The sequence below is a fragment of the Chenopodium album genome, chromosome 19 (genome assembly GCF_948465745.1).
Source record: "Chenopodium album chromosome 19, dcCheAlbu1.1, whole genome shotgun sequence".
NCBI lineage: Eukaryota > Viridiplantae > Streptophyta > Magnoliopsida > Caryophyllales > Amaranthaceae > Chenopodium > Chenopodium album.
In genome coordinates this window covers 32,382,446-32,446,763 of record NC_137852.1, presented here as the reverse complement: position 1 = coordinate 32,446,763, position 64,318 = coordinate 32,382,446, and the positions used below count along the sequence as shown (strand labels likewise).

General features: G+C 42.5%; 3 non-coding genes across 3 annotated transcripts; all 3 read left to right on the top strand.

The window, feature by feature from the left end:
- Positions 1-17,618: 17,618 nt before the first annotated feature.
- Positions 17,619-17,724, top strand: LOC145596259 (small nucleolar RNA R71). Its single transcript, XR_014103117.1, has one exon. It is a non-coding gene; the product is annotated as a small nucleolar RNA R71 (small nucleolar RNA).
- Positions 17,725-45,153: 27,429 nt separating this feature from the next.
- On the top strand, positions 45,154-45,259 carry LOC145596279 (small nucleolar RNA R71). Its single transcript, XR_014103133.1, has one exon. It is a non-coding gene; the product is annotated as a small nucleolar RNA R71 (small nucleolar RNA).
- Positions 45,260-55,051: 9,792 nt separating this feature from the next.
- On the top strand, positions 55,052-55,157 carry LOC145596277 (small nucleolar RNA R71). Its single transcript, XR_014103132.1, has one exon. It is a non-coding gene; the product is annotated as a small nucleolar RNA R71 (small nucleolar RNA).
- Positions 55,158-64,318: the final 9,161 nt, after the last annotated feature.

The window sequence follows — 64,318 nt, the reverse complement described above, 5'->3', positions numbered from 1 at the left end:
CGCCTGGGGGTGTGGCAACTCACCCCAAATTCATGGGTAAACATCCTGGGGTATGTGGCCGCCTGCAAGATGCAAAATGTTGAACCTGGCTTTGAGGCGTTTGCTTCCATGCATTATTTGAGCAAAGCCCCTTTGTTAGCTGGCCCCGGCTGGTACAACCTTACAAGCAATAAGGGGTACATGATGACACTTGGGAAGGAATCCAAGTGGAAGGACTGGAGGAACAAGTTTTACATTATCACCTCCCTAGATACCAGCCGGAACGCCAAGTTCAACTCTTAGAACCAGAACCCCTATCTCCTTGGCCAAAAGGCCCTACTGTCGCCTGTCACTGAAGAAGGATGGGATCAAATTCTTGATCCTGGTTTGTTTAAGGAGGAAGTATAGGCGGTAGAGGGGGGTTCTGAAAAGGAAATCAAATTCAACAGATACATCCCCTAGTATGAATGGCTCAAGGACCCGACCTATTTGGCCGCCTGTGACCTGAGCTTAGAAAAAGGAAGAGGTGGGTAGACGGATGGGGGTCATATCATGCATACTTTACTTTTTGCAAGAAAATTTTTAATGTTGTTTTCTCACCACCCATCCGGCTCTTTTGCAGAAGAAGCAATGTCTCAGCTCCCTCCCAACAAGAAACCAAGCGGATCCGCCTCCGCCTACCGCCTACCGCCAAATGATGAAAAAGAAAAGTCAGCTCTTCAAGCGGGAGCAGCTTGAACATGTAAGTCTTCGCTCTCTTCATCCGGCCTTTATTCATTGACTTTAATCATAATTTTCACTACCTTTGCGAATTTTTTGTACAGGAGGGCTCAGTGAATCCTCCTGTGGTCCTTGGGGTTAATCTCAAACCTCCCAAGCGGACTGCAGAGGAGGCGGCTCCGACGCCTGCTAAACGCTCTCGGAAGACGGTGGCTCACAAGCCATCCGCCAGCAACTCCGAGTCTCACCCCTCCACAGGCGGCAAATCGCCGGCTGCTCTTTCTGCTCTCAAGGAGGCGTCCGAATACAAGGCTTTAAAGGATTCGTCATCTGCTGGAGCAGGCACCCCTGACAGGCGCCGAGGCAAGCAGGTCCACGACCTGGTTGTCATTTCAGGTACTTGACTTTTCTCTTTTTTTTTTTAGCTAAGTATAGCTTGTCATGCGGCCTTATCATGCGGCCTTATGCTTTGCCTGACATATGTTAAGTAACACCCAAAATTATTCGAACCTTTAACCGGATGTATGTTTAGTAACAACCAAAGTTATTCGAATTCTTGACTGGATGTATGTTAAGTAACAACCAGTCTTATTCTTTTATTTCATGCCGGATGTATGTTAAGTAACACCCAAAATTATTCGAACCTTTAGCCGGATGTATGTTAAATAACACCCAACTTGATTCTTGATATACAGAAGCCCCCTCCCAAGCTCCAGACCTTAGAGAAATTGCTAAGGAGATGCTCCGTCGAGGAGTCACTGCTGAGCAACGGGACTCCATTCGGGGAGTTGGCAGCATGAACCTTGATGGCATCCTTGCTCTTCTCGCTGAGGTAAAGACTTAAAATATTTCAACTTAAAGTTTCATTTGGACCGTCTGTTTTGCTAACGGCCCTTTTCTTTTGTCCGGATGCAGGCTATGCTGCGAATGTATGGCCTTAAAAAGCCATTCGACGAGAAGACCAAGGAGGTAAGAGCTGCCAACCTTCAGGCCGCCTCCAATCTTAACAGAGTGTAATATGATATTAACAAGAATGAGTTGCTAACTCGAGATATCCTGTATTCTCAGGCGGCTGCCAACTTGCAGGTTAAGAAGGATTTGGAGGCGGCTCAGCAGAGGGTGGTGGAGCTCAAGGGGGAGCTGAAGGCGACCAAGGTGGAGCTTGGCAAGTTACAAGACATCGACAGAGACACTTCCAGTCTCCATCGTCAGGTCGAGAACTTGAAGAGAAAACTTGCCAACCAGGAGGAGCAGCTCAGGTCCAAGTTTGAGGAGCGCGCCGAGGATGAAAAGCGCCGGCTCATTGAGGAGAATGAGGCCGACAGTGTCACTCGAATGAAGATGGCATGGAAGGCTCTCTTTCCTAAGAACGATTACTCCATTTGGGAGTATCGTTATGAGCAGGCGACCAACGCCTTGGACCAGGAGCAGGCGGAGTAGGAGGAGCCCTTGGCGGAGGAGTAGGCGGAGAAGGGAGCCTTGGAGGGGGAGCACCAGGATCTGTCCGAAGATCAAACTGTCAATCATCCCGCCAACGAGCAGGAAGGGGCAGATGATAATGTAGAGCAGTTGGCCCCTGGTGCTAATTAAGCTAATTCTGAATTTTCTCTGCGGCCGTATGGCCATGTTAATGCATTTTCGGCCTGTGTGCCGAGTATCCTTGTTTCTTTACTAACCGTGGGGTCGGGTTACTTAACAATTTTTTTTTATTTTATCTCTCCGGCTGTTAAGCCGTTCAAACAATATTTTGGCTGACCATGGGGTCAGGTTTTTAAGTAATGATGAATCGTCCGGCCATTAGGTCGGTTGTTGTTTATACTTTGCGTTTAAATGTTACATATTTTGCATTTGAATTTGGGCTTGATAGGTATGGCATTCCGGATGTATATGACGTACCGGATGCTTTGCCCCTGGACGGCTGTGTGCTTGGGTTTACAAGTTGGTTGATTGACTGGAAATTGGTGATACCAAAAAGAAAGGTATGAGTAATTTCTAGGTCAATCAATCACTAAGGTGATTGCCCCAAGCCAAGCACACAGTCAACCATACGATCAGACGGTGCTGAATGCAGGCGGTCTTTCGACCTTGATGTAATGGTTGAATGACTAATCATGCTACGAATATTACAAGTTGATGGGCGCGGAAACGGTAGGTCGTTGGGCTACCTCCCCACCAAATCAAACAATATTTATAACTCAACAAACCCCTATGGAAGTGTAGTGGTAAGTCGAGGTCGAACCCAAAGGAATGAAAATTGAATGTATATTGCCTAATGTCAAGCTACTCCGAAGTCAAATGCGGGGTTTATGGTAAGAACTAGAGCTAGAGCTAATCGATGCAATGAACTTGTATAAAATCAATATAAAAGACACTAGGGGGATGGATCCACATGTAATTGCAATGGAGAATGGTAATTTGGGGGGTCAAACCAACTAAGTCAAGTGATATGAAGGAAGATCAAACATGTATCCAAAAGAGCATACCAAGAAATTTCTCCTAGAGGTCTAACTAGCGCCAACTACGCTAAACTCTAACTAGGAAACGTCATAAGATACCTCAATCGAGAAATTGCAAGTTACTAATCAATGGTCCGTATCATAGCAAGCTTACAATGCAATCTAGTGCACCAATTAAAGATGGCCAAGCTTCAATCAATCACACACATGCACATGAATCATCAACCAAGTTTAATCATATCATCAACTCCATTAATTATCCCCAAATTACTTTAATCCATCACTCATACATGCTTCACCATTACCCTAGCTAATAAACTACTCACTAGCCATTGAAATTAAGATCAAAACTACACTAATCATCAAATTCATCATCAACATATTAGAAATCAAAGGTCAAATCAACAATCAATCAAACTTCAATCAACAACCAATCAAACATCAACAAACTTCAATCAATCAACAATAATATGAAAAACAAATGAAATCAACTAAAAACAAACTTATATTGAAATCAAAGATGAAAGATCCTTACAAACTTTGATCAAAAGATCAATTACAATGGAGAATTCTTAAACAATTAACCAAAAACCATGAGTTTCTCTCTCTTCAACCCTTGAGTTTCTCTCTCTAAAATTCTAATAAAAAACTATGCTCTAATTTGCTTAATGAATTCTTAATGAAAAAACTTAGCCAAAAATAGAAGGAAATAACTATATATACAAAGAGGAGGTCGGTTTTGACGCCCAAAAATAGACCCACGCCGGTGCGGTCGCACGTAGGAGAGAGAGTGGCGCGCACGGGAAACACACCCAGCTGAGTGCGCTCGCACGGCCGCACTCGACACATGTGCGGCCGCACACCCCCCGTGTGCGCCCGCACCAAACTGGGTAAACTCCCTCTCTTCTCTTCGTTCTAACTCATGGGGTGCACACACCCTTGATGATGGTGATGGAGGATAAGGTAGGCAGCAACTTTCCTTAGAATTCTTGAAGAACATAAGCCATGAAAAGTGTACAACCAAGGTCTTGAAGCTTGCTCCTTGGATGCCCCTTGACTTGAAATTCTTTGCACAAGCATAAGGCATGAACAACAATGAAAAACCATAGAGAGAAATCTCGGGAATTCTTGGACAATCAATCACAACCTACAAACAAAGGAGAAAAAGCAAATAAAAGGGAAAAATAACAAGTAAACTAGAAAATGCACAAAATAGAGAAACTAACAGCATAAAATGAAGAAATTAAGAATAAAACTAAGGAAAACTAAAGAAAAGAGTAATAAAATAAAATGAAATGAAATTCATCCAAAAAGAGATCAAATGAGTGCCATAAATGTCACTCATCAAATTCCCCCAAGCTAAACTTTTGCTCGTCCTCGAGCAAAACAAAGCAAGAAAGATCAAGGATGAAAAATTTATTGAAAATGAAAAAGAAAGACTCAAGATAAGAATATACACTAAGATTCACTGTCGTAGGAATCACGGTTGCTTTTAGCTACAACAAGCCCTTTAAACTCCAAAGTCGCTTATGAGGACGAGTGAGGTCTCGTAAGGGTGTCCTAAGAGTTTGACCCATAACTCTCCACCAAACATCAATGAGGCAAACCTGACAAGGGAATAAACGTGTCGTCAAAAGTCTTTCCCTAGATCAAATATAATTTATACAACCTAAACAAACCTAATACGAGTATAAGGCAAGCATAGGGGTCGAACCACAGAGAACGATTAAACACTACCAAATGCTATCAACAATTAAGCTAGTCCGGAATAAGGGAAGGTAAACTAAAGGTCTAAACAAACTAAAACTAGAGATAAAACATTAAGGGAAATGGTTTAGGTATAGCATTCACTTGAACATAAACAAAAGCATAGAAGTTGAATTAATTATGAACTAAACATGCTCAAATATCGAAATAAAAGATCCAATCTAGCCGCCTTCCGGGGTCAATTGGCTTCTCCTAACATAGCCTCTATGTTTCCACATTAGAACCATATACTAGGAGGTACTATTAAATAACAATCGATACTAATGAACCTTAACTAAGTCAACTTCCGTTCCTTGTTAGCAAAGCTTCACCTTTAATCAACTAACAACATGCATTTTGCAAGTAGATTAAAGAATATCAAGCATATAAAGACTTTAATCACAAATAAATCAACTCTAAACCTAGAACATGCTCAAGATCCAACTACACCACAACCATCCCCTCAATGGGGAAATTACTCACTAATCATGATAATAACAAGATTAATCAACAAATAATCAAGAATCAACATGATCAACAAGCAATGAAGGAAAATCAAAATAAGCAAATAAAACTAAATACAAAAACAAAGAAAGAGAGTAAGAGATTGCTCATTAATTAAAGATGAAGATTTGCAAAGATTCAATCAAGCTCCTTCTTCAATATCCAAGTTCATCAATGGAAAAACCCTCACTTTCTCTCTCTAAACTACTCTAATTCTAATCTAAACCTAGAGAGAGAAGCTCCCCTAAAACTAAATTAGAGAGTAGAATAATGGATAATAATGTTCTCCTCCTAATTACCCCCAAAAATGGGTATTTATATAACTTCATAAAACTAGGAAAAATAGAAAAATAAAAGAAGAAAATAAATAAAGAAAGAAAAGGAAATAAAAAGAAAATAAAAGAGAAAAGAAAATAAGAAAAGGAAAAGGAAAAGAAAATAAAAATAAAAGAAAAATAAATAAAAATAAAACCCACCAATTCCCCCAAAAATCACGAACCATCATCAGACCCTCCTTCCTTCTCTTCGGCTCCCTGATTTCCATTCATCACCATCACCACCATTCAACCGCCATTCACCATCATCAATCATCACCGTCGATCAGCTTCAATCAATCAAGGCCGTTAAATTTTCATTAAAACTCGCGTGAGAAGCTCGTGATTAACCCATAATTGCGCGCCCGCACAGACATCGCGCAGAGGTCGCGCAAATGCTACTGCCTCCAATCTGTTTTAAACTCCAATTTGTGCGCCTTCTGACAGAGCTGCGCGACCGCGGAGGTCTGGGTAGCTTGGGGAATGCAATTGTTGCGGATTTGCGCTGCTGATTGGAGGTGGTGCGTGGTTGCTGCTGTAATTGGGGTTGTTGATGGATTGGTGGCTGTGAGTGGCAGAAGTTATTGTTGTGGCTGGTGGTGTGTGTGTGGTGTTGCGGGGTGTTGCTGGTGATTTGTGAGTGGAAAGCAGGGAGCAGGGCAGTGTAGTGGAGCTGGTGGTGTTGCGTGGTGTTGTTGGGATTGGTGGTGGCTGGTTGAAACAGGGGAGGTGCGAATTGGTGGAGGTTGTAATTGATGTGCTGTTGTGTGGGTGAGGGGGCAGGGGAAGTGAGGTGAAGAGTGTGTGGTGAAGGTTAGTGAAGGGTGTGGTGACGGTTAAGCTGGCAGCAGGGGTTGGCTAAGCAAAGGAGGGTTAGGGGCAGCAGCTTTGGGGCTTAGAAGCTTGTAAATCGTGCTTGGACCTCGAACACGAATGTGACTTTGAAACTCGGAACACACTTGAGCTTTGAACCTTAATACGATTGCAAACCTACACACAAAGAAAACCGAGGAGAGGATCGGGACATGAAATAAAATAAATAAAATAGAAATAAATAAATAAATAAATAAAAAGAAAATAGAAAAAGGACGAAACAAAATAAAACCAAGACAAATAAAATAAAAAAAAATAAAATAGAGATAAATAAAATAAAATAGGAAAATAGACTAAAACCTATAAAATAAAGAAAATAAACTAAAACACTCCAAAATTACCAAAATAAACTAGAGACTTTATTAAAGAGAAAACAAGAGAATAAAAGGAAAAAATAAGGGAAAATAAACACGAAAATAACCTAAATACTACCCCTACGAGTGACATAAATATCACTTATCAAAACCATAAAAATAAAAGAAAAGAAAATGAAAACAAAATCTTTGCGAAATGAACTCACATAAAGACTATAATGCAAATGAATGAAAATCTTTCTCAAGTAGTTAAGGTATGCACTTTTAGAGATATCTAAGGTTGATTGAAACATAGGGTATACTAGGCATAGGAACTAGACATCACAATCCACGTTCATCCCAAACAATCTTACCGCGTTCTCCCTACTAGTCTCAAATCTCCCCTTAGTGAGTATCCCAATGATTCCTTGAAGGAACCGAAAAAGAGAATTTTTAGGCTACTCGACACTCTCGACTATGCATCCCCTTTCCTTAGGCAATGACCCATGATTCCCTCCCCCGAATAGTGACTCAACTATCTAGGTCGAAAGGTCTTTCCCCAAGGTTGTAACGTAAGGCATAAAGGGTGAAGGTAGGCTAAAAATTTAAAATTTGGTGATTTTCCTAAAAAGTGAAGCAAAAGGGTGATCAATCCTTAACACCACAATCAAGAAATTACCAAACAAAAACAACACCCCCAAGCTTACTTGAAGCTATACTCACAAAGAAATATATACAAAAAGCGTACACGCTTCTCCCCCAAGCTAAAATGAAGCATTGTCCTCAATGCTTAGAAGGAGAAAAGAATACATCAAAATATTTTTGAATTTTTCACCTTTTCAGTTTTTTGTTTTTTTTTTTTTTATTATTTGAATATGCAATGTCCTTGCCTTTTACTTAAATCGAACGGCTTTTTCTATTATGCAACTTATTAGTCCATGCCTTTTATAAAGTAGGACGGCTTTTTCTCAAATATTTGCCGTTATTCACAAAGAAAATGATATCACAATCTTGCATTCATAAAAACCAAAACTTCAACTCATCTACCACAAACTCCATCAAAAATGATCATTTTGCTTCACAAAAACCAAGAATAGAAAGAAAATGAAACAAAAGGTCAAATAACTAAAGATGTGGCTTGAAAAGAAGGTATAAGGCTCAAATGGTTGCAAGAAGGCAAATGTAAACCCAAAAATAAAGAAAATAACAAAATATCACAAAAATGAAAAATACCACCCGGAAAAATGTGCCTTTGTCCTTCCGAGATAGTTCGATCTCGGGTTTAAGAATCATACATCAAGCTTTATTAGATTAGGTTTGCATAGTCAAGGATCCACGCCGTTCATACAAAGAATGTTGAAGGCTAGAAAATTAAGTAACCTCACGAGGATGTAGCAAAAACTCACTAATGGTGTCAAATTGACTATAGGGAGCAACTACCAAGCATGCCACAAACAAGTAGAATCCGACTTCATGATCCTCCTAGTTCAAACCAACTACCCTAGCATACACCTATCCTAGAGTCAACCAAACATAGTCTCAAACCGTGCATACCTTTACAACCTAGGAAGAAAATCATGCAAAAGACAAGTCCAATGTACAAAGTTCAATTCAAAAGAAAAATGAAAAATAAGGCCTCAAAATCATACCACAAATAAAAAGAAAAATAAAAGAAAATAAAAGAAAAGGAAAAGAAAAGAAAATAAAAGAAAAGAAATGGAGACATAGAAAAGGAAAATAGGAGAAATAATATGAAATGGATTAGAAAGCAAGTTAAACACATAAGAATCCCAATCGACAAACAAGTGATCGATCGACATCATCGTCATCGATCCCAAACACATTACGTGTTAACAAGCATCCATCCTCGAACCATTCAACTTCCCCTAAACTATTCCTAATCTATGTAATCATGATAAATAAAGAGAAAAATAAGAAAGATCTCACCGGGCTCCAAGCTTAGCAAAAATTAACGAAGCAAGTAGAAACCACCCCGTTTCATTCCATATCCAAAAGCTTCTTCAAGAAACCAAGTGAGAAAAAGAAATATAAAAGAAACTATAAACAAAGAAAATGGTTAGTAACTTCAAAACAAAGAAAAGAAAACAACAAATAAAAGGAAACTAAAATAAGCAAAAAGTATATACAACTAAGGGAAATAAAAGCTAAACTAATCAAAGAATAAAAAGAATAAAAGAAAGGAAACTAAGAAAGCAAGAAAGACTAAACTAACTAAAGAACTAAACTAAACTACAAGATTTGGATTAAAGGGATTTGGATCAAAGGGTTTTGGATTAAAGGGATTTGGATCAAAGGGTTTTGGATTAAAGGGATTTGGATATTAGGGATCAACCACAACAACAACATCACAAGAAAAGCATCATCACAAACAACAAGTATCCAAACAAATCGGGCAAGCATACTAGCTACAAGGAAAGTATCCTAGAGATCAAGAAAAAGAGGAATCAAACAAGAGGAACAAAAATAAGCATGCAAACAACTAAGGTATGTACACAACAACAAATATTGGTCACCGAGCTTAGCATTAGTTCCCCCAAGCTAGATAACGGATGACCCTTAGCAGAAGAAGATCAACATCCCAAACAATACAAAACAAGCATAAAAAATATAAGGGATGGAGGCAAAAAGCACAAAAAGCACAAAAAGCACAAGGGAATTAATGACTACTACCATCACCACCACCACTACCACTACCGCTAGGCCCGGCCCCATTGGGGTCAATGTTGCCAGCGGGGTCATCGAAGGGATGAGGGTAAGGCTCCCATCCTCCGGTGTAACCATCGGGCCACCTATAATGCCCCTTGAAATGATCTTGTTGCCAAGGAGCAAGAGGGGTGAAGTTATCGGGCAAGGTTAGTTCGTAAGGGTGGTTTTCATGGACATGGGGGTAGTTAGGATCACCCTTATAGTCACATCCACCCGGAGCCTTGTAATCATAGTTACCGTGCTCATCCGGGTAGAAGCGACGCTTGGTATCGGGGTCGGAAGGACCCGACCAATAAGGATGCCCGTATGAAGGTTGAGGACCTTGTTGGGGCGGGAAGTACGGATAGTTAACCGGGGGAACAATGTTCCCGCGGTCAACTTCCGCATCATAGATTTGTTGTTGTTGTGCAAACATACCTTGTTGCATTTCTTGGATACCTCTCAATTGTTCATAGATAGCCCCAAAATCTTGATCATATATGCCGTCTAAATGGATTTTCAATCCACTCATTTGCTCACTAAGAGCCCTCATGTCGGCATTTTGATAAGCATGTTACCCTTCTTGTTGTTGTTCTTGAGGAACTTGTTGTTGTGGAATTTGTTGTTGTTGTTGTTGTTGGGCTCCTTGGAGCTCTTCATCATCATCCTCATCATCCTCATCGGAGTCGAAGTTGGGATGCCGAAAAGACCTAGGGTGATAAGTGATATTTATGTCACTCCTAGGGGTAGTGTTTAGGTTATTTTCGTGTTTATTTTTCCCTTGTTTTACCTTTTATTCTCTTGTTTTCTCTTTAATAAAGCTTCTAGTTTAATTTGGTAATTTTGGAGTGTTTTAGTTTATTTTCTTTATTTTATTAGTTTTAGTTTATTTTCGTATTTTACTTTATTTTATTTGCTTGCGTAGTTTTAATTATTTTTAGTTTAGTTTTATGTCTCTTATTTTCTATTTCATTTCATTTTATTTTATTTATTCCTATTTTATTTATTTTATTTTATTTGTCTTGGTTTTATTTTATCTCGTCCTTTTTCTATTTTCATTTTTATTTATTTCTATTTTATTTATTTTATTTTATGTCCCGATTCTCCCTTATGTTTATTTGGTTGTGTAGGATCGTGCTCGAAGGTTGGAGGTTCGAGGCAAATGCACAAGCTGCTGCTCTTCCCTAATTCTGCCGCCAGATTATCCGTCACCACCCCACACCTTAACCTCCACCACACCAGCCCAACGCCACAAACCAATTTGCTCCAACTCTCCTCCCCTGCTCCCACCACGCAAAACATCAACAACACCAACCCGCAACTCCAACCATACCAAAACCAACCACCAGTTCATTCACCCAGCAGCCACCCCGCAACCATCAACAACACCAACAGCAGCAAGCACGACTCCACTCACAATACCACCATTAACATCAGCCACACACACCAACTCTCCTCACCTCCCCTGCTGCTCCAGCAGCACCGCAACACACACCACAGCAACAATAAACACAACACCACCGCAACCAAAACGCACCTCCCCTGCTGCCACCCTCACAACCCACAGCAATTTTAGCCCCCTGCAGCCACACCTAGCAGCGCAACCAATCACAGCAACACCACCAAAATCAGAGCAGCCCGCACCTCTTCCCTGCAATTCCCAGCCACCGTAAACCACAATTCACCAGCTGAACCACCGTCAGCCGCCAAAACCACCGCCCACAAAGCCCGCATAGCAGCCCGCAAATTCACCTCTCAATTTCGACTCAATTCGCATACCCTTCAGAGTAGACGCTCACTTAACAGAAGCGGCCGCTCCTTTTCATTCATTTTCACCCAATTCAAAACAGAGGCCTTGAGCGTCCGCTTTGTTGATTATGAGCGGCCGCTCCGAGTTTCGCGTGTGAGATTGTACGGATTAATGAATTTGAGCGGCTGCGATTCCTTCCATTAATCCAAAGGCTGAGAATTCGGTGATGCTAGATAATGATGATGTTGATGAACGGTGGTGAGGGTGGCTAAAGATGCGTGATGTCTGATGATGGAAGCAGAGTAGCCACGAAATGAAGGGGGATGAGGGTCTGATGTTTTTGGGAGAATTGTGGGTTTATTTTATTTCTTTTTCTTTTATTTTCTTTGTTCTTTTTATTTTCCTTTTCCTTTTCTTATTCCTTTCTCTTTTATTTTTCTTTTTATTTTCTTTATTTATTTTTCTTATTTTTTTAGCTTAGTATATATACCCATTTTCTAGGGTAATTAGGGGAACTTTTCAATCACCAATAATTTTATCATACTCTCTAATTAGTTTTAGGAGAGCTTCTCTCTCTAGGGTTAGCTTAGGATTAGGGTAGTTTAGAGAGAGAAAGTGAGGGTTTCACCATTGTTGAACTTGGATTTTGAAGAAGAAATTGATCATCTTTTCTATTGATTTACATCTTCAATCAATGAGAATCTCTAACTCTCTCTCCTCTATTTTTATTGCTTTATTTTTATTATTGCTTTAGTTGTTGGTATTACTTGTTAATCATGTTGATTCTTGGTTATTTGTTAATTAATCTTGTTATTATCATGATTAGTGAGTAATTTCCCCATTAAGGGGATGGTTGTGGTGTAGTTGGATCTTGAGCATGTTCTAGGTTTAGAGTTGATTTATTTGTGATTAAAGTCTTTATATGCTTGATATTCTTTAATCTACTTGCAAAATGCATGTTGTTAGTTGATTGAGAGTGAATCTTTGCTAACAAGGAACGGAAGTTGACTTAGTTAAGGTTCATTATTATCGATTGTTATTTAATAGTACCTCCTAGTATATGGTTCTAATGTGGAAACATAGAGGCTATGTTAGGAGAAGCCAATTGACCCCGGAAGGCGGCTAGATTGGATCCTTTATTTCGATATTTGAGCATGTTTAGTTCATAATTAATTCAACTTCTATGCTTTTGTTTATGTTCAAGTGAATGCTATACCTAAACCATTTCCCTTAATGTTTTATTTCTTGTTTTAGCATTTTTAGACTTTAGTTTATTTATCTCCTATTCCGGACTAGCTTAATTGTCGATAGCATTTGGTGGTGTTTAACCGTTCTCTGTGGTTCGACCTCTATGCTTGCCTTATACTCGTATTAGGTTTGTTTAGGTTGTATAAATTGTATTTGATCTAGGTGTAGTCGTTTGACGACGCGATTATTCCCTTGTCATAGGGACATGCCAAACATTGTCGGTGTTGATCCGGCCCAATGCAGTCAATCCGGGGTTAGGCAAAAAGCACCAATGCTCATTGTTCCTTAACCACTCATATCTCCCATCCCTGTAGTTCTTGGAGATGAATTGAATTTGACCCAATTGCCTCAAGTCAAGGTATAGGGTGGTGTTGTCTCCAATCTCCTTGCAAAAGGGAAGATATTCTTCAAGGCGAAGGCGAGTCAAAAGCCTAGTCACCATGCCCCCGCATGGAATCTCTCCCGTGCTCCGGCCTCGAAGAACAACACAATACTGGGAGAAAATGTACCCCAAGTTCAATCGGCCCACATACTCCTGGCGAGTAGACAACCATAGCACCTTGAGCTCAAGCTTGCTCATCTTCCCCTACTCTTGCTTGGGGAACACCACATATCCCAAAAGGCGGTGTACAACCCTAAGGCAAGGTTGGTACACCGAAGAGATCTTGGCTTTGTTGGTGATGAATTCATTCCCACCCGAAAATCTTCCCACCAAGAGTTATGGTCGTACTCCGGGAAGATGTAATGTTCAACGTTCAAGATATCCCCATGGGGGTCAAAGTCCAAAGCCGCGTTGAACTTTTCCAAAGAATGATCAAAGTAGTGGTTGAATATTTGGAAACGCACCCTATATTTCCCTCCCAAGGGCACAAGCTCCAAGGTAGCCAAAAACTACAACGTTGGCTCCTTGTAGGTGCGGAAGGCATTGGTGATGAAAGACCCCATTCGCAGATTCAAGAGCAAGGACCGCACATCATCATCTATTCCCAATTTAACCATATCACGCTGGAAATAGTGGCGGGTTTGTTTAAGGGTTCTTTCTTCCTTCAATTGTTGGTATAAGGTTTTTTGTTCGTTTGTGAAGTTTTTCTTTTTGGAAAGAGAGGTGGGTGGTCGTGTTTGAGAGAAGGAGGGGTTTGATGTTTTTGGCCTAGAGGAAGTGCTAGGCCTTGAAGAAGTACTTGGGCGAGGTTCCTCAATGGTAACATCGGTCTTTCTCTTTTTGGTGAGTTTCTTGAGGATTTTAGACATGGTTGAGGTTTAGGGAAAATCACCAACAACAATAAAAGAGCAATACCAAAGAACCAAAGAACACCACACCAAAATCACAACTTACTACCAAATTCTCCAATTCACAACTTCACACTTTCTTCCACCAAAATCAATTCCAATCCAATCAAAAACACCAATATCCAAGAATAACTTCTTTCAAACAATCCAAGAACAACCAATAACCTATACCAACAATCAACACTTACTACCCAATTTTCAAAATTCAAACTCACAAATTATCAACCAAGGATGATGAAAATTGCTACAAAACCAACAAACAACACAATGTTATGCAAAATCAATCAACAAACATCACAAAATCACATCCAATATCAAGATCAATCATCAAAAATCACAAAACCCATACTACACTATTCATGCTCATACAAAATTTCAATCTTAGAAAAATTATGATATAATTGACAAAATTAAAGCAAGGATAAGTGATTATACTATACAAGATGCAAGATTAACCAAGTTTGAGCCACCAATTTCAATCCCAAACAAAAGCCCCAAATTTTCGTTCACCAACGTAGGAGAGAGAATGAGTGAAATTTGGGTCAAAATGTGAGGAATTTTATGTGTAGGAAGGTTTGTGAGTGAATTTAGATGAAAATGGAGTGATTTTAGTGAAGAATTGAAGGATTTTTTATGGTGAATGGTGAGTGAGGAATGCGCACAAGTGAAGGTTTGAGGGAGGATTGTCGTGAGGAAGATAAGGTGAAATGAGGAAATGAAGGGAAGAAGATGGAAGAAGAAATAAAAGGCACGGCAATAGGGGGCGTGCGGCCGCACCTGTTGCTTGTGCGCCCGCACAGTGTGCGTGTGCGGGCGCACCTTGCTGTGCTCCCTCATTCTTTCTTTTTTTCTTTTTTTATTTGTTTTTGATACTTACCGCTCAATTGGGTGCGCACATGAATCATGATGGTGATGAGGAACACCATAGGCAGTAGCTAAAAACATTTTTAGAGAGCTCAAAGTTAAAGATTCATGTGCTCACCACAAAAACTCAATAAGTATCAACTTCCTCCAACCTTTAAAACATGAATTTCCTATCTTACCTCTCTAAAATTCTTACCCCTTTTACCTCAAATTTCGATTGGAATCGAACAAAATATGATATGTGCCACGAACACCTTCCATTCACCATGCATTGTTGAAGAAATCCAATCTCGCAAAGTTCATCCTAAAAATCCAAACAAGTAGAAAAGTGAAAGAAAAGAAAAAGTAATAAAAGAAACAAAAACAAGAAAACTTAAAAATCAAAAAGGAAAAGTTAGAATCTCCGGGTTGCCTCTGGGAAGCGCTTGCTTAAGGTCCTAAGCTCGACCCTTCCTTTAAATCATGGAGGGTCAAAGAACACCACCTTCTTCAAGGTAGTGGAAAGAGCAAAATCTTCTTCAATCTTAAGCAACTTCTCATTGTTGCTTGATGAAACCTCCATAAAATTCTTCTCAAATTCACTTTTCTCTTTTCTCAACTTCTTTCTTTTTCTCAACTTCTTTGAATCACGAGCCTTCTTCTTCGGCTTTTTGTTCAATGTAGATGGAACTTCAACATCCACAACCATAGAAACTTTCTCTTCTTCTTGAGAAATAAGCTCAAACGAACTTAGAATCTCAACTTCTTCCTCATCCTTTAGCTTGGGAATCACAATTTCTTCTTCACTAACCTTCATGCTATCAAAACTTGCAAAAACATCATCAAAATTCTCAAGAGCATTGTTAGTAGAAGAATCAACCATGCATACATTATCAATAGAACGAGAAAGACTAGCACATGCTATATCTTGCACAAAAGATAGAGACTCATGCATTGGTTTCAACTTAAAACTCTCCTCTTGCTTACCACATCTCAAAGTAATGCGGCCTCCTTTCACATCTATCAAAGCTCCCGAGGTAGCTAAGAAAGGTCTCCCTAAGATGATTGGAATATGTTCATCTTCCTCAATCTCCAAAACCACAAAATCTACGGGAAAAACAAACTCTCTAATCTTAAGAGGAACATCATCAACTCTCCCCTTAGGAAACTTGATAGATTGATCGGCCAATTGAAGGGTTATATTGGATGGTTGAAGCTCACCTAGATTAAGTCTTTTGAAAACCGAATAGGGCATGATACTCACACTAGCCCCTAGATCACATAGAGCATTCTCAAACATCATTTTCTTGATCTTGCAAGGAATTAAAAAGTTTCTCGGATCCTCCATTTTCTCCGGAAGCTCACCATGGACAAGAGCACTAAAACATTTCCCTCCTTCCACCGAATTGCCCTCATTACAATCTTCCTTCTCCTCTAGTATCTCCCTAAGAAACTTGGAGTACTTAGGCATTTCGGGAATTGGCTCGGTAGAGGGTGTGGAAAGATGAACTTCTTTAAGAACTTCAAGGAAGTTCCCAAATTGCTCATCCATTTTGAACCTTAAGAATTTTTGGGGGTAAGGTACGTAGATCGGGAAATCTCTCTTCCTCACACATCTTTTCAACAACACTTTCTTCTTTTTCCTCATCCTCACAATAAACTTCCTTGGACTCAACCCTCTCAACTTCATTCTCCAAAGCACTTCTCTCATCTTCTCTCTCTATTGAACAAGAAACTCCCTCACTAAGGTCACTTCCACAACTAGTGGTAATAGAATACACGGGTTTCTTTGGTTCAACACCTTGGGAAGGTAAAGAAGAAGGACTAGCATAATCCTTGAGAGTATTTGCTAGTTGGGTTATTTGAGTCTCAAGCATCTTATTGTGAGTCATCATTTCATTGAATTTCTTATCACTAACCGCCATGTAGGTGTTAATGATCTTGGTTTGATTATCAATCAATTCTTCCAAATTAGTCCTAGGAGAAGAAGGTTGTGAATAGGAATTTTCACCTTGAGTCTTTGGAACAAATTCGGGTGGGGGACCTCTTTGAGCATCGTTTTGAAAATTGCCCCTTCCTTGATTGTTCCAAGTACCCCTATTTTGATTTTAACCATAACCTTGATTATGGTTGCCACCACCTTGATTATGGTTACCATTACCTTGGTTATGATTTCCATAACCTTGGTTTTGATTTCCATAGCCTTGGTTTTGATTACCATAATTTTGGCTTTGATTTTGGCCACTATAACCTTGGTTATTATGGTTACCACGAGAACCTTGATTCCCTTGGTTCCTATAACCACCACCATGATTATAGTTGTCAAAATTGCCTTGGTTTAGGTAATTCCTATTCCATTGACCTTTTTGATTATCAAACCTTTGAACATTGTTGTTTGACACAAAATTCACATGCTCACACTCATTGTTATCAAACTCATCAACACATTCATTATTGTAATTGCTAGAGTCATGATCGATCCACATGCATCACAAAACAAACATCCCATAAGCATATTATGTGAAGTGGGAGGAGTTTGAGAGTTAGAGTACCTCTCCCCTTAAATTGGGAGGGAAGATTCGAAGCTTGAGAAGAGGAAGAAACATTCTCCAACTTGGCTTTGATTGCGGTTACCTCCTTTCCCAAGATCGTCATTTGAGAGGAAAGAATGTTGGTTTCATTTAGATGGTCAACCGAATACAATGAAGATTGCTTTCTTGAAGAATCTCTCTCCCCATCTTGCCAATCTCTATAATAGGTCACCACATCCTCGATAATGTCCACAAATTCTTCTTCGGTCTTGTTCACGATAGGACCACCGGCCCCTCCATCAAGGCATGACTTGCCTTGAGGACTCAAACCACCATAGAAGATTTGGATCACTTGGTATGTTGGAATTTCGTGGTGAGGACAATCTCTTTGATACTCTTTGAATCTTTCCCATGCTTCATAGAGACTTTCATTTGGCTTTTGCTTGAACCCTTGAATTAAAGCCCTTGCCTCCGCCGTCTTCTTTTGAGGGTAGAAACGGGACAAGAAAGCTTTAGTGACATCATCCCACGTTCTCAATGAATTGGGCTTCACCTCTTTGTCTAGCCATTCCAAAGATCTTCCTATCATTAGACGAAAAATACAATTGGCCACCGGTTCAAAACCCCCTTATGCCACCGGTTTTGAACCGGTGGTCAGTTGGGGGGTGGCAATAATATATTTAAAAAGCCACCGGTTCAAAACCGGTGGCAAAAACGAGAATTGCCACCGGTTAACCGGTGGCAATAAATTAATTGGCGCTTTTTTTTTGGGTATTTATTAGTTTTGCCACTGGTTAACCGGTGGCAATATGAAGTGAATTTTTTTTTTTCACTTGAAAAATAGTCAGAGTTGCTTGTTCATATTTTTGGTTTGCTTATTTAACTTGAAATATGAGTAACTCAACATCAAAATCAACTAAACTTGTAAATGAGATATATAATCAGAAATAAATTTATCATTAAATTTTTATTTGTACAATACCCAAAAAAAATAAAAAAAAAAATTACAACATCAATATACAAAAAAATTACAACATCAATATCTTCTTGATTTTCTATGTGGAGTCATAAACTAGTACCTGCATAATTAAAAAATTTACAACATCAATATAAAAAAAATTTACAACATCAATATAAAAAAAAAAAACATGGATATTTATTCAGAATACTCCATATCACTAATCATAGCAATCAACAAGCAAAGTCAAACCTTAAGAACATATTTTCCCAATCTTCAACACAATTATTCATTAATTAAACATAATCAACAATTCCACAGATTAAACCCACTAAAACCCCTCAAAAATTATCATAATCAAATACCAAATAAATCCAAACTTTAGCTTAATTATACAATCAAATAAAAACATATAATCAATACCCAAAAATCAATTAAACAAAAACTCCAAAAATTCAAGCAATTACAGTTGAAAAGAGAGAGAAAGAAGCATACGGCCAAGGGAGTATACTCCGCCGTATACTCCGCCAGTATCACCGTTCCCCACGACTTTACCACCTACAACCACCCACCACCCACGACTTTACCACCTTACCCACCACCCACTTAACCCAAACCCTCACCGAACCCCACCAAACCCAGATCTACCCACCTAAACACCGAACCACCGAACCCACACTCCAACCCACCCACCTAAAACCTTCAACACGTAACGCCACCACCAACATCACCGAACCGACACTCCAACCCACCCACCTAAAACCCTCAACACGTAACACCACCACCACCAACACCACCGAACCGACAATCAAACCAACCTAAAACCATCCAAAAATTAAATAAAAAAATCAAAAACAAAAATAAAAACATTAAAACGTACCTTTAAAGTAAAAAAGCTTCGAAATTTCCTCACACTTGGTTTAATGCTCAAATTTGACTATGAAAACGTGACAAGGGAGGATGTTGTTGTTGATGTTTGAGGGGAAAGAAGTGGAGGGTAACGAGAGAGAAGGAGAGAAGGAGATGAGAGACGCATGCACGAGAGGAGAGAGAAGGTGGAGAGGAGATGAGAGAGAAAGAGACAGGAGAGAGGAGGAGATCGCTGAGGGAGAGGGTAGGGGAGAGTGAAGGAGAGAGGAGAGAGAAGGTGGAGAGGGGAGATTGAAGGAGAGCGGCTGAGGGAGAGTCAAATTCTAGGGTTAGGGGTTTATAAAGGGGGGGGAGGCGTTGTTTTTTTTTTTTTTTTTTTTTTTTTTTTTTTTTTTTTAATATACTTAGTTATTGCCACCGGTTCAAAACCGGTGGCCTTTCTAATTTTTGCCACGGGTTTGGTTGAACCGGTGGCCATTGGTCTTTGCCTCATCCCGCCACTAATTTTTGCCACGGGTTTTCAAAAACTGGTGGCCAATGAGCGTTGTATTTTTCAATTTTTCTACTAGTGTATGAGAGAGAAAGGGAACAACTTAAGGCGGATAAACTCTTGAGACACTCCATTGACCTTGATTGTGCTGCAATATTTTTCAAACTCCTTAAGATGGTTCAATGGGCTCTCATTCTTAGCCCCACTATATTGTCTCCTCTCAATTAGGGTGATCATTGCCGGCCGAATTTCAAAGTCGTTTGCCGGTGTTGTAAATGGAGCTACGCCACTCTCGAACCTATATGCACCGGGCACTCCTAGCTCCTTCAAGGCAACTCTCGGATTTTCTCCCATGACTTGCTCTTGTTCAATCTCTTCTTCGCTCAAAGAACTATAATCCAATGACTTGTTTGCTACTCTCCTCCTTGAGAGAGTTCTCTCAATCTCTGGATCAAAGGGAACAATTGAACGATCTCGGGACCTATGCATACAAAACTCAAAGAAAATATTAGTGGCACGGCTACAAGTGTAGCCTAAAGAGTAAAATATTTTTGTGTTTTGCAAATAAAGTGGAATAGACTCAACAACAATATGCACTCAAGACATCATTCACCGGCAACGGCGCCATTTTGATGGGTGCGGAAACGGTAGGTCGTTGGGCTACCTCGCCACACAATCAAACAATATTTATAACTCAACAAACCCCTATGGAAGTGTAGTGGTAAGTCGAGGTCGAACCCAAAGGAATGGAAATTGAATGTATATTGCCTAATGTCAAGCTACTCCGAAGTCAAATGCGGGGTTTATGGTAAGAACTAGAGTTAGAGCTAATCGATGCAATGAACTTGTATAAAACCAATATAAAAGACACTAGGGAAATGGATCCACATGTAATTGCAATGGAGAATGGTAATTTGGGAGGTCAAACCAACTAAGTCAAGTGATATGAAGGAAGATCAAACATGTATCCAAAAGAGCATACCAAGATATTTCTCCTAGAGGTCTAACTAGCGCCAACTACGCTAAACACTAACTAAGAAACGTCAGAAGATACCTCAATCGAGAAATTGCAAGTTACTAATCAATGGTCCGTATCATAGCAAGCTTACAATGCAATCTAGTGCACCAATTAAAGATGGCCAAGATTCAATCAATCACACACATGCACATGAATCATCAACCAAGTTTAAACATTTCATCAACTCCATTAATTATCCCCAAATTACTTTAATCCATCACTCATACATGCTTCACCATTACCCTAGCTAATAAACTACTCACTAGCCATTGAAATTAAGATCAAAACTACACTAATCATCAATTTCATCATCAACATATTAGAAATCAAAGATCAAATCAACAATCAATCAAACTTCAATCAACAATCAATCAAACATCAACAAACTTCAATCAATCAACAATAATATGAAAAACAAATGAAATCAACTAAAACAAACTTATATTAAAATCAAAGATGAAAGATCCTTACAAACTTTGATAAAAAGATCAATTACAATGGAGAATTCTTGAACAATTAACCAAAAACCATGAGTTTCTCTCTCTTCAATCCTTGAGTTTCTCTCTCTAAAATTCTAATAAAAAACTAAGCTCTAATTTGTTTAATGAATTCTTAATGAAAAAACTTAGCCAAATATAGAAGGAAATAACTATATATACAAAGAGGAGGTTGGTTTTGACGCCCAAAAATAGACCCACGCCGGTGTGGTCGCACGTAGGAGAGAGAGTGGCGCGCACGGGAAACACACCCAGCTGAGTGCACTCGCACGCACCAGATGTGCGGCCGCACTCGACACATGTGCAGCCGCACACCCCCCGTGTGCGCCCGCACCAAATTGGGTAAACTCCCTCTCTTCTCTTCGTCCTAGCTCATGGGGTGCACACTCCCTTGATGATGGTGATGGAAGATAAGGTAGGCAGCAACTTTCCTTAGAATTCTTGAAGAACATAAGCCATGAAAAGTGTACAACCAAGGTCTTGAAGCTTGCTCCTTGGATCCCCCTTGACTTGAAATTCTTTGCACAAGCATAAGGCATGAAAAGCAATGAAAAATCATAGAGAGGAAGCTCGGGAATTCTTGGACAATCAATCACAACCTACAAACAAAGGAGAAAAAGCAAATAAAAGGGAAAAATAACAAGTAAACTAGAAAATGCACAAAATAGAGAAACTAACCATGAAAAGCATAAAATGAAGAAATTAAGAATAAAACTAAGGAAAACTAAAGAAAAGAGTAATTAAATGAAATGAAATTCATCCAAAAAGAGATCAAATGAGTGCCATAAATGTCACTCATCCCAAGTGCATGAGTTATAATATAAAATTTGATTATTCCGCCTGCTATTCCTTTATTACGATAGCAGTTGCGGACTTGTATTTTCCAAGCACCCTCAGGTGCCTTCGACAGATTTCAGTCATCCTACTGCGTAGGTTGATAACCACAATTTTTCCAATTATACTTAGCCTGTTTGCCCCATTTTGGGAGGCTGTATAATTTCTAGGAGTAACCTAAGTTAAAACTTTAGTCAATTGCTGGGTGATACAATGATCATCCGGTTTCATAAGACATTCGTTTTTCAAGTTACTATGGTCAGGCGGCTATGAGTTGATCAATTAGACCGTTCAATCTTTGCCGTATGTATGTGATGGTAGAGCAAACAATAGAATGCTCTCTGCGACGATAACACCCAGAGGGGCGTCGCCGGACGCCATGTTTCGCATTGGAGCAGGCGAATTTATAAAATGTCCAACCATCCGGCTTAGAGCCTCATGTATGTTAAGTAAACAACATGATAAAATAAAAGCATAACTTGAAAACAGAAATCTACTTTTTTCATTCATAAGCTTACTATTTACAAAAAATTTACAATGCTTAGAAGTAGTACTTTTTGAGATTGTCTACATTCCAAGTTCTGGGCAGCCGCCTACCATCTGGGGTTTCCAGGCGGTAGGTGCCGTCTCTTACTTCTTCATAGATCCGGTAGGGTCCTTCCCAATTGGGAGTTAACTTTCCAAGTTCATTCGCCCTACCGATTCCCTCCATTTTTCGTAACACAAGATCATCCACTTTCAAAGGGCGCTTGTGTACTTTCTTGTTGTAGGCTCTAGTCATTCTCAGACGGTATATCTCATGTCGCAGGGCAGCATTGCCCCTGCGTTCTAGGAGGGAGTCCAATGCAAGCCGCATGGCCTCCCAATTTGCCTCTTCATCATATAACATGATTCTTAGAGTGGGCTCATAGCGTTCAATGGGCAAGACAGCCTTAGCACCATAAACCATGAGAAATGGGGTTTCACCGGTTGCCCCCTTTGCAGTTGTCCGGATGGCCCATAGGACATGGATTAATTATTCCTCTGCCCATAAGCCACCGACTCTTTCAATTTTCTTCTTTATGCCGTCTGAGATAAGCTTGTTGAAGGCTTTAACTTGGCCATTTGCTTGAGGTCGGCCGACTGAAGCAAAGTAGCTGGAGATTCCCTGATCTCCCAACCAAGTTGTGAGTTGAGTTGTTTCAAACTGAGGGCCATTATCAAACACCATAGACATAGGTACCCCAAATCTGGTGATGATGTTCTTCCAAATGAAAGAGATGACATCCTTTGTCTTGATGTTCTTGACCACCTCTGCCTCCACCCACTTGGTGAAGTAATCCACAGCCACCAAAATATAGAGTTTTCCGCCTGGAGCAGGCGTATAAGGACCAAGGATGTCCATGCCCCATTTAGCAAACGGGACCGGGCTGTGGATTGCCGTCAGATCAGTAGCCGGACGGTGAATCATTTTGCCAAACCTTTGACACTTGTCACATTTTTTAACCATTTTCATGGCATCTGATTCAAGAGTTGGCCAGAAGTAATGCCGTCTGGCTCTGACAGCCAAAAACCTGCCGCCTATATGAGAGGCACAGAACCCCGCATGTAGGTCTTCGAGAATCTCCTTCCCCTTCTCTGGGGTAACACACTTCAACAGGGGCTTAAGGACACCAGCCTTGAAGAGTTCTCCGTTTCTCATCTCGAAGTTTGCATCTCGCTTTTTCAGGATGGCCGTCTCATGGGGTGAATCAGGAAGCGTTCCATCAGTAAGGTACGCCCGGATGCCATCCATCCAGGTGGAGCTTCGGTTAAGGATTCTAATGGGCTCTTCATGTATACTTCTTTTTTCTAGAACTTCCCAAAAGACTGACCGAGGTATGTCACAGCAGGCGGAGGATGCTAACTTAGACAATGCATCCGCCTGATTGTTGTCTGACATGGGAACTTGACTCAAGTGGAATTCTTCAAGTGTCCCGGCCTCCTCTTTGACCGCCTGAAGATATTTGATCATAGCCGGGTGGGTTGCTTCAAAGACACCCTCATACTGGCTAACAACCAATTGCGAATCAGAGTAGGCGTCAATTTTTGTTGCCCCAGCAGCCTTACACATTCGGATACCGGCTAGTAGGGCCTCATACTCCGCCTCATTGTTTGAGGCTTGGAACTTAAATCGTAGTGCATACTCAAATTTATCTTCTTGAGGAGACTCATAGATGACGCCTGCACCACAGCCATTTTTTGTAGAACTCCCGTCCACATACACTTTCCAAACCTGATTGGGATTATCCGGAGGAACCGGACGTGTCATTTCAACAATGAAGTCGGCGAACGCCTGACCCTTCACTGCCTTCCTCGGTTCGTAAGTGATTTCAAGACTTTGCACTTCAATAGCCCATTTTAACATTCTACCGGATGACTTTAAGGTTGACATTTGCCGCTTGAGAGTTTGGTCTGTATATATAACAACCGGATGTGCCAAGAAGTAAGGTTTCAACTTCTTAGATGCCATATAAAGAGCGAGGCCAAATTTTTCAACCATGGGGTACCGGAGCTCAGCATTCCTAAGAACATGGCTAACAAAATAGACAGGGAGCTGGATGCCGTCTCTTTCAGCAAGGAGAACAGCACTGAGGGCATGATCAGAGACCGCCAGATACATGAATAACATCTCCTTGGGTAGAGGGCTAACTAGCCTTGGCAAAGAGTGCAAGTGTTCTTTCAATTTCTGGAAGGTCGCCTCAGCATCACCCCCCCATTCAAACCTAGTCCTCTTCCTGATGGCTTGGAAGAAATAGAGGTATTTGTTACTTGACTGGCTGAGAAATCTTCCCAAGGCCGCCAGGCAACCGGTTAACTTTTGAACTTCTTTAACAGTGCGGGGCGACTTCGTGTCGATTACTGCCTGTATCTTCTCGGGGTTAGCCTCTATTCCCTTATGATCAATTAAAAATCCGAGAAACTTCCCAGACTCAACACCAAAAACACATTTCTTGGGATTTAACATAACCCTATGCCACCTGAGTATGGTGAAGGTTTCTTAGAGATCAGCAAGGTGATCCGCATGGAGCTTTGATTTAACTATCATATCATCAATGTACGCCTCTACATTCCTTCCAATTTGATTTATGAAAACCGTGTTGATCATTCGTTGGAAAGTAGCAGGCGCATTTTTCAAACCAAACGACATCACTATGTAACAGAACAACCCCTGATCAGTGACGAAGGCCGTATTCTCTTGATCTTTCTTCCATAGGGGGATCTGATGGAAACCTGAGTAGGCCTCCATGAAACTCATCAAGGCATGGCCGGCTGTAGAGTCGACAAGGCTGTCGATCTTTGGAAGAGGGTAGCTATCCTTGGGACATGCCTTGTTGAGATCCGTGTAGTCAACACACATGCGCTAGCTACCATTCGGCTTCTTAACAAGCACAACATTAGCAACCCAATCAGGGAAGTTACATGGCCGAATGAACCCAGCGTCTAACAATTTTTTCACTTCGGCGCCTGCCGCCTGACTTCTCTCCTCGCCGTGGTTTCTTTTCTTTTGCCGGATGGGCTTTCTCTTTGGATACACGGCGAGTTTGTGGACTACGAGATCCGGGCTGATGCATGGCATCTCTTCCACTTCAAAGGCAAAGATGTGTTTGAATTCTTTCAGTAGAAGGTGTAAGTCTACACCCAACTTAGCATAAGCAGCCGTCCCAACCTTTACTGTTCGATCCGGACAAGAGTCGTCCAGAGCGAGATCAATATGCTCACCAGCCGGCTGCGGACGGAGCTCATCTGACCGCTCTCCGGTCAGTGATAGCTATTTCTTTTCCTTCTTCACCTCCACAAGCTGGGTCATTTTTCTTTTCTTTCTGGCTGCTGGTGGGGCTTGGCTGGCATCCTTAACATCTTCAAGGTCTATTGGTTCTTGCCCCTGACCATCTAGGGCCACTGTATCTTTGACAGCCGAGAGATAGCACTCCCGGGCCGTCTTTTCATCCCCGTTCAAGGAACCAACAGAGCCATCATCCTTTTCATACTTGATCGGCATGAGTGAAGGGATGATTACTGCCTTGGCTTCGTTGAGGGTAGGCCGACCTAAAATAATGTTATAGGCGGTTAATTCCTCAAAGACCGAGAATTTGACGACCAGGTGTCGTCCTTCTCCTTTTTCTCCCAGCCGGATGGGTAAGTCAATTTGGCCGGCTGGGTACACCATTCCACCCCCAAAACTAACCAGGGGGTGGGATACCGGGTGCATGCTGCTGGGCTTGTACTTCAGCTTTTGCAAGCACTTGTAGGTGATGATGTCTGAGGAGCTACCGGTGTCTATAAGTATTCGTCCAACCAGCTGGTTGGCGATTTTACATTCAACGACGACCGGATCGTCATGTGGGCGGCGAACCCTGCCCCTGTCCTTCTCAGTAATCAAGACATCAGGGAAGGTGCTGTTAGCAGACGCCTGTTCCTCATCAACAGTCGAGCATCTGCCTTAGATGGCTCTTGGTGCCCCGAATATTAGGGCCTCCATAGGAGAATCCACCTGCTATGGTGTAGACCGGATCTTTATCAGTGTCCGTGCTACTAGTAGGCTGGACGGTCTTTGACGACTGTCTTGGATTCTTCCCCTTGGACTTGGAGATGTTTAACATCCCCTGGTCCGCCAGGCGATCCAACGCCCTTTGAAGACAAAAGTAGTCGTTGGTATCGTGGCCAACTTCCTCATGAAATTGGCAAAATTTATTCTTGTTCCGCTTTTGGAGGGAACTCTTCATAGGATTCATCTTCTCAAGGGATAGCTTATCCTTGATCTCCATGAAAATGGAGTTGCAATCCTTGTCAAACTCATACTTAGGGACGTACGGTTTAAACTCTTTCTTTTTCTTCCGGGACGGTTGATTTGAGTCATCCACCGCCCAGACTTCCTTTCTCTTCTTGTTCTCTTCCTTCTTTTTGGCCGGTTGGCTAGGCCGGCTGTCTTTTGGTTTGTCGGACTTCTTAGGGTCCGACTGATTTCCAGACGAGCAGAGGTCGGTCGCTTGTATAAAGCTTTCGGCCTCCCTCAATGCCGCATGTAGGGTGAATGCCCCTTTCATGACCAAGTCGAACTTAAACGATGTCCCGTCTTTCAGACCCTTGATAAAGTCTGTGAAAGCTACATCGTCAGACAACCCCTGGATTTGAACCCGGGTCAGGTTGAACCGCCTGACGTATGAGGTAAGGCCCTCCTTCTCACCCTGCTTAATGGTTCTCAAGTCAAGACTTGTTTTCTTTGCAGGTATGTTCATTGAGAAGTTGGAAGCGAACAAGAAGGCTAGCTTCTTGAAGCTATCAATGGATCCGGCTTGCAGATTGCCAAACCATTGCTGGGCAATGCCCTTCAATGTGGCCGGGAAGCAACGGCACCAAGTGGCATCATCCAACCCCTGCAAATACATGAGTTTGGTGTACGCCATGAGGTGGTCTTCTGGGTTGGCAGTATCGTCATACGTACCCACCAACACATTCTTAACCTTGGCAGGTTAAACTGCCTTGGTTATCTCCCTGGTGAATGCAGAAGGTTGTTCACCAAGTCTAAGCAGACGGAGCTGCCAGTCCAGAGGCTGGACGTATGCTGCCTGACCTCCAAAGGGGGCCGGCTGCATGAATTGTAGGTCATACTGACCATACTGCGCCTGGGGCGCATGTGGGGCGCGTCCGATCAGTTGGGGATCAAGCTGAGCGGACTTGCCACCAGTTCCACTCTCATGTAAGGACAATGAGTTCCTTACAGAGGTTTCTTTGAAGCTATCTGGAAAGCTCGAGGTTGAGGCTGACTCAGACAGCTGCTGATGTCTGCTTTGCTCGATGATATGTCAAGCGTCGTTAGATGATTTTTTGCTGGTTCCATTTTAAACTCGACATTCCATTCACGATCCAAATCAGGTTCCAATTCAAACAATTTACAAAATTCCACAAAAGAAAGTGTGATATTTCTATTATTAAGCCTAAAAATTAATTCGGGACCACTTTTATGATTTTGAATAACTAAAGAAGATAAGAATTCACATGTTAATTCACGGTATGTCGAATAATGCATATCTACAAATTTTCTCATACCAATATCATTTAAAAATCTCCTAACAAAACCATAAATTCCTAAGGCCTCTAAAGTAGGACGGTGTAACCACCGTGAGGGAATTACCTCTCGTCCATAGAGCACCTCCAGCTTTTCCCGTTGTTTCGGCGTCGTGATCTTGATCGTCGGCCATTGAGGGTGTTGCAAGACTGGATCATATTGTTGAGAAGAGCCGCTCGAGCTTCCTCCGAGTAGGTTCCTTGCTCTTTTAGCCATTAAAGTAGAGGTCAAAATTAAAATTTTGTGGATTTGGGTGAGAAATGAAGGAGAAAACTTAGAGAGAAGTTAGAGGAAATTAAGTTTTTTAGAGAGAGAAAATGGAGGAAGATGAGAAAGAAAGAAGAAAGAAAGGGGAAAAGGAAAGAAAAGAGGAAGAAGAAAAGAAGAAGACGGTTGCGAAGAGGATCGCATCCGGTCGGGCGGTTTGGGGCCCGGTCGGGCGATCAGATTAGATGGGAAATATTGTTCACATGCCCGGTCGGGCGCCTACTTCGCCCGATCGGGCGATCTTCTACGTCTTCCAATCTCCGTCTCGCGCCCGGTCGGGCGCCTCAACGCCCGATTGGGCGATTTTCCTCCAAATAACGAGCTGCTTCTCGCGCCCGGTCGGGCCAAATTAAACTCCGTACACGTCAAGTCTCGCGCCCGGTCGAGCATTCCTAACCCGGTCGGGCCAATTTGAAACTTTTCCATTCCCAACTCTCGCGCCCGGTCGGGCGATGCTCCGCCCGGCTGGGCCCGAGAGCAAGGTTAGTCGACCTAACTTTCTTCAAATTTTGGCTAACTCTTTTCCTCTAATCTGTACCAAAAACTCGTAAAACTCGTTAAATTCCCTCCTCTCTCCTCTCATAATAAAAAGAAGGAAAAATAAAAATAAAAACAAGTAAAATTCGGGCTGCCTCCCGCAAAGCGCTGGTTTATCCAGGTCCCGCACGACCTTCTTACCATAGTGTTTTCACGGTGAACTGGAACTAGTTAGGTGTAGTAGTTCAACTGCACCAACTGTAGCCCCGTCATGATATACCTTGAGTCTCTGACCATTTACCTTGAACTCATTACCATGCTCATCAAACAACTCTAGAGCCGAACTTGTTGGCCCTTTTTACAGTGAAAGGACCCGATCACCTTGACTTCAATTTTCCTGGGAAAAGTTTAAGCCTAGAGTTGAACAACAACACCTTATCACCCTCTTTAAGCCTAGAGTTTAAGTCTTGGTTTTGTTTTATTTCGTCCTTTATTTATTTTTATTTTATTTTATTCTTTTTCTTTGTCCTATTCCTTTCTCGGTTTTGTGTGTAGGGGTTCGGGTTTTATGTCAAGTGTGTTCGGGTTCCAAGTTGAGCCAAATGCCAAACAAACCTGCTGCCCCTTATCTATCACCACACCCTTCTTTATCCTACACCACCCCAAGCTACAGCATCTCACTCCCCTGCTCCCTCTCCTTAACTCACGCATCACACCCACTCCTCTCACCTACCAGCCCACCTTACCACCACCTCACAACACCAAAAACCCACTACAGCAACCACCTCTTCCCTGCAATTCCCAGCCAACAACAATCACTCACGCAACATCAATTACAACAGCAGCAACCTCCAGCCGAACCACCCAATCTCCTCCAGCCTGCAACCCCGCAAACACCACACACACCAGCTTCAACCACCGCCAAAACCGCCAGCATCTTCAACCACCAATTGCCATCCCGCAACATCCCTCACACCAGCCATAAACCAGCAACATCAACCATTAATTAACTCCACCTCACCACCGCGCAACAGAGCAGCCACCACCAGCATCAATTACAGCAGCAACGCTGCCTCCCCACTTCGCAACACCAGCAGCAGCAATTTGCGCCACATCAAACCACCAATTCACACAAGCAACGTCCAAAATTAGAGCAAATTTGATTTTAATCGGGTTCGGGCAAACCCATTGAAGAGTTCGATCGAATTAAAAGGGCGAAAACAAGCAGAATCATTCGATGTTTTCTGATTTTTAGAGGAGTGGTCGAACACACCCATGGTTCGATCGAACCAACCCATAGTTCGGCCGCACCTACTTTCGGTTCGATCGAACCATTTCACGAGCTTCGCACGCGATTGTTAATGAAGACCAACGACCTTGATTGATGCTCATAATAGGCGTTGATGATGCGATTGGTGGTGATAGCCGTTCATTTGGTGTTTGAGTGAAATCGGAGGGTGGTGATGCAATGATGGTGGAGCTTGGTGAAGTATGGTGCAGGGGATTATTTCCCCATTTGAGCAGCTAAAGAAATCGAAGAAGGAGGGTCTGATAAGATTTTGGGGGGATTTGTTTTGTTTGTTTTTAATTTCTTTTTCTTTAATTTTCCTGTTCCTTATTTTCTTTTTATTTCTCCTTTTTCTTTTAGTTTTATTTTTGTTTACTTTCCTTTTCTTATTTCTTTCTTTTATTTTATTTTCTTTATTTCTTTATTTTTCTTTTTCTCTTTTATTTTAAAGTTAGTATAAATACCCATTTTTGGGGTAATTAGAAGGGAGAACATTTTTTTAGCTATTATTCCACTCTCTAATTAGTTTTAGGAGAGCTTCTCTCTCTAGGTTTAGCTTAGGATTAGGGTAGTTTAGAGAGAGAAAGTGAGGGTTTCACCATTGTTGAACTTGGATATTGAAGAAGAAATTGATCATCTTTTCTATAGATTTACATCTTCAATCAATGAGAATCTCTAACTCTCTCTCCTCTACTTTTATTGCTTTATTTTGATTATTATTTTTGTTGTTGGTATTGCTTGTTAATCATGTTGATTCTTGGTTATTTGTTAATTAATCTTGTTATCATCATGATTAGTGAGTAATTTCCCCATTAAGGGGATGGTTGTGGTGTAGTTGGATCTTGAGCATGTTCTAGGTTTAGAGTTGATTTATTTGTGATTAAAGTCTTTATATGCTTGATATTCTTTAATCTTCTTGCAAGTGCACATTGTTGGTTGATTAAAGGTGAATCTTTGCTAACAAGGAATGGAAGTTGACTTAGTTAAGGTTCATTATTATTGATTGTTATTTGATAGTACCTCCTAGTATATGGTTCTAATGTGGAAGCATAGAGGCTATTTTAGGAGAAACCGATTAACCCCGGAAGGCGGTTAGATTGGACTTTACTTCGATATTCGAGCATGTTTAGTTCATAATTAATTCAATTTCTATGCCTTTATTTATGTTTAAGTGAATGTTATACCTAAACCATTTCCCTTAATGTTTTATTTCTTGTTTTAGCATATTTAGACTTTAGTTTATTTATCTCCTATTCTGGACTAGCTTAATTGTCGATAACATTTGGTGGTGTTTAACCGTTCTCTGTGGTTCGACCCCTATGCTTGCCTTATACTCGTATTAGGTTTGTTTAGGTTGTATAAATTGTATTTGATCTAGGGATAGACAATTGACGACGTGTTTATTCCCTTGTCAGCGGGCATCTTCAAGCGGTGTCTCGCCCCGCCTGGCCGGGCGCGCCTTCGGGCGATGCACTAGTGGTCCGGTCGAGGCTTTTTAGCCTCGGGCTTCTACCTTTGGGCCTCCGAACTCGGCCCAAGTGCTATCAAACTTAGCCCTTAGTCACCGATTTGATACCTCCAATCGGTCTTGGGCTATCAAATGTGGTCGCGGTCTTCCAACACTTGTAGATGCTCCTCGAAAACCCGGGAAAATGCTCCAAGTACGCAAATTCCTACAAAACTCAAGCAAAACTACCAAAGCACTGGAAAACACAAATTAGTAATAAAAGTGGCTCGAAGGAGCCAAAAACACTACTAATTAAGACCAAGGGACGGGGATAAATATATATATATATATATATATATATATATATATATATATATATATATATATATATATATATATATATATATATATATATATATATATATATATATATATATATATATATATATATATAATGAACACATCAAACTCCTGATATGACCAAAACAAGTTGATGCTTGTGCAGTATACGGAAATAAAAATCCGAGTTGACTCAAAGGAACTATGACTCGATTTTAGGCTTATTCATTAGTTCAAATTAATTAATCAATTAATTAAGCAAAGTCCTTTAGTCATTAGTTAGTTTATTTAAGCATATTTATGATCACATGTCAAACAAAACGGTTAGTTTATTCACATAATAAGTATGCACAAGTAAGGGATGCACAAGTAGTCAAGTAGTCACAATATGATGCAATGAGTTTGCAACCTAACCATGGCTCTAGTTCTCTAAAGTTCAAGGATATGGGTTACTTAAAGAGGGTCCATGGTTATGAGTGCAGATGCATCACGCGAAAGCCTTACCTTTGGAAGGGTTGGCGCGTATGGATGGAATCCCGCAAGTTAAACTTGCTTCCACGGTTTTGTGGATTCACAAACTTGGATGTACCCATCGTTTCCAAAGGCGTTCAATTGGGTAGATAGAGCGTAAACCCCTAGAGGGTTATGGCCATATGTAGAACACATATGGGTTTTAGAAAAGACAGAAAAACTCAATCAAGAAGTAGAATCGAGCCAACAGTGCTAAAATAAGTCAACACAAGAAGGCAGAGTTCTGGCTCGGTATTGGAAGAACTTGGCGCCAGACTACAGAGACTGTCACCAAAAAAACAACCCTGTCGCCATACGACAAAGCTATTTTACAGGCGACGAGCTCTGTTTTTTAGACGCTAGTTCCTACATGCCTCGGCAGGTATCTATGTTCTTAGAATTTTCCAGTTTTCGCAGTATTATTTTGATTCTAGTTGTGAAAGATATTTCTCAAATTTCCTACGCGTAAAAAGCCTGTGTTTTTGACTCATTTCGGATGGTATTTCCAATGAGGACCTTTTTTATGCATATGACAATAATGTTAATCAAAATTACGCACATGAAATACTTAGAACTTTTTGACAAGGGAATAAACGTGTCGTCAAAAGTCTATCCCTAGATCAAATATAATTTATACACCTAAACAAACCTAATACAAGTATAAGGCAAGTATAGGGGTCGAACCACAAGGAGACATGCATAAACACCACATTCACTACTTAATACTTAAGCTACCTCGGAACGAGAAGTGTGAAAAGCTAAGAAATTAGACTAGAGATTAAGAATGATTAAAAATCAATATAACTAAGCACCAAGGGAAGTAGGTAGATGTAGTTGCCAATTAATCATGCAATAACACGGAAGCAAAGCAATGGTAAACTAAGCATGCAAGAATATCGAATTAAAGCTCAATCTAACCGCCTTCCGGGGTTAATCAAATTCTCCTAACATAGCCTCCATGTTTCCACACTAGAACCATATATTAGAAGGTGCAATCAAAGAACTATCGATAACAATGAATCTTAACTAAGTCAACTTCCGTTTCTTGTTAGCAAATATTCACCTTTAATCAACTAACAATGTGCACTTGCAAGAAGATTAAAGAATATCAAACATATAAAGACTTTAATCACCATTAACAAAACCCCAACATCATAAGCATGAATCAATCAACAACTACACCATCCCCACACCCTTGGCTAGGTGACTACTCACAAATCATATTGAAAACAATATCAATCATCAAATCAATAAGCATCAACATGATCAATAAGCAATGAAGGAAAATCAAAATAAGCAAATAAAACTAAATACAAAAGCAAAGAAAGAGAGTAAGAGATTGCTCATTAATTGAAGATGAAGATTTACAAAGATTCAATCAAGCTCCTTCTTCAATATCCAAGTTCATCAATGGAAATCCACACTTTCTCTCTCTACTAATGAAGTTTCTCTCACTAGATTAGGGCTAAAATGTACATAATAGTCTCATTACCAAACTAGGGGTCTTAATATGCCCCTCACATTACTCTAAAGATGAGTTAAAATGCACGGAAATACCCACGAGAGCGGCCGCTCCATCGAGGGTGAGCGGACGCTCTAGAGGGTATTAATCAAAACAGCCGCCTTACTGGAGCGGGCGCTCTCCCAGTCAGGAGCGGGCGCTCCAGGTGTGGAGTGGGCGCTCCTCTCTAGTGGAGCGGACGCTCCATAAGTCTGGAAAACAGGGGATCAGATGAGAAAATGGAGCGGGCGCTCCTCTCTGGTGAGCAGCCGCTCCTCTTTAAAGCTCCGGACTCTTCTCCAAATCCATGCTCCTCTCTTCCGCTATTCCAATGCACTCAAAAGGTTGACTAAGCCTCGAGCAGGACCACACGAGCACTCCATCCAACCTACTCAAACACTCATACACAAACATAAGTATAGAAAAGAGGGAAAGCGGCAAAGCAAAGCCAAAAACAAAGTAAAAAGGAGGGGAAAACACAAAAAGGAACAAGGTAAAGCAAACTAAAACAAAGTGCTTGAAAAGGCTCAAACAAGTGCCAAGTGAAGGGAAAAATCCTTAAAGAAAAGGATAAAAGAGTGGTATAAATCCCACTCATCAAAATCCCCCACACTTGCCTCTTGCTTGTCCTCAAGCAAGAAGAATCAAAACAACGAGCAAACACAACAAACATAACATGACAAGGCTTACGACAATCGATCAAATACCACGGTGATAAATGCTCAATTCGGGCTCAAATATAATGACATTGATCAAAGAATACCTACCTTCTCAATTCAAGAGGGAAAACACGCTTTAAGATGCTCAAGGTTGAAAGAGACAAACCTAAGCTAAGCATAGAGAACTAATGATTTCATCCTCCACCCTAGCCCCATCCAAGACGATCCATGTTCTCTCCGCTAGCTTCAATTCATCCCCTAATTGGCTCCTCATGATTCCGCGAGGGAACCGGAAAAAAATAATTCTATGTGGAACAATGAGGCTATCCCGACATCTCAACTATGCGTACTCTCTTCATAGGGTTGAAATCCATCTCCCTCCACCGTTTCCTTGACCACGCCCCTCTAAAGTCCAAGGGTCTTAGTTAGGGTTGCAATGTCATGGCTAAAGGTTAAGGTAGGGAATTAATTTGAAAACTTTGGTGGAGACTCCTAAGTGAAGCATAAGAGTGGCCATCTCTCAATAACAACATAAGAATCTAACCTAAGTTTCAAATCACAACCTTCAATACAAATTACATGACAATACTACTCTCCTTTTTTCTTTTTTTTTTTTTTTTTTTTTTTTTTTTTTTGAAGATGTTCGGTTTTCATAGATTACAACTTCCTTGCCAAACCTTTTGCACGCTTTTTTTTTTCACGAATAGACTTTCAAGACCTCATTCGAACCAAATTGCACAACTTCCTTGCTTAAAATAAAGACTCTCAAACCCGAACCTCACAAGCCGATGCTTCACTAACTACAAGGGTTGGTAGGACATATGCCGCTAGGTTTGTAACGTGGTTTAACCAAGAAAGGGGAAATAAGGCTTAACATGGCTAGCAAGAAGGTACATGCAAAATAAAAACCAAATTTGTAACAAAACACAAGGAAAACAAAGAAAAATGAGAAGAGATGCCCTCTTCCTCCTCTAGAGTTATATGATCACGGTCTTGGGAGTTAGATACCAACACAAGGATTAAGACACGCATAGTTAAGGATCCAAAATGCCGCTCAACAAAAGTGATGGAGGCTTGAACAATAAATGCTCACATGGGATATGAAAGTAAGCAATTACCAACCAAGGGAATCCTATTCACTACGGAGAGCAACACCATCTTACCACTTTCCCGTGAACTAGGGGTTCAAACGTCCTCAAGAGTTCTAAACCGGGCTACCTTAGCTTAAAATGTGTCTAGTTCAACCCTAAGCACTCTCAAACCGTGAAGACCCTCTTCAACTAGGAAGATAAGCATTCAAAAATATGTCATAACAAAAGCATATAGGTCCACATTTCCAAATGAACGAGCAAATTCTCAATTTTCAAAATTTTTCTCTTGTCATGATTATGAATGTCACAAAAAGGAAAGAAGAAAAGCAACCCACAAAGGAAAAAGGAAGAAATCAAAACGGTTCATAAGAGAGGCATGTAAATCACATAAATCCCAATCGACATACAATGATCGTTGAATACAACATCAACGATCCCAGGTTCCTTAGAACCAAATCAAACAACCTCGAACCATTCAACTTCTTCCTAATCTAAACTAAACTATGCAACCATTCAAATATTTAAAGAGTTGAGAAGGGGAATTTGTCACCCAAATATGCTTAGAAAACGCAAGTCCACTATCAATGAAGCTCCATTGCTTGGAAAAATTTGGGGAATGCGCCAATAAGCCCTACAAAATGTCAAAATCCAACACAACTCGGCAAATATTCGGTTAGTAGCAAGAGAAAAAAAAGTGAAAAGAAAAGAAAGCAAAATAAAAAAAAAAAAAAAAACTACTAAAGAAAAAGAACAAAGAAAAGAAGAAAAGGTTTGGATTAAAGGGAAATTTGGATTTTTGAAAATGGGAGCAAAAACAACACAAGGTTATCATCAAATCATCAAAATTTTTTAGAGAACATAGAAGGTGAGCATCAACCAACACCGAGAAAAAAAAAACATGCAAGAGACACCTATTGGCCATGAATATGCCCCATAGAACAAAGCCCTTAAATGAAACAATGAATAAGCACCCCCCACACTTGAACGAAAAACCGTCCTCGGTTTGATCAAAAATAGGAAATAGGTGGGAGGAAGGGCTAAACTCGGCCCGAGGGCCCTAGTCCTCCATGTGAGAACTAGAGCCCTCTCCATATATATATGGACGCCACTCGTAGTCGACGTCGATAGGAGGGCCATGGGGGGTCCCAACCACCGGTGTAACCCGGTGGAAAACCACGGTTCCGGTACAACTCTTGTTGGTAGTCCGGAAGAGGGTCATAGGGAGGGGGCATCTCAAGAGGATCGGATGTGTACATGGGGAAGTTGGGGTCCCCACGGTAATCACACCCCCCCGGTGCCTTGTAATCATACCCCTCAGAGGTGGGGTAGTTCACACGGGGGGGCCCTTGAGATGAAGGCCCGGACCAATAAGGCCAAACCGGTCGACGGGGAGTCCCGTCAGCATGCGGTTCCTCGTGACAAGGAACCGGCCCCTGTTGGGGCGGAAAATACGGGTAGTTCACCGGTGGGTCAAAATGCCCTTGGTTTACATGCCAATCATAAATGTTGGCGTTGTAAACCGAGTTCCCATCGACGACTTCCGTCAACCGGTTTACTTGCATAGACAAATTTTGAAAAGCAGACTCGATGTTAAATGAGGAAGAAGAAGAAGAAGCCATACCTCCCCCACTAAAGGGGGGGATGTTCACTTGTTGAGACCCTTCCCCATAGTGGAAGGATTGATGCTCGAAATGTTGCTGAAAACCTTGTTGTTGTTGAAATTGTTGTTGTTCTTGGAATTGTTGTTGTTCTTGTTGGTCAAAGTGCTGCTTTTGCTGCCGCCTTTGCCTTGGGGCCCGGGGAGCTCTCTCCCTCAACGACAAGCTACCCTCCTCAAGGTTAGCTCGGGGAACGCGCCATTGATTTTCATCTTCTGGCGGGTTGGTGATGTAGTCGTTCGGGAGGAGGCACCAAGAAGAATCGCGGACCATCCAAACTCGCTCATCTCCCCCCACGCGAGTAGGCACCTCGCGAATCATCCCGGCCGTCTTGAGGGCCCCTAGGTTCAGGTAGGGCTGCTCATCGACTGGGGTAAGCTTGGCTAGCTCCGCTCCATAGCCTAACTTGTAGGCTATCCATGTAATCATCCCCCCCAACTAAACATCACCAGTGAGGGAGACACCAAGTTGCGTCTCATGGAAGCGGTCAGTGAGGAGGCCCCCGAAATTCATCCCATGGTCATAGTTGATGTACCCGTCGGTGGCCAACCACAGTAGAATGAGCTCTTCTTGGTTGATTTTCCCGAGCTCTTGGCGGGAAAATAAGGCATACACCATTAGCCTATGAAAATACCGGAGGGCCGGATGGATGATTTCCGACGCCTTTGCCGATCTTGATTTGAATTTGGTGTTGCTTTGGGTGATGGTGCCCCACCACTCTTGCTCGTCGTAGCCTTGCCACATCCTCTCGTTATCATAAGCTCTATGCACTGGGCTCTCGGGATACCACCCGAACATCCGATTGAGCTCGCTCATTGCAACCTTCCGTGGGTTGTTGAACATACGGAAGTTAAGCTCAAGTTCTTTCACCCCTCGCCTCTCGATGGATTGAAGATTGAATGAAGAGAGGAATTCGAGGGTGAGCTCCCGGTAGGTGAATGGTGCCTTGGGCTCGGCCTCCGGGTTGTGGGTGAATTTTGATGGAACCTTGATATTGAGGAAGGTTTGCCACCCGAAGGACTCGGCCATGTCTCGGACATCGGCATCGATGCCTAAAGCCTGACAACATTCCCTGTCATAGAAACGGGTGGACCGAACGGCCCGCTTGGAGAGCTCATTATAACACTTTTCTTGATAAGGTGAAGCAAACTTCACCTTATAGGGTTGAGGAGGTGTACTGGGCACCGCCGCAGAGCTAGATGCGGCTTGAGAGGATGACCCCTTTTGTGATTTTCGGGAGGAAGACCCGGGCAACAAATCTCTTAATCGGCGAGACATGACTGATGTTAGGAGCTTGCAACAACAAGGACTACAAAGGATAGGTACCTACAAACAACCAAGAATCCAACTTCAAACACTCATCTTATGAACATAAATCATCCACAATCAAGACAACTAGCCAAAAAGAGGGCATTAAATAGTGAAATGGAAACCACTCAACGAACAAAGATTAGGAAAAATTAGGACATGTGAGGGGGTTCAATCATCACTTCAAAACATTTGTACATTCAAAACAAGGTGATGGAAGCATTAACACTATCTAAATGCTTGATTTAGCATGTTGAATTAGGAGTAGTCATCCAAATAACAAAATGCTCAATAGAACAATTCATCTTAGCAAAAATCATACAAATACCAATATCATATCAAATCAAACAATACTAGCATGAATAGTTGTAGTTTAGCTTGAATTAAACACCAAGAACAAGTATTATGCTAGCATGAGCGAAAATTATCCTATGATACAAGTATGAAAATTTGCAAACGAAACCAACTACAAACTTCATCCAAACAACATTAAAGCCCAAACATGACAATTCCAAACACATACTACTCAATTTCAACCCATTCAATCACCATAAACTAGTAGTACATGAATGAACAAGTAGTCATGAAATTTAAACAAATTCGAGTCTTCAATACACAAATTAAGAAACAAAATGGATAGTGATACTTACAAAATCAATAAATAAGTGAAGTAGAGTAAGAAATTCATACCAAATTGCTTCAAATAAACTCAAAGAACAAAGACCCAAAACGGATGAATTTCGCCGATCTCGTAACCAAAAGATGAAGAGTTGAATTTGAGGTGAAATTTGGAGTGAAATGTGCGAATTTGATTGTGTGTGAGGGTGATTTGTAGTGAGGAAATGTGAGGAATGAGAGAAGAGGATTTCTTAGGGTTTGAGGGAGAATGAGAAATTAGGGAAAATGAAGAGGAAAGTGGGAAAAATCGAGCCTTAAGCTCAATTTTTTTCCGGAAAAGCAGTAGGAGCGGGCGCTCCACGAAGGGGAGCGGGCGCTCCTCACTGATAGGAGCGGACGCTCCCTAAGGTTGGAGCGGACTCTCCATTTGTCTGAGATTGGCTCTGAATTTGGGATAATGGTGCGGACGCTCCACAATGTGGAGCGGGCGCTCCACATACTCGGAGCGGGCGCTCCTCTCTAATGGAGCGGACGCTCCAATTGTCTGAAACGTACCTGAACTTCAGGAATGGTGCGGACGCTCCACAGGGGAGGAGCGGGCGCACCATTCAACTAGTTTTGCCCTCCAATTCCTTGGAATATGAACTCCTTTCCTTCACTTAGCCTTATTTTCTACTCCATTCCTACCCTACAACATCAAACAACAACAATCCAAGTAACCAAATATCCAAATTAATCCAAATCCACAAATCAAAAGACTAAAGAAAATAACGAGAAACTCGGGTTGCCTCCCGGAAGCGCTTTTGGTTAGCGTCGTTAGCTCGATGTTCCTCGAGTTGATCAAGGAGGGTTGTATTGACGATGCACGTCACTTAGAGTAACTGAAACTGGTTCATCACTTGGGGATCCTTCAAAATAAGGCTTGAGGCGGTGGCCGTTGACTTTGAAAGGGGAGTGGCCCTCTTGGGAAATTTCATAAGCTCCATACGGGAATACCTCCGTAACAATGTATGGCCCACTCCATCTTGACCGGAGCTTGCCTGGGAAGAGCTTCAACCTCGAGTTGAAGAGGAGCACCTTTTGCCCTTTGACAAAATCTTTCTTGATGATTTGAGCGTCATGCCACGCTTTTGATCTTGCCTTATACATACTTGCATTCTCATAGGCACTCAACCTCAACTCCTCTAGCTCGTGCAATTCTAAAAGCCTTTGCTCCCCCGCACTATGGAGATCCAAGTTGATTTGCTTGATCGCCCAATGAGCACGATGCTCCATCTCCACGGGCAAATGACAATTCTTCCCATATACAAGCTTGTAAGGGGTGGTCCCAATTGGCGTCTTGAAAGCGGTTCTATAAGCCCATAGAGAATCGATGAGCTTAGAGGACCAATCCTTCCTCGTTCTGGCAACTGTCTTCTCCAAGATCATTTTGAGCTCTCTATTTGTGACCTCCGCTTGACCACTTGTTTGGGGGTGATAAGGAAGCCCTCGCTTGTGAGATACCCCATATTTCTCAAGTAGTCGCACGAAGGTGTGGTGTTTGAAATGTTACCCCCCATCACTAATAATCGCCCTCGGAACGCCGAATCTTGGGAAGATCACTTTCTTGAAGAGGTTAACCACCACTTTTGAATCATTTGTTGGAGAAGCTACGGCCTCCGCCCATTTGGACACGTAGTCAACGGCAACCAAAATATATTTGTTCCCATTTGAGGAGATAAAAGGGCCCATGAAATCTATCGCCAACACATCGAAAACTTCAAGCTCAAGGATGGGGTTTTGTGGCATTTCATCCCTTCTCGAAATATTCCCCACCCTTTGACATCTATCGCAGGTCTTGACAAATATCCAAGAGTCCTTGAATAAGGAAGGCCAAAAGAGCATTGATTGGAGAACTTTTGAGGCGGTTTTCTGAGCACTCATATGCCCACCACAAGGAGAGGAGTGGCACATGTGGAGAACACTTTGAAACTCATCGTCGGGAACGCATCTCCTCAATAACCCATCAACCCCTCTCTTCAACAAAATCGGTTCATCCCAAATATATCTCTTTGCCTCGTGCTTGAGCTTTCGACGTTATTGTGAAGTGAAATCCGGATGTATGGCACCACAAGCCAAGTAATTCACAATATCTGCATACCATGGAGCCGACTTCACCTCAAGAACGTATAGCACATCATCCCTTAAAGCATCCTCTATTGGAAAACCATCATCCTTGAACCTTGCACCGCCCAACCTTGAAAGGTGATCCGCCACCACGTTCTCGGCTCCCTTTTTATCTCTCATTTCATAATCAAAGTCTTGGAGAACTAAAACCCATCTCAACAACCTTGGTTTAGCTTCCTTCTTCCCTATCAAATATTTGGGAGCCGAATGGTCGGTGTACACAATTGTCCTAGAACCAATGAGGTAGGTTCTAAACTTCTCAAATGAGTGAATAACCGCTAAGAATTCCTTCTCGGTGGTTGTGTAGTTTCGTTGGGCGTCATTGAGAGTTTTGGACAAATAATGTATGACATGAAGTTTCCCATCCTTTCGTTGCCCAAGAACCGAACCAATAGTCTCGTCGCTTGCATCACACATTAGCTCAAATGGAAGAGACCAATCCGGGCCTTGGACAATAGGGGCGGTGCAAAGGGCCTCTTTCAACCTACAAAAAGACTCTTGACAAGCATCATTAAATATAAACTCTTTATCTTGTTGCAATAGGGATGTGAGAGGCTTTGCAATCAAAGAAAAGTCTTTTATAAAAGGCCGATAGAACCCGGCATGGCCAAGGAAAGACCTCACTTCCCTCACGTTGGTGGGGGGAGGAAGTTTCTCAATGACCTCTACCTTGGCTCTATCAACCTCAATGCCGGCATGGGAAATTTTGTGCCCAAGAACAATCCCACTTTCTACCATAAAATGGCATTTTTCCCAATTTAACACGAGGTTAGCCCTCTCACATCTTTCTAAGCAACGAGATAAATTAGATAGACAATCTTCATAGGTGGCCCCTCCAACGGAGAAGTCATCCATAAAGACCTCTATCTCATCCTCAATCATATCACTAAAAATGGACATCATACAACGTTGGAATGTTGCGGGAGCATTACAAAGCCCAAAAGGCATCCTACGATACGCATAAGTACCGTAGGGACAAGTGAAAGTCGTCTTCTCTTGATCCTTGGGGTCAATCGGGATTTGGAAAAATCCCGAATAACCATCAAGAAAACAATAGAAGGAATGCTTTGTAAGCCTCTCCAACATTTGATCTGAACGGTAATGGTAAATGATCTTTGCATGTACTTGTGTTGAGTTGGCGATAGTCAATGGACATGCGCCAACCGGTTACAAGCCTAGTGGGGACTAGTTGATCATGATCATTTTTCACTACCGTCATTCCCCCTTTCTTAGTCACAACTTGCACAGGAGATACCCAATCACTATGAGCAATTGGGTATATAATTCCTGCATCAAGAAGCTTAGCCACTTCCTTCCGCACAACCTCTTGCATGGAAGGGTTAAGCTTCCTTTGCCTTTGCCTAACGGGTTTGGCATCTCCCTCTAGATCAATTTTGTGCATGCATAAAGAAGGACTTATACCTTTGATGTCATCAATGGTATAGCCTAAAGCTTTCTTGTGTTTTTTCAAAACATTGATCAAGAGGGAGGTTTGCTCCTCCGTTAGGTTGGAATTAACAATCACGGGGAAAGACTCATTAGAACCAAGAAATACATACCTCAAGCCCAAAGGTAGAGGTTTCAAGTCTACCTTTGGTGCTCCCTTACCATTGGTGCTCTCTTCTCTTTCCTCAACTTGAAAGAGGTCATGGGTGTGAAAAGCCTCCTCCTCCATGCTCTCATATATCCATGCACTCGCTCTTGCTTTCCTCTAGCAAATCCTCATAGAATTGAATGTCGTCCTTGTGAACACCTAGCTTATAATCATTCAACAATACACTCTCTAGGGGATCGTTAGAAGCATGCAAATGGGAACGAGAGAATTCACTAAGCATGGAATCTAGAACATCTACTCTAAAGCATTCACTACTTGAGGAAGGTTGTTGCATGACACTATTCAAATCAAACTCAATTGAATCATTGTCAATTTTCAAAGATATTTTGCCCTCCTTCACATCAATAATGGCCCTAGAGGTGGCTAAAAACGGCCTACCCAAGATAATAGGAATCCTTTCATCCTCATCCATTTCTAGCACATAAAAATCCACGGGGAATGTGAACTTCCCTACCCTAAAGGGGATGTCCTCAACTTTCCCCATGGGAAATTTAATGGACCGATCCGCTAGTTGGAGAGTGGTGTTAGTGGGGGAAAGGGTTCCTACACTAAGCTTTTGGTAGACGGAGTAGGGCATGAGGCTCACACTCGCTCCTAAATCACACAAAGCTTTGTCAAACTCAATGCCATTAATAGAACAAGGGATGGAAAAACTACCCGGATCCTTCAACTTAGCGGGAAGTTTGTTGGAAAGGATTGCACTACAATTGGCGGTCAAGCTCACCGTTTCACACTCCCTTCTCCCACTCAATAGTTCTTTCAAAAACTTAGAGTAATGGGGCATTTGTTTCATAGCATCTACAAAAGGAAGGGAAACATGCAAATTCTTGATCACATCCAAAAACTTCCCAAATTGAGCATCAAGCTTAGCTCTCACAAATCTTTGGGGAAAAGGTAGCCTCTCCTCTCTAGGTTGGAGATTTAGGGGCAAGGGGGTGGTCTCTTTTTCCTTTTGCACCTCAACATCCTTCTCCCTCTCAACATTAGAAGGTTCCTTGGTTCTCTCACCCCCCCTCTCCAACTCTACTTCATTTCGAGGTTCTTCCTCAACTAAGGGGTCACTCCCTACTACCTTTCCACTCCTTGTTGTCACGGCATACAAAGGTTTTGGGTTGACTCCTTGACTAGGGATAGAGGAAGAAGAAGAAGAAGAGGAATTGGAAGCAAGTTGGGCAATTTGGGTTTCAAGCATTTTCATATGAGCATTGGCTTGCTTTTTATCCTCCTCATTCCTCTTCTTTTCCTCCTCATGCATCTTCATGATGGCATCTAGCTTAGCCATCACGGGATCATTAGGAGGGGCCTCAATTTGAAGAGGTTGTTGAGGTGGAGGAAGTTGGGATTGATGGAAACCCGGAGGCCTATTGGTTTGGGCATAGTTAGAAACATTTTGGCCCCTATTGCCTCCGGTTCCTTGGTTGGGAACATTGCTTTGTCGATTATTTCCCATGTTACCTTGATCACCAAAATTTTGATTTTGATGGTCTTGGTATCGGGAGTTGGGTTGTTGGTTTTGGTAGCCATACCCTCTTTGGTTAGAGTAGCCTCTTCCATTGAAATTGGAAGGGCCTCCCCCACCATGGTATTGGTTACCATAACCACCACCACTTTGGTTCCAACCACGGTTTCCACCTTGATTCCAATTCCCCATTTGATTGGGGTTTGGCCTCAAGTTCCCTACATTTACCATTCTAGGAGCAAAATTCATAGCATTGACATCTTCTACATTATCATCATGTTCATAGGGAGGGGGTTGAACTTCACAAGCATACACACAATGGGAGGTATCATGATCATAGGTTTCACAATTTGAGCAAAACATGCATCCTTGAGGCATTTTATTATAAGAAGAGGGGGAAGAAGTGGCCATACCATTGCCTCCCTTGGTTGAAGGAGAGGTATTACCATGAGGGTTGGACCTTTCTTTCATCATTTCATCCATTTGCTTGGCCATCTTGGAGATTTGGGAAGAAAGGTTGTTGATTGCGTTGGCTTGCTCCAATGCATAGACACCTTTGCTAGAAGTGGCCTCCCTTTCTCCTTCGTACCAATCATCATAATGCTTTGCGGCCTCCTCTATGATGCATTCCACTTCATCCTCTCCCTTGTTCATGATTGGACCGCCGGCGGCGGCATCTAGGCTTGTTCTCCCTTGAGGTGAGAGACCTCCATAGAAAGTGTGGATGAGTTGATACTTGGGTATCCCATGATGTGGGCATTGGCGTTGAAGCTCCTTGTACCGGTCCCATGCCGCACTTAGAGTCTCACCACTCTTTTGGCGAAAGCCTTGAATCAACGATCGAGCCTCGGCGGTCTTCCTATGGTTATAAAATTTCCTCAAGAAAGCCGTAGTCACTTGGTCCCAAGTTGTGAGAGAGTTAGGGGGCACCTCCTTCTCTAGCCATTCTAGACCTCTCCCAATTAAAGAAAATGGAAACATCTTGAGGCGGATGTACTCTTGAGTCACCCCGTTGGCTTTGATTGTGTCACAATATTTCTCAAATTCTTTTAAATGCTCATGAGGGCTCTCAAATTTTCCACCCGAGAATTGTTTCCTCTCTATCAAAGCAATCAAATTGGGCTTGATTTCGAAATTGTTGGCTTGAGTGGTAGGATTTAGGATCCCACTTTGGGCTCTAAAGGCTTCGGGAGCCCTAAGACGACTCAAAGGTGTGTTCTCTCCCATTTTAGGACCTTCTTCACTTTCGGACTTAAAGTTTGAAAAGGGGTTGATTTCCGGACTTGATGGCGAATTAGGGCTATCTAAGTCTTCACTTGAGGGTGAAGATGGTGGAGTATCTTCCAATTCTCTTACTCCTTCTTTCGTTGGGGTGTGAGAATTTCTACTCCTCGCTCTCGCTTCTCTTCGAAGTAAGGACAAAGATCTTTCTAACTCCGGATCAATGGGAACCAAAGACCTTGAGCGAGTTCGTCCTCTGTTCATACAACAAAGCTAAGGAGAACGTAAGCACTGACAAGTAACAAGAAGTAACAAATACTAACAAACAAGGAATGAGATAGTCTCAAATAAAGTAATGAAAAAGTAATGGAAGCCGTCTCCCCGGCAACGGCGCCAATTTGACAAGGGAATAAACGTGTCGTCAAAAGTCTATCCCTAGATCAAATATAATTTATACACCTAAACAAACCTAATACAAGTATAAGGCAAGTATAGGGGTCGAACCACAAGGAGACATGCATAAACACCACATTCACTACTTAATACTTAAGCTACCTCGGAACGAGAAGTGTGAAAAGCTAAGAAATTAGACTAGAGATTAAGAATGATTAAAAATCAATATAACTAAGCACCAAGGGAAGTAGGTAGATGTAGTTGCCAATTAATCATGCAATAACACGGAAGCAAAGCAATGGTAAACTAAGCATGCAAGAATATCGAATTAAAGCTCAATCTAACCGCCTTCCGGGGTTAATCAAATTCTCCTAACATAGCCTCCATGTTTCCACACTAGAACCATATATTAGAAGGTGCAATCAAAGAACTATCGATAACAATGAATCTTAACTAAGTCAACTTCCGTTTCTTGTTAGCAAAGATTCACCTTTAATCAACTAACAATGTGCACTTGCAAGAAGATTAAAGAATATCAAACATACAAAGACTTTAATCACCATTAACAAAACCCCAACATCATAAGCATGAATCAATCAACAACTACACCATCCCCACACCCTTGGCTAGGTGACTACTCACAAATCATATTGAAAACAATATCAATCATCAAATCAATAAGCATCAACATGATCAATAAGCAATGAAGGAAAATCAAAATAAGCAAATAAAACTAAATACAAAAGCAAAGAAAGAGAGTAAGAGATTGCTCATTAATTGAAGATGAAGATTTACAAAGATTCAATCAAGCTCCTTCTTCAATATCCAAGTTCATCAATGGAAATCCACACTTTCTCTCTCTACTAATGAAGTTTCTCTCACTAGATTAGGGCTAAAATGTACATAATAGTCTCATTACCAAACTAGGGGTCTTAATATGCCCCTCACATTACTCTAAAGATGAGTTAAAATGCACGAAAATACCCACGAGAGCGGCCGCTCCATCGAGGGTGAGCGGACGCTCTAGAGGGTATTAATCAAAACAGCCGCCTTACTGGAGCGGGCGCTCTCCCAGTCAGGAGCGGGCGCTCCAGGTGTGGAGCGGGCGCTCCTCTCTGGTGGAGCGGACGCTCCATAAGTCTGGAAAACAGGGGATCAGATGAGAAAATGGAGCGGGCGCTCCTCTCTGGTGAGCAGCCGCTCCTCTTTAAAGCTCCGGACTCTTCTCCAAATCCATGCTCCTCTCTTCCGCTATTCCAATGCACTCAAAAGGTTGACTAAGCCTCGAGCAGGACCACACGAGCACTCCATCCAACCTACTCAAACACTCATACACAAACATAAGTATAGAAAAGAGGGAAAGCGGCAAAGCAAAGCCAAAAACAAAGTAAAAAGGAGGGGAAAACAAAAAAAGGAACAAGGCAAAGCAAACTAAAACAAAGTGCTTGAAAAGGCTCAAACAAGTGCCAAGTGAAGGGAAAAATCCTTAAAGAAAAGGATAAAAGAGTGGTATAAATACCACTCATCACTTTTCGAGTCTCATCCGCTCATTCTAAATCAATGCCGAAATAAATTTCAAGAATAAAAATAGAAATCCTCCCCAGCGGAGTCGCCAAAAGCTGTAGGGAATATTTCAAGCATTATCCTTAGTTATTGTGATCATACACTTAAGCATGGTGGCGTCAAAGGGAAATAAGCTAGAGCAAAAGAGTTGCCAAGAAGTTTTAGGAACTTGTAAACCGTTCACAAGGTGAAGGTTACACCCCTTAACGATCCATGAGATCGTCAACTCCAAAATGTCTGGAACCAATCAGGGTTCGGGGATGAGGGTACGAATCCAATCTAAAAGAGAAAGGACCCATCCTATAAAATAAGCCTCTACTTTATTCTACTCGAATTCATGTGCGCTTTCTAACTAACATGCAATCATTAGATTAACCCTAAACCTATTTAATCTATGTTGATTGAATATTAATGCACAAATATATCTATTATTAGCGATCACTTGAATTAAATCATATTAGCCTAAACCAAATTATTAATTTTCTTATTAGGTGTGATTTCAAGTACAAATTCCCTTTAAACAAGCATAAAAGACGTGATCAAGCAATAACAATAATATAAATCAAGCAACATGATAATAATCATAATCATCAAAATCATAATAATCATATCAACCCTAAAGCAAAAAAATAATAGCAAGATTCTAGGTGTTTTGGATGTTTTTGTCCCTCGGGAGAGTTACATCTCGAAGATTGGTCCGACTAGCTCTGTACCTGCAAAAACAACGGAGACTTCGGATGGGTGGAGCTCCGCCTCCAACGATCAAGTCAGTAACTTGAAGAAGGATAAAAAGCGCGGAAATTAAGGTGGGGATCTGCTTGGATTCCAAGCTTAGATATTCTCTAATGTGAGAGAAAATGGATGTAATAAATGATGGTGAATGCCCCCAAAATAGGGGAATATCTCCCTATTTATAGGGTCATGGGGAAAAGTGCCCTCCACTAGGTAATTCTAACCTAGGGCAGGTGGGCTACGCCGCAAAAGAGTGGATTTGGGGAATTGGGCCCTTGAAGGCCGCAATTCTTGAGGAGGTATCTGGGAGTGCCACGTGTCAGCTGGAGATTGGTCAGAGGTAACTTGCCAGCCTCTGACACGTGGCAGGCCCTCATTGGTCCAAGTGTCTAGGGTGAAAAATACCCCAAACATGTGCTCCTCACAGGGGTCACGTGACAGGTCACGTGACGCCTGTGACACGCGTCACCCCAGGAGGGGTGAACAGTTAAATTCCTTATTTAATGGAGGTGTGACGGGGATTCCACCGTTTCACCCCTCTATAAATAGGGATTTACCCCCCTTTCTCTCCTCTTCACTTTTCATCATTCATTGACTATTTAGAGGTCACGTGACCCCTGTGACACGCGTCACCCCAGGAGGGGTGAACAGTTAAATTCCTTATTTAATGGAGGTGTGACGGGGATTCCACTGTTTCACCCCTCTATAAATAGGGATTTACCCCCCTTTCTCTCCTCTTCACTTTTCATCATTCATTGACTATTTAGAGAGAGAAAGAGATTTTCTAGAGAGAGGTGCTCTGCTCCCGGTTGCGTTCTAGCAAATTCAAGATCTCCGTGTGATTTCTCAAAGTCACCCGGTCACCAACTGTTGCTGCTTTCAGATTTTCAGAACTTAAAGTAAGGTAACTATCTGTTCCCTTCTTTCAGTTTTTCCTTCTTTTAGATTATATATATTCATTTCCGGCTGTATACATTAGTTTTTCAAAAAATAAAATGGACTCTCCATCCGCACACACGGCACTGCCTAGGACGTTCAGCCGGTCTCCTAGTACGGCTGAGTCTAAAACCGGGGGTGCCTTTTATGGAGTTTCATAAATGCTTTTCTCATCTCCGGCTTCCTCTCTCTCTTTGTGTCTGTGCAGGACACAATGGCTAGAGTAAAACAAACGGCTACCAAACCCAGGCGACAACGCACTAGGAAAGTGCCCGCTGATGAAGTTGTGAGAGAAGAGGACTATGAAGGTCCTGATGAGCAAAGTGACTCCCAGGAGGATGCCCCCTCCACTTCCTCCAGTAACGAAATGGAAGAGGGAGACGGTGAGGAAGCCGCCTCCTCTCCAGGGCAAGAAAATAACTCAGACGACGAAGCCGCTGAGAGGTCAGAGGCCGAAGCATCCGACTCTGATCAAGAAGACTTTGCTGAGGTGAATCGCCGTTCAGCAAAAGTAATAGAAAATCCGGATCCTACGAAGACCAGGATGCGACCGGGAGATATTTCTCTTCTGGAAAGTGGATTAAGGCCTTCAAACAACAACATCCCTTTGGAAAGGGATGGGATATTATAGTCTCGCCTGCCAATGCTGTAATTGCTTGGGGGGACGATATTGACAACGCAAACAACTATTTTGTTTGCTATGAGGCGCTGATAGAAGTCGGCCTCCGCTTCCCCCTTCACAGAGGTATCAAAAAGATTTTGAAGGGGTATGACTTGGGAGTTTGGCAACTGACCCCAAACTCTTGGGTCAATATTCTGAGCTACATTGCCACCTGCGAGCTCCAGGATATTGAGCCCAGCTTCACTGCTTTCGCCCATATGCACTACCTGAAGAGTGCCCCAGGCCGATACGAGGCGTGGTATACTATTTCCACGCTCTCGGAGTACTTAATGACTTTGGACAAGGTGTCAAAATGGGGAGGATAGAAAGACAAGTAGTACTTGATCTGTTCCCCTTCCTTGAAGAAGAATGAGATTCTCCGGTGCTACAACAAGGAGCCGGCTTTGGTGGGCCAGAAATGCGTGCGCTCTACTCTGTCTACCAAGGCCAGGGAGCAGATAATAGAGCCGGAGTTTTTCAAGACTACAATTGAGCCCTTGGGGGATGGGTCTCATATAGTTGTACCAAAAAACTGGATCCCCCATCCGGATTTTTCCTCGGACAAGAGATTCTTGTCCGCCTGTGGGTTGAGCAACATGTTTCCCAAGGGTAGACTCACTCACCCACCCGTCAATTTAGCGTCTGCATTTTATACTTCAGTGGTTTCAATTATTTTTGTTCTAATCTTTTTTCTTTGATTTTTGCAGAAGAAGCAAGGAATATGGTGGACCCTGGTAAGACACCGGCTAAGTCTGCCGCCCAGCTCCGTAAGGAGTCGGTGCTGGCCAACAAGGCAGCCGATGAGGCCAAGGAGGCCAAGAAAGGCGGGGTAAGATGATCTATTTTTCTGTCTTGAATTTCTTAAAGTTCTTTTGATGCCGGTTGACTAACTTTCATGTTATTTTGCAGGCTCCTACTACCATCCTCCCCCGCTCCATCACAAAGGTCTTGATAAGACTTGGGGATGAGCAACTGAAAACACCGGCTGCCGAAGCCGGGAGGAAAAGCTCATCGATCTCTGGCTCTACTGCCAAAGACCGGCCCGTAACCGGAGGCAAGAGTCCCGCCACCATGAAGTCTCTAAGTGAAAGCTCAGAGAGAGAAGGCAAGAAATAGCCGGATGCCCTAGAGGCATCAAAGAGTGGCGAGCCACTTAAAGCTGCATGTGGTGCTACAGCCGGGGGGGGAGGAGATGGCGAGAGCTGACGCCAAAGGTAAGATTGAGATTCCTTGACCGCTTGACTTTATGAGAGTCAAGACAATGGTCGACCCTTTCGGGGGGTCAGTCAGCAGCCGGCAAAGAATGAATTCCAAGTACGCTGCTAGACTCTCACCAAATACTTCTTATGGTGCAGATGCTACTTCTAGGCTCCCTTGCACCGCCCAACCTTGAAAGGTGATCCGCCACCACGTTCTCGGCTCCCTTTTTATCTCTCATTTCATAATCAAAGTCTTGGAGAACTAAAACCCATCTCAACAACCTTGGTTTAGCTTCCTTCTTCCCTATCAAATATTTGAGAGCCGAATGGTCGGTGTACACAATTGTCCTAGAACCAATGAGGTAGGTTCTAAACTTCTCAAATGAGTGAATAACCGCTAAGAATTCCTTCTCGGTGGTTGTGTAGTTTCGTTGGGCGTCATTGAGAGTTTTGGACAAATAATGTATGACATGAAGTTTCCCATCCTTTCGTTGCCCAAGAACCGAACCAATAGTCTCGTCGCTTGCATCACACATTAGCTCAAATGGAAGAGACCAATCCGGGCCTTGGACAATAGGGGCGGTGCAAAGGGCCTCTTTCAACCTACAAAAAGACTCTTGACAAGCATCATTAAATATAAACTCTTTATCTTGTTGCAATAGGGATGTGAGAGGCTTTGCAATCAAAGAAAAGTCTTTTATAAAAGGCCGATAGAACCCGGCATGGCCAAGGAAAGACCTCACTTCCCTCACGTTGGTGGGGGGAGGAAGTTTCTCAATGACCTCTACCTTGTCTCTATCAACCTCAATGCCGGCATGGGAAATTTTGTGCCCAAGAACAATCCCACTTTCTACCATAAAATGGCATTTTTCCCAATTTAACACGAGGTTAGCCCTCTCACATCTTTCTAAGCAACGAGATAAATTAGATAGACAATCTTCATAGGTGGCCCCTCCAACGGAGAAGTCATCCATAAAGACCTCTATCTCATCCTCAATCATATCACTAAAAATGGACATCATACAACGTTGGAATGTTGCGGGAGCATTACAAAGCCCAAAAGGCATCCTACGATACGCATAAGTACCGTAGGGACAAGTGAAAGTCGTCTTCTCTTGATCCTTGGGGTCAATCGGGATTTGGAAAAATCCCGAATAACCATCAAGAAAACAATAGAAGGAATGCTTTGTAAGCCTCTCCAACATTTGATCTGAACGGTAATGGTAAATGATCTTTGCATGTACTTGTGTTGAGTTGGCGATAGTCAATGGACATGCGCCAACCGGTTACAAGCCTAGTGGGGACTAGTTGATCATGATCATTTTTCACTACCGTCATTCCCCCTTTCTTAGTCACAACTTGCACAGGAGATACCCAATCACTATGAGCAATTGGGTATATAATTCCCGCATCAAGAAGCTTAGCCACTTCCTTCCGCACAACCTCTTGCATGGAAGGGTTAAGCTTCCTTTGCCTTTGCCTAACGGGTTTGGCATCTCCCTCTAGATCAATTTTGTGCATGCATAAAGAAGGACTTATACCTTTGATGTCATCAATGGTATAGCCTAAAGCTTTCTTGTGTTTTTTCAAAACATTGATCAAGAGGGAGGTTTGCTCCTCCGTTAGGTTGGAATTAACAATCACGGGGAAAGACTCATTAGAACCAAGAAATACATACCTCAAGCCCAAAGGTAGAGGTTTCAAGTCTACCTTTGGTGCTCCCTTACCATTGGTGCTCTCTTCTCTTTCCTCAACTTGAAAGAGGTCATGGGTGTGAAAAGCCTCCTCCTCCATGCTCTCATATATCCATGCACTCGCTCTTGCTTTCCTCTAGCAAATCCTCATAGAATTGAATGTCGTCCTTGTGAACACCTAGCTTATAATCATTCAACAATACACTCTCTAGGGGATCGTTAGAAGCATGCAAATGGGAACGAGAGAATTCACTAAGCATGGAATCTAGAACATCTACTCTAAAGCATTCACTACTTGAGGAAGGTTGTTGCATGACACTATTCAAATCAAACTCAATTGAATCATTGTCAATTTTCAAAGATATTTTGCCCTCCTTCACATCAATAATGGCCCTAGAGGTGGCTAAAAACGGCCTACCCAAGATAATAGGAATCCTTTCATCCTCATCCATTTCTAGCACATAAAAATCCACGGGGAATGTGAACTTCCCTACCCTAAAGGGGATGTCCTCAACTTTCCCCATGGGAAATTTAATGGACCGATCCGCTAGTTGGAGAGTGGTGTTAGTGGGGGAAAGGGTTCCTACACTAAGCTTTTGGTAGACGGAGTAGGGCATGAGGCTCACACTCGCTCCTAAATCACACAAAGCTTTGTCAAACTCAATGCCATTAATAGAACAAGGGATGGAAAAACTACCCGGATCCTTCAACTTAGCGGGAAGTTTGTTGGAAAGGATTGCACTACAATTGGCGGTCAAGCTCACCGTTTCACACTCCCTTCTCCCACTCAATAGTTCTTTCAAAAACTTAGAGTAATGGGGCATTTGTTTCATAGCATCTACAAAAGGAAGGGAAACATGCAAATTCTTGATCACATCCAAAAACTTCCCAAATTGAGCATCAAGCTTAGCTCTCACAAATCTTTGGGGAAAAGGTAGCCTCTCCTCTCTAGGTTGGAGATTTAGGGGCAAGGGGGTGGTCTCTTTTTCCTTTTGCACCTCAACATCCTTCTCCCTCTCAACATTAGAAGGTTCCTTGGTTCTCTCACCCCCCCTCTCCAACTCTACTTCATTTCGAGGTTCTTCCTCAACTAAGGGGTCACTCCCTACTACCTTTCCACTCCTTGTTGTCACGGCATACAAAGGTTTTGGGTTGACTCCTTGACTAGGGATAGAGGAAGAAGAAGAAGAAGAGGAATTGGAAGCAAGTTGGGCAATTTGGGTTTCAAGCATTTTCATATGAGCATTGGCTTGCTTTTTATCCTCCTCATTCCTCTTCTTTTCCTCCTCATGCATCTTCATGATGGCATCTAGCTTAGCCATCACGGGATCATTAGGAGGGGCCTCAATTTGAAGAGGTTGTTGAGGTGGAGGAAGTTGGGATTGATGGAAACCCGGAGGCCTATTGGTTTGGGCATAGTTAGAAACATTTTGGCCCCTATTGCCTCCGGTTCCTTGGTTGGGAACATTGCTTTGTCGATTATTTCCCATGTTACCTTGATCACCAAAATTTTGATTTTGATGGTCTTGGTATCGGGAGTTGGGTTGTTGGTTTTGGTAGCCATACCCTCTTTGGTTAGAGTAGCCTCTTCCATTGAAATTGGAAGGGCCTCCCCCACCATGGTATTGGTTACCATAACCACCACCACTTTGGTTCCAACCACGGTTTCCACCTTGATTCCAATTCCCCATTTGATTGGGGTTTGGCCTCAAGTTCCCTACATTTACCATTCTAGGAGCAAAATTCATAGCATTGACATCTTCTACATTATCATCATGTTCATAGGGAGGGGGTTGAACTTCACAAGCATACACACAATGGGAGGTATCATGATCATAGGTTTCACAATTTGAGCAAAACATGCATCCTTGAGGCATTTTATTATAAGAAGAGGGGGAAGAAGTGGCCATACCATTGCCTCCCTTGGTTGAAGGAGAGGTATTACCATGAGGGTTGGACCTTTCTTTCATCATTTCATCCATTTGCTTGGCCATCTTGGAGATTTGGGAAGAAAGGTTGTTGATTGCGTTGGCTTGCTCCAATGCATAGACACCTTTGCTAGAAGTGGCCTCCCTTTCTCCTTCGTACCAATCATCATAATGCTTTGCGGCCTCCTCTATGATGCATTCCACTTCATCCTCTCCCTTGTTCATGATTGGACCGCCGGCGGCGGCATCTAGGCTTGTTCTCCCTTGAGGTGAGAGACCTCCATAGAAAGTGTGGATGAGTTGATACTTGGGTATCCCATGATGTGGGCATTGGCGTTGAAGCTCCTTGTACCGGTCCCATGCCGCACTTAGAGTCTCACCACTCTTTTGGCGAAAGCCTTGAATCAACGATCGAGCCTCGGCGGTCTTCCTATGGTTATAAAATTTCCTCAAGAAAGCCGTAGTCACTTGGTCCCAAGTTGTGAGAGAGTTAGGGGGCACCTCCTTCTCTAGCCATTCTAGACCTCTCCCAATTAAAGAAAATGGAAACATCTTGAGGCGGATGTACTCTTGAGTCACCCCGTTGGCTTTGATTGTGTCACAATATTTCTCAAATTCTTTTAAATGCTCATGAGGGCTCTCAAATTTTCCACCCGAGAATTGTTTCCTCTCTATCAAAGCAATCAAATTGGGCTTGATTTCGAAATTGTTGGCTTGAGTGGTAGGATTTAGGATCCCACTTTGGGCTCTAAAGGCTTCGGGAGCCCTAAGACGACTCAAAGGTGTGTTCTCTCCCATTTTAGGACCTTCTTCACTTTCGGACTTAAAGTTTGAAAAGGGGTTGATTTCCGGACTTGATGGCGAATTAGGGCTATCTAAGTCTTCACTTGAGGGTGAAGATGGTGGAGTATCTTCCAATTCTCTTACTCCTTCTTTCGTTGGGGTGTGAGAATTTCTACTCCTCGCTCTCGCTTCTCTTCGAAGTAAGGACAAAGATCTTTCTAACTCCGGATCAATGGGAACCAAAGACCTTGAGCGAGTTCGTCCTCTGTTCATACAACAAAGCTAAGGAGAACGTAAGCACTGACAAGTAACAAGAAGTAACAAATACTAACAAACAAGGAATGAGATAGTCTCAAATAAAGTAATGAAAAAGTAATGGAAGCCGTCTCCCCGGCAACGGCGCCAATTTGACAAGGGAATAAACGTGTCGTCAAAAGTCTATCCCTAGATCAAATATAATTTATACACCTAAACAAACCTAATACAAGTATAAGGCAAGTATAGGGGTCGAACCACAAGGAGACATGCATAAACACCACATTCACTACTTAATACTTAAGCTACCTCGGAACGAGAAGTGTGAAAAGCTAAGAAATTAGACTAGAGATTAAGAATGATTAAAAATCAATATAACTAAGCACCAAGGGAAGTAGGTAGATGTAGTTGCCAATTAATCATGCAATAACACGGAAGCAAAGCAATGGTAAACTAAGCATGCAAGAATATCGAATTAAAGCTCAATCTAACCGCCTTCCGGGGTTAATCAAATTCTCCTAACATAGCCTCCATGTTTCCACACTAGAACCATATATTAGAAGGTGCAATCAAAGAACTATCGATAACAATGAATCTTAACTAAGTCAACTTCCGTTTCTTGTTAGCAAAGATTCACCTTTAATCAACTAACAATGTGCACTTGCAAGAAGATTAAAGAATATCAAACATACAAAGACTTTAATCACCATTAACAAAACCCCAACATCATAAGCATGAATCAATCAACAACTACACCATCCCCACACCCTTGGCTAGGTGACTACTCACAAATCATATTGAAAACAATATCAATCATCAAATCAATAAGCATCAACATGATCAATAAGCAATGAAGGAAAATCAAAATAAGTAAATAAAACTAAATACAAAAGCAAAGAAAGAGAGTAAGAGATTGCTCATTAATTGAAGATGAAGATTTACAAAGATTCAATCAAGCTCCTTCTTCAATATCCAAGTTCATCAATGGAAATCCACACTTTCTCTCTCTACTAATGAAGTTTCTCTCACTAGATTAGGGCTAAAATGTACATAATAGTCTCATTACCAAACTAGGGGTCTTAATATGCCCCTCACATTACTCTAAAGATGAGTTAAAATGCACGAAAATACCCACGAGAGCGGCCGCTCCATCGAGGGTGAGCGGACGCTCTAGAGGGTATTAATCAAAACAGCCGCCTTACTGGAGCGGGCGCTCTCCCAGTCAGGAGCGGGCGCTCCTCTCTGGTGGAGCGGACGCTCCATAAGTCTGGAAAACAGGGGATCAGATGAGAAAATGGAGCGGGCGCTCCTCTCTGGTGAGCAGCCGCTCCTCTTTAAAGCTCCGGACTCTTCTCCAAATCCATGCTCCTCTCTTCCGCTATTCCAATGCACTCAAAAGGTTGACTAAGCCTCGAGCAGGACCACACGAGCACTCCATCCAACCTACTCAAACACTCATACACAAACATAAGTATAGAAAAGAGGGAAAGCGGCAAAGCAAAGCCAAAAACAAAGTAAAAAGGAGGGGAAAACAAAAAAAGGAACAAGGCAAAGCAAACTAAAACAAAGTGCTTGAAAAGGCTCAAACAAGTGCCAAGTGAAGGGAAAAATCCTTAAAGAAAAGGATAAAAGAGTGGTATAAATACCACTCATCACTTTTCGAGTCTCATCCGCTCATTCTAAATCAATGCCGAAATAAATTTCAAGAATAAAAATAGAAATCCTCCCCAGCGGAGTCGCCAAAAGCTGTAGGGAATATTTCAAGCATTATCCTTAGTTATTGTGATCATACACTTAAGCATGGTGGCGTCAAAGGGAAATAAGCTAGAGCAAAAGAGTTGCCAAGAAGTTTTAGGAACTTGTAAACCGTTCACAAGGTGAAGGTTACACCCCTTAACGATCCATGAGATCGTCAACTCCAAAATGTCTGGAACCAATCAGGGTTCGGGGATGAGGGTACGAATCCAATCTAAAAGAGAAAGGACCCATCCTATAAAATAAGCCTCTACTTTATTCTACTCGAATTCATGTGCGCTTTCTAACTAACATGCAATCATTAGATTAACCCTAAACCTATTTAATCTATGTTGATTGAATATTAATGCACAAATATATCTATTATTAGCGATCACTTGAATTAAATCATATTAGCCTAAACCAAATTATTAATTTTCTTATTAGGTGTGATTTCAAGTACAAATTCCCTTTAAACAAGCATAAAAGACGTGATCAAGCAATAACAATAATATAAATCAAGCAACATGATAATAATCATAATCATCAAAATCATAATAATCATATCAACCCTAAAGCAAAAAAATAATAGCAAGATTCTAGGTGTTTTGGATGTTTTTGTCCCTCGGGAGAGTTACATCTCGAAGATTGGTCCGACTAGCTCTGTACCTGCAAAAACAACGGAGACTTCGGATGGGTGGAGCTCCGCCTCCAACGATCAAGTCAGTAACTTGAAGAAGGATAAAAAGCGCGGAAATTAAGGTGGGGATCTGCTTGGATTCCAAGCTTAGATATTCTCTAATGTGAGAGAAAATGGATGTAATAAATGATGGTGAATGCCCCCAAAATAGGGGAATATCTCCCTATTTATAGGGTCATGGGGAAAAGTGCCCTCCACTAGGTAATTCTAACCTAGGGCAGGTGGGCTACGCCGCAAAAGAGTGGATTTGGGGAATTGGGCCCTTGAAGGCCGCAATTCTTGAGGAGGTATCTGGGAGTGCCACGTGTCAGCTGGAGATTGGTCAGAGGTAACTTGCCAGCCTCTGACACGTGGCAGGCCCTCATTGGTCCAAGTGTCTAGGGTGAAAAATACCCCAAACATGTGCTCCTCACAGGGGTCACGTGACAGGTCACGTGACGCCTGTGACACGCGTCACCCCAGGAGGGGTGAACAGTTAAATTCCTTATTTAATGGAGGTGTGACGGGGATTCCACCGTTTCACCCCTCTATAAATAGGGATTTACCCCCCTTTCTCTCCTCTTCACTTTTCATCATTCATTGACTATTTAGAGGTCACGTGACCCCTGTGACACGCGTCACCCCAGGAGGGGTGAACAGTTAAATTCCTTATTTAATGGAGGTGTGACGGGGATTCCACTGTTTCACCCCTCTATAAATAGGGATTTACCCCCCTTTCTCTCCTCTTCACTTTTCATCATTCATTGACTATTTAGAGAGAGAAAGAGATTTTCTAGAGAGAGGTGCTCTGCTCCCGGTTGCGTTCTAGAAAATTCAAGATCTCCGTGTGATTTCTCAAAGTCACCCGGTCACCAACTGTTGCTGCTTTCAGATTTTCAGAACTTAAAGTAAGGTAACTATCTGTTCCCTTCTTTCAGTTTTTCCTTCTTTTAGATTATATATATTCATTTCCGGCTGTATACATTAGTTTTTCAAAAAATAAAATGGACTCTCCATCCGCACACACGGCACTGCCTAGGACTATGAAGGTCCTGATGAGCAAAGTGACTCCCAGGAGGATGCCCCCTCCACTTCCTCCAGTAACGAAATGGAAGAGGGAGACGGTGAGGAAGCCGCCTCCTCTCCAGGGCAAGAAAATAACTCAGACGACGAAGCCGCTGAGAGGTCAGAGGCCGAAGCATCCGACTCTGATCAAGAAGACTTTGCTGAGGTGAATCGCCGTTCAGCAAAAGTAATAGAAAATCCGGATCCTACGAAGACCAGGATGCGGCCGGGAGATATTCCTCTTTTGGAAAGTGGATTAAGGCCTTCAAACAACAACATCCCTTTGGAAAGGGATGGGATATTATAGTCTCGCCTGCCAATGCTGTAATTGCTTGGGGGGACGATATTGACAACGCAAACAACTATTTTGTTTGCTATGAGGCGCTGATAGAAGTCGGCCTCCGCTTCCCCCTTCACAGAGGTATCAAAAAGATTTTGAAGGGGTATGACTTGGGAGTTTGGCAACTGACCCCAAACTCTTGGGTCAATATTCTGAGCTACATTGCCACCTGCGAGCTCCAGGATATTGAGCCCAGCTTCACTGCTTTCGCCCATATGCACTACCTGAAGAGTGCCCCAGGCCGATACGAGGCGTGGTATACTATTTCCACGCTCTCGGAGTACTTAATGACTTTGGACAAGGTGTCAAAATGGGGAGGATAGAAAGACAAGTAGTACTTGATCTGTTCCCCTTCCTTGAAGAAGAATGAGATTCTCCGGTGCTACAACAAGGAGCCGGCTTTGGTGGGCCAGAAATGCGTGCGCTCTGCTCTGTCTACCAAGGCCAGGGAGCAGATAATAGAGCCGGAGTTTTTCAAGACTACAATTGAGCCCTTGGGGGATGGGTCTCATATAGTTGTACCAAAAAACTGGATCCCCCATCCGGATTTTTCCTCGGACAAGAGATTCTTGTCCGCCTGTGGGTTGAGCAACATGTTTCCCAAGGGTAGACTCACTCACCCACCCGTCAATTTAGCGTCTGCATTTTATACTTCAGTGGTTTCAATTATTTTTGTTCTAATCTTTTTTCTTTGATTTTTGCAGAAGAAGCAAGGAATATGGTGGACCCTGGTAAGACACCGGCTAAGTCTGCCGCCCAGCTCCGTAAGGAGTCGGTGCTGGCCAACAAGGCAGCCGATGAGGCCAAGGAGGCCAAGAAAGGCGGGGTAAGATGATCTATTTTTCTGTCTTGAATTTCTTAAAGTTCTTTTGATGCCGGTTGACTAACTTTCATGTTATTTTGCAGGCTCCTACTACCATCCTCCCCCGCTCCATCACAAAGGTCTTGATAAGACTTGGGGATGAGCAACTGAAAACACCGGCTGCCGAAGCCGGGAGGAAAAGCTCATCGATCTCTGGCTCTACTGCCAAAGACCGGCCCGTAACCGGAGGCAAGAGTCCCGCCACCATGAAGTCTCTAAGTGAAAGCTCAGAGAGAGAAGGCAAGAAATAGCCGGATGCCCTAGAGGCATCAAAGAGTGGCGAGCCACTTAAAGCTGCATGTGGTGCTACAGCCGGGGGGGGGAGGAGATGGCGAGAGCTGACGCCAAAGGTAAGATTGAGATTCCTTGACCGCTTGACTTTATGAGAGTCAAGACAATGGTCGACCCTTTCGGGGGGTCAGTCAGCAGCCGGCAAAGAATGAATGCCAAGTACGCTGCTAGACTCTCACCAAGTACTTCTTATGGTGCAGATGCTACTTCTAGGCCCCCGAACATGGCGGGGTTTGCTAAGAGAATGATGAGAAATCTCACCTAGTCGGAGAAGAACTCCGTGCCCAACCGCCATGAGGTAGATTTTGTTAAGTGTTTGATTTTCCGGCTAACCCTGCTTAGGTTATGGTGCGGGTGGATGGGCTCCGAGTTCCCTTCAGGAAGAAACAAGATGAGGTAAATGATGCCAAGAAGAGGGCCCAACAAAACCTTAACTCTGCTGAATATGCATATTAGATGTCTGATCTTGCAATTAAAGCAGTGGAGTTGAAACAGGAGGAGCTGGTCAAGACCTGACGGCTGCTAACGACGCGGCTACCAACCGAATCAATGATCTTGAGCTGCAGCTGAAAAATGTCGGGTCGGATCTCAAAGCCTTGGAGGGAGTCGATAAGGAGAGTGTGAATCTCCGGAAGGATAACTCCCGGTTGGTTGATGAGTTGGCCACCTTGAAGGCTAAGCACAAAGAGGAGCTCGACGCTGAACACAGCCGGATCATCAGTGAGAATGAGCGGGACAATGAAGTCCGCCTGAAAATGGCCTGGCGGCTCCTCTACCCGGATGTTGATTTCGAGGTATACAAACTTCGGTATGACTACGCCACTGCGATGTATGATTCTGAAGTCCTTGGGGACCCAGCTCCACCTCGTTTCAAGGTTTGGGCAGCTGAGCAAGGGGCTGAGGTCTCAGATGATGAGGAGCCGGAGGAGGAAGAGGGGGAACAGGGCAACAAGGATGTCCAGCCTGACGAGGCTGTTGATCCTGATGGAGTTCCCCTAACAGGCCAGATCCAACCGGAGCAGCCCACTGAGTAGCTTTCCTTTTCTTTTATTTATGCGGCAGTATGCCATGTTACTTTCTTTCCGGCTTGTGTACCGAGTATTTCATGTATCTTTACCGACTATGTAGTCGGGTAACATTAGTTTCTTCACCGGATGTGATTCCGGTTAACAATTCTTTTGGCCTTTGTGCCAATTTTTAATATTTATGAAGTATACCGATTCAGTCGGTTTTTTATACTTGCACAATTTTTAGAATTTTTTCCAGTTTTCACTTTTGCATATATACTTTATATATACTTGTGATTTTGCCTAACTTATGAAAAGCATGCGGCAGGCACAAATACGGCTGTCCTTGCCCCTGGAACTGATTGATTGTCTTGGAAACTTCTTATACTTTTAAAGAGTATGAGATGTTTATAAGATAATCAATCACAATGGTGATTGCCCTAAACCAAGTACACAGCCGGACAAATAACAGGCGCAAAACCTCTGCCCCAGGCCATAGTTGACCGTCTGGGTAACAATCACAGCTATTACGCAAAAAGTTTTGCCCCAATAGGAGGAGTACGTAATTTAAAAAATGAAAAAAATCCTAAGTAAGAGCTTGTGATAATACTCCGACTGATGTCTAGGGACATCCGGAATTTCACAGTGTTAAACGTTCTTAGGAGCAATTCAAGTCAGACGACTATGAGGTGGCTAATTTAGCCGTTCAATCTTTGCCGTCTGTATGGATACATAGAACAAGCAGGTCGGCTGTTCTCTGCGACGATTGCACCCGGATGGATGTCGCCAGACGCCTTTATCCATGTTGGGATAGGCAAATTTTTGGAAAAGACAACCATCCAGCCATTGGCCCCTGGTCTAATTAGAGACCGGCTGCGTAGCCACTAAGCGGTTTTGTGTCTAGGATCTGGCCATAGGCCGCGTGTCACTATGGACATTTGAATTTTAGTAGGTTATCCGGCCATTAGCCTCATGTCATTCACACATTGAGTGTACTACTACAACTTTAGACAATGTTTCTTTTTTTTTTAAAATAAAAAGATCCGTATGGGGACAGCCCAGACGGAAATAAGAAAAACAAACATAATAGAAAACAAAAAGCACTTCTCATTAATACTCTTTGTTACAAAAAATTTACAATACTTAGAAGTAGTACTTTTTCAAGTTGTCTACATTCCAAGTTCTAGGAAGACGTCTACCGTCTGGGGTTTCCAAGCGGTATGTGCCATCCCTAACTTCTTCGTAGATTCGGTTGGGACCTTCCCACTTTGGAGTTAACTTTCCAAGCTCATTGGCCCTACCGGTTGCCTCCATTTTCCAGAACACAAAATCGTCCACTTTCAAAGGGCGTTTGTGTACTCTTTTGTTGTAGGCTCTAGTCATTCTCAGACGGTATATCTCATGACGCAAGGTAGCATTGCCCCTGCGTTCCAGGAGGGAGTCTAATGCCAACCGCATGGCCTCCCAATTTGCCTCTTCATCATAGAGCATCACTCTGAGCATGGGCTCATAGTGTTTAATGGGCAAGACGGCTTCAGCACCATACACCATGAGAAATGGAGTTTCTCCGGTTGACTCTTTGGCAGTTGTCCGGATGGCCCATAGGACATGAATTAATTCTTCTGCCCATAAACCACCGGCTCTTTCAATTTTCTTTTTAATGTCGTCTGAGATGAGTTTGTTGAAAACCTCAACCTGGCCATTTGCTTGAGGTCGGCCAATTGAGGCAAAGTAACTTGAGATCCCTTGATCTCCCAACTAAGTCTTGAGATGGGGCATCTCAAACTGAGGGCCGTTGTCAAATACCATAGATATAGGTACCCCAAACCGGGTGATAATGTTCTTCCAAATGAAAGAGATGACATCCTTTGTCTTGATATTCTTAACTGCCTCCGCCTCCACCCATTTGGTGAATTAATCCACAGCCACCAAAATATAGCACTTTTCGCCCGGAGTTGGTGTTTAAGGACCCAAAATGTCCATGCCCCATTTATCAAACGGGACTGGGCTGTGGATTGTCGTCAGATCAGTAGCCGGGTGATGTATAAGCTTGCCAAACCTTTGGCATTTGTCACATTTCTTCACAAATTCTTTGGCGTCTGCCTCAAGGGTAGGCCAAAAATAGTGCCGCCTGGCTCTGACGACTACGGACTTGCCGCCTATATGGGAGGCGCAAAATCCCGTATGCAGCTCTTTGAGAACTTCTTTCCCCTTTTCTAGGGTAACACACTTCAACGAGGGCTTGAGAAATCCAGCCTTGAAGAGTTCTCCGTTTCTCATCTCAAAGTTGGATGCTTCCTGTGGTGAATCAGGAAGTGTGCCGTCTGTTAGATACGCTTGGATGCCATCCATCCAGGTAGAACTTTGGTCCAGAATTCCAATGGGCTCTTCATATATAATTTTTTTTTCCAGAACTTCCCAAAAGACTGACCGAGGCGTATCATGGCAGGCGGAGGATGCCAATTTTGGAAATGTATCCGCCTGATTGTTATCTAACCGGGGCACTTGACTCAGTCAGAACTCTTCAAGTGACCCAGCCTCTTCTTTGACAGCTTGAAGATATT